The 71,634-nt window shown below is 32.5% G+C and overlaps 8 protein-coding genes and 1 non-coding gene across 10 annotated transcripts; 4 read left to right on the forward strand and 5 right to left on the reverse strand.

Annotated features, from left to right (window-relative positions):
* Positions 1 to 8,192: 8,192 nt before the first annotated feature.
* LOC124919345 (B3 domain-containing protein Os01g0234100-like) lies at positions 8,193 to 12,822 on the forward strand. Of its 2 annotated transcripts, none has more exons than XM_047459568.1 (7): positions 8,193 to 8,543; positions 8,624 to 8,734; positions 10,485 to 10,516; positions 10,589 to 10,760; positions 10,855 to 11,061; positions 11,759 to 11,849; positions 11,940 to 12,822. In XM_047459568.1, exons 1-7 carry the CDS (start codon positions 8,340 to 8,342, stop codon positions 12,662 to 12,664), a joined length of 1,542 nt encoding a protein of 513 aa, XP_047315524.1. In that variant the 5' UTR covers positions 8,193 to 8,339; the 3' UTR covers positions 12,665 to 12,822. The 2 variants fall into 2 exon arrangements, with proteins under 2 accessions (XP_047315524.1, XP_047315525.1); XM_047459569.1 differs by having other exon boundaries at positions 10,598 to 10,760.
* A 616-nt stretch (positions 12,823 to 13,438) lies between these two features.
* LOC124919346 lies at positions 13,439 to 23,341 on the reverse strand. The gene is made up of 8 exons (XM_047459570.1): positions 23,152 to 23,341; positions 18,155 to 22,962; positions 17,815 to 18,068; positions 17,607 to 17,730; positions 16,968 to 17,148; positions 16,576 to 16,866; positions 15,270 to 15,988; positions 13,439 to 14,478 (listed from the first exon to the last, which is right to left on the reverse strand). The coding sequence occupies exons 2-8, from the start codon at positions 22,796 to 22,798 to the stop codon at positions 13,876 to 13,878; spliced, it is 6,816 nt and encodes a 2,271-aa protein (XP_047315526.1). The 5' UTR covers positions 22,799 to 22,962; positions 23,152 to 23,341; the 3' UTR covers positions 13,439 to 13,875.
* An 8,222-nt stretch (positions 23,342 to 31,563) lies between these two features.
* LOC124936980 (dynein heavy chain-like protein PF11_0240) lies at positions 31,564 to 32,034 on the reverse strand. The gene has a single exon (XM_047477509.1). The coding sequence runs from the start codon at positions 32,032 to 32,034 to the stop codon at positions 31,564 to 31,566; it is 471 nt and encodes a 156-aa protein (XP_047333465.1).
* Positions 32,035 to 37,492: 5,458 nt separating this feature from the next.
* On the forward strand, positions 37,493 to 38,110 carry LOC124937000 (zinc finger CCCH domain-containing protein 56-like). The gene is made up of 2 exons (XM_047477527.1): positions 37,493 to 37,775; positions 37,860 to 38,110. Exons 1-2 carry the CDS (start codon positions 37,493 to 37,495, stop codon positions 38,108 to 38,110), a joined length of 534 nt encoding a protein of 177 aa, XP_047333483.1.
* Positions 38,111 to 39,586: 1,476 nt separating this feature from the next.
* On the forward strand, positions 39,587 to 42,555 carry LOC124919347 (pentatricopeptide repeat-containing protein At5g39350-like). Its single transcript, XM_047459571.1, has one exon. The coding sequence runs from the start codon at positions 39,667 to 39,669 to the stop codon at positions 42,493 to 42,495; it is 2,829 nt and encodes a 942-aa protein (XP_047315527.1). The 5' UTR covers positions 39,587 to 39,666; the 3' UTR covers positions 42,496 to 42,555.
* Positions 42,556 to 44,825: 2,270 nt separating this feature from the next.
* On the forward strand, positions 44,826 to 54,205 carry LOC124919348. The gene is made up of 8 exons (XM_047459572.1): positions 44,826 to 44,983; positions 45,162 to 49,941; positions 50,032 to 50,285; positions 50,370 to 50,493; positions 50,987 to 51,167; positions 51,271 to 51,558; positions 52,128 to 52,840; positions 53,234 to 54,205. Exons 2-8 carry the CDS (start codon positions 45,319 to 45,321, stop codon positions 53,813 to 53,815), a joined length of 6,765 nt encoding a protein of 2,254 aa, XP_047315528.1. The 5' UTR covers positions 44,826 to 44,983; positions 45,162 to 45,318; the 3' UTR covers positions 53,816 to 54,205.
* A 4,701-nt stretch (positions 54,206 to 58,906) lies between these two features.
* Positions 58,907 to 58,986, reverse strand: TRNAL-UAG. The gene has a single exon. It is a non-coding gene; the product is annotated as a tRNA-Leu (tRNA).
* Positions 58,987 to 61,734: 2,748 nt separating this feature from the next.
* On the reverse strand, positions 61,735 to 63,557 carry LOC124922383 (red chlorophyll catabolite reductase, chloroplastic). The gene is made up of 2 exons (XM_047463117.1): positions 63,155 to 63,557; positions 61,735 to 62,569 (listed from the first exon to the last, which is right to left on the reverse strand). Exons 1-2 carry the CDS (start codon positions 63,527 to 63,529, stop codon positions 61,958 to 61,960), a joined length of 987 nt encoding a protein of 328 aa, XP_047319073.1. The 5' UTR covers positions 63,530 to 63,557; the 3' UTR covers positions 61,735 to 61,957.
* A 1,722-nt stretch (positions 63,558 to 65,279) lies between these two features.
* On the reverse strand, positions 65,280 to 67,320 carry LOC124922384 (heat shock factor protein HSF24). Its single transcript, XM_047463118.1, has 2 exons — positions 66,781 to 67,320; positions 65,280 to 66,021 (listed from the first exon to the last, which is right to left on the reverse strand). The coding sequence occupies exons 1-2, from the start codon at positions 66,982 to 66,984 to the stop codon at positions 65,371 to 65,373; spliced, it is 855 nt and encodes a 284-aa protein (XP_047319074.1). The 5' UTR covers positions 66,985 to 67,320; the 3' UTR covers positions 65,280 to 65,370.
* Between the last annotated feature and the right edge of the window lie 4,314 nt (positions 67,321 to 71,634).

Consider the following 71,634-nt stretch of genomic DNA (forward strand, 5'->3'; position numbering starts at 1 on the left):
AATACTAAAATACTTTCTATTTTAAATTATTATTTTTTATTTTATTTATATATATCAACACACTTTAAGTCTTTTATCAAAAATAAACATTACCTCCTCAAAATCATAACTAATCATTCAATTTTTCTCTTTCTTGATTTTTTAAAAAAAAATCACAATTTAACAAGGCCTTATATTTAATTGGAGTCTACTACTTTTATTTCGATATAAATATAGTAATAAGAGAAAGTAACACACAAATATTAGTGTTGTCATGTATTTTTATTATTTATCTTAACATAAGCATTTCAACTATTCACATTTAATAATAATATTCAGGGAAAATTGATTTTTTTTAATCCTTAAATAATATAGAATTTATATTAACCTAAACCAATATTTTTTAACTAATGTGTAATTTTATATTTCCTAAACCAATATTTTTTTAACTAATTACTAAAGTAAATATAATTGAATGAAATTCAAATAAATCTAAACCAATCAAGGGAGTGTACTCAGTGTAGAATCTTTGGAGAAATTGATGAATGATTGAGGATAGGAAGGAGATGAGTGAAGGGCCTGCAATTTTGTAAGCTTTGGGAGACCACAAGGACAACAAGTCAAATAAGGGATAAAGATGATTGATCTCAATCTCTTTATATATATGCAACTTTTCAGTACAAGTTTGACTCTCATGTCATCCCAAATCCTCACTGAATCAAAGAAACTAATCGGAAACTAGAGTTCAAAACAAGCCAATTCAATCCAGCTAAGGCCTGGTTCGGATTGGATTTTTTTTTTAAATTTAAAGGGAGAAAAAATAACGATAGTTGATTATTTTGAGAGGGTGATTATTATTTTTGGTAAAAAGACTTACAGGGTATTGATATATATAAATAAAATAAAAAATAATGATTTTAAATAGATGGTATTTTAGTATGTTGGTTAATGAAATGAGTGATGTGATGGTTGAGAAATGATTGATTGGAAAATTAATTTTGATTGAGTTTTTTTAAAAACTCAAAAAGAACAAGACCTAAGCTTAAGAGTTGTAAGGATTGGAGTTTTTATAAAAACCTAGATGGAGAAAAAAATAATAATTGGTGATGATTATTTTTTGTAAAAAGACTTAAAGGGTATTGATATATATAAATAAAATATAAAATAATAATTTAAAATAAAGGATATTTTAGTATTTTGATTAATGATTTGAGTGATGTGATAAATAAAAGGGGAGTGAAATGATGTTTGATTTTGTATGAGTTTTTTTAAAACACATATCGAACAAGGCCTAAATGTTTGATTTTGGTCCAAACTCGATAAGAACTTTTTCGTATCAAGGTTATTTGAATAATTTAGAGGGAGAAAAAAATAATAATTGTTGATAATTTTGTGGAGATAATGACTATTTTTGATTAAAAAAAACTTAAAAGAGTATTTATATATATAAATAAAATAAAAAATAATAATTTAAATTAGAGGGTATTTTAATATTTTGGTTAATGAATTTATTGATTTGATGGATGAGAGGAGAATAGGGGTGTTCAACCGGCCGGTTAAACGGTTCCGGTTAAGATCAATTTTGTCTTTTATTTTTACAAACCGGTTAATCGACCGTTAATGATATCGGTTTTACCGGTTCTAGTTCTACCGGTTTTGGTCGGTTAACCGGATTTAACTAGGAACCGATAATTCAATTTTTTAAATTAAGTAATAAATTTATGAAATGATTTTTTTTTTAAAAAATTATTGTTTACACTTTCATATTATACTATTCTCCATCATTTATCGTCTCTATTATAATATATTATTTATAATATAATATATTATATTAGAATATATTATATTATTATAATATATTTTATTGATATATTTAAGAATATTTTATAATATATAATTTTATTTTAACAATATAATATATTTTATAATTATTTTTCTTAGTTTTTTATATGTTTCCTAGGAAAATTTAAATTCATTAGGTCGATTAGTTTTAATCTAAGTGTTTGGATAGAAAGTTAAAACATGGAATGAATGTTGAATACTTTTAATTTGCTTAACTATTTTGATTTTGTTAATTTATAATCCATGTTATTGTATCGTTATAAAAATAATTTTACATATTTTAATTAAATTATTTTAGTTTGTTTTTAATTTATTTTTGTAAAATTTTATATAAATCATAATATTTTTTTTAAAATAATTCTATAAAAATTATAATTTTAAATTTTAAAATAAAATAAAATAATTTATAATATATTTATTATTTATAAAATAACTAATACAAATTATAAAATATAAAAGTATATAATTAAATTATTACCGGTTAAACCGTTAGAAAAATAGGTAAACCAAAAATTGAACCATTAACCAATAAAAAAATCGATTAATCGGAACCGCTAGAATCGGTTAACTAATCAACCGTTAAAATGAAACCGGTTAACTATCGGTTGGGTTACCGATTTTTCGGTTTTTTTTGCACTGCCTTAGAGAGGAATAAGTGATGTTTGATTTTTTTATTTTTATTTATATATATCAATATTTTTTAAGTCTTTTTACTAAAAAAAAATTAAAAAAAAAAATCACATTTCTTCAAACTTATTACAAATTATCATTTTTTTTTCTTATCTAGGTTATTCAATAACTCCAATTGAATAACGCCTAATAGCTTAATCATTCCTACTTAAAAATAACTTCAATAATAAGATTGACTAGGGTTAATTTTGTGGAGTTGTGAGTATTTTCATAGAAAGATTTAAGAACTTGTTGGGTTGAATTTTTTTTAAAAATTAACCGCAATCAAATATCATTTAATTCATATACTTATAATTACATAACTTAATTTATTAATTAAAATATTAAAATATTTTTTATTTCTTACAAAAATTAATTATTATATATTAAATACTCATATTCTCAAAATCAATATCCATCAACATTTTTTTAAAATAAACCAAATTTATTTTTAAAAAAATCTACCTAACAAACTCTTAAATTATATTAATATATAATGATATATTATTTTTTAAAAGAAATAGTATTTTAATATTTTTATTAATTAAATAAGTGTTATAATTGGTGGAAGAGCCGGACGAAATAATGTTTGATTATGGTTGCGTTTTAATAAAAACTCAACCAAACATGTCTCCGGTATTGGTTGCTTGAAAATTTTGATTAATTTGATATATATTTTAAATCAATCTAAATATGCTAGTTTATGGAATGTATAATAGTGAAAAAAAGGTTACATTATTCAATTTCTATATATAGATAAGAAAGAGATTGTTATGCATCTAACTTGTTTCCTTCTCTTTTTTTTTCTTTTCAAGAACACTCATGAAAAGACTGATATTTAAAAATATTTCAGCACAAAATATGACCAAATTAATTATAATTCTCAAAATAATAGTCAACACATATTAAATAATCACCACACTTTTAATCAACAATGTTCAAAAGAGATGTTCATTATAAAATTACAAAACATGAAATCAAGCTAAACACTTAAAAGCATGGGTGGGAACAAACAAATAATATCAATTTTACCTAAACTATTTAACTTAGATCTGAAACCGAAATGTCTTTTACATATATGGGAATATAGGTTTGCTTCTATGTTATAATCAATTTGTGTTTTCCATTTTTGTTACATGTCACCCTTGTTTGAACAAAAAATAAATAAATTTGGTGGACTAAAATATAATAGTATTTCCTTTTTATGTATGATATTTTCCTAAAAGCACACTTTTCCCAATTTTCAAAGGCATTTGGAATAGTAATTTTTTTTGGAGTCTTTCACTTTGTTTGATTGAATTTGAGGTTACCTTTGCTTTGATGGTGCCTATGTTTCTGAAAAGCATGCAAATAATTAGCCTTCCTTTCTCTTTATATGGGCTGTGTTTCTTAGGCTATCTTTATTATAAAGTAAGCATCAACTAATTATTATAAAGTAAGAATATTTGAGCTAAAATATTATATATTGCTGAATTTTATTTTTTTAACATGAATAGTTCAAGGACAATCCATAAAAAAGTATAAATAAATTTAAGAAAAAAAACACTATATTATATACAATATTACTATTGAATTTCTAAATATAATAGTCTTTTTACTTCACAATTTATAATAAATGTCTAGGAAAAAACACTATAACAAATACTGGTTCATAAATGCCTATGAATTAGTGAGTCACTACAAAAACTCATAAAAAGACATCTCACATGTAATTATATTTAGGATGCTCAAATTTTATTTCTTTCAAATTAGTTTGACCTAGTCCTCCATTCATAAACTTTATATTAGTACTAATAGTTTAGATTAAAATTCATTCACTCATTGGAAAAAATGGACCCGACAAATGAAGGACCTAATCTTTTAACATTTATATAAACTAATGAAATTTTTGAACATATTCCATTTTCCATAAATACATTTATCAGACCAATGCAACCCAACACTGCAACAAGACAACAATCTCGGCCCAATTTAAAATGGACCTGACAAATGAAGGACCTAATCCAGTATGGGCTTGTGTATTATTTTTTTTTATATATAATATCTATCTTGAATATTTATAATTATGCTAGATAAATTGAGACATTTTTTATAAATAAATGAGTAAAAAATTCAATTAATTTAGTTAAACTTGACTTTACTTATTTTATTAAAACTATAAATATTTATCAATATTACTTATCATAAATTTATTTTGATTAATTTGCATGAATATTAAACTAATTTCTTCTTAATTTTAAAAAACTAGTAGCATTATATACTTTAACTTAAATAATTAATTGTAATCAAACTTAAGACCTTTTAAACTTAAGACATTTTATCTTTTAAATATGACTCAACCCATCAAGGTAGTACAGTGGTAAAAGTCAGCTTAAGAGACCAAAATGTCACGACTTCAATTCCATTTTTAAAACCCTATAATAACAATTAATCATCAAGTCATTGTTGTGAATTATAACATATGTTAGTTCTTAGTTTCTAGAAAAAAAAAACTATTTATCACTCTAAATAATAAGTTCATATTGAACTAATTTTTAAAACCCTATAACAACAATTAATCATCTTAATGTCCTATTTCAAGTATTTTTAATATTAGACTTTATATTGTCATTTATTAGTATCTTAATCTCATTAAAAATAACTATATTAATTAATATTTATTTGAATAAAAACATTATTATGTTCATGAATACATTTTGATTCTAAACATCTATTTTGTTCATTTTTGTAGAATAATTTATAAACAAAAATTTGAATTTTATATATAATATTAATATTTATATAATTTTTAGTATCAAAAGTCTATTTATGACGTATTATTAGCTTGTTTGTTTTCATTGTTAAAAGTAGAAATGTTACCGTTAAGGACATGTTTGATCCACGGTTTAGAAGTTTCACTAACTGAATTATATATAAAAGGAGAATGACGATTAGAGAGACTTCATCCCATAATATAGTTTACTTTTGGTAGGACACAAACAAATGTTGTTGTCCGAATAAGATGTTATGCGTTGACAAGATATGAATAGTTTCCATGTGGGGCATTCTTACAAATTATTTGCTAAGATGATTTCATATGTTTTTTGTTGCGAGAAACTTTGGGAGTCAAAGATTCCATTCAAGACTTCGTTCTTTGGATGAAGCGTTATTCATGGTGGAATATTTACGGATGTTATGTGCATAAAAAAATTGTATTATAGTTAGCCATATGTGTCATAAGGAGGTTGAATCGACAACTCACTTACTTGTACATTGTCGAGTGGTGACTATTATATAGAGCATTTTGTGGAGTATTATTGAAATTCATTGGGTGATGCCCGAGTCTTTGGGAAGTTTTGATTGATGCAGTTGATATTGCAAGTCTACATATTTGAGTTATATCCCAAATATTTTTTAGTGGACTATTTGATTGGAGAGAAACCATCGAATTTTCAATGATCGTAGTCGTTCGATGCGTATCATTCATAATGATATTATTATGACGTTTTTTTTTAGATTTATTTCGAAAAGCTAATAGAGTCTGTCAGAGAGTTAATTATTCTTTTAGAGTTCTTACGAGCTCAATAATTATTGAGTAACGTTTTTATGTTATTTTCTTTTTTTTATTAATGTCATACTTTGTTGTTGTGTTTAAGCGATTTTTATCATTTTTAATATATATATATAAAAAAATTTTAAAAAAAAAACCAATATCTATATAAATTATGATAGCTCAAACCGTAATAGTCTTGACTAATAAATTAAACACCTCAATTACATCACTTTGAATCTCTTAAGTTAAATTGGAATGTGGAGGTAGTTTTAATTCCTAAAAAATCATATAAATTATGATAATATATAAAAGTTTTGATAGTTTAAAAACATAAATTTATTAAATTGTAGTAATCCAAGTAAGGATGACAATTTCAAATCGATGTGAAGTAACCGAACTGAATTACTTTGTTAGGGACAGTTTTTCCTCGAAACCGAATGGGGATAGGGTGTGCTTTGTTAGGGGCGGTTTTTTCCCGAAACCGAATTAGGATGGGTGAGAATGATATTTGTGTTTTCTGTCCCGTCCTGCTCCGCCTCGATCCCAACCCGATTATGCCCTGAACACTATAAACACAATTATTATATAAAATCATCAATATATTTATTTATTTATTATATTTTATAAGAGTTGTAAGTTTATTTCCTTATAATAATATAAAAATTCAATATAATATATATTATATTAAATGATCCGTTTAAATAATTTTATTAATTTTTTTATTTTTTTAAAATATTTTATAAATGGTATCCCACAGAAATTCTCTCAAAACCGATCGAAACATAAATAATATTAAAAAAAACGCTGAAATAAAAATGAAAGAGAAATGATAAAATGGCATTCCCGCTCATTGAGCTCCCTAACGTCACTTTATTAATCCATCTATAAATCACTTACAATAATTAATTATATCTAAATTATTTTATACTAATTATATATATATATATATATATATATATATATATATATATATATATATATATATATATATATATATATATATATATATAATTTATGATAATATGGGGAAAGCTATGATCGTTCAAATTAAGTTTATTGGATTGTAGTAATCCAAATATTCAAAACAAAGTAACTTTAAATAATCTAATATTTAATTTTAAAGTCATGTCAATAATTAATTATATTTAAATTATTTTATACTCATTATCAATGTCACATTCTTAATTATTACTATTTGTTTCATGTTTTTATGTGACAATTAATTAACATAATTAATTGATGACTATATGTTTTGACTTCAGTCTACAATTGATGATGCCACAATAACTTTTGTCTTGAATGATTAGAATCCAATAACTTTAGGTTAATTAAACAATAAAACTTTTGAGAGAAGAATTATCACTGTCTAGATTTTCATTTTCAAAACTTCAACAAAATAAAATATTATTATTTTTAATAATTTTATTTTGTGTTATATTAAATATTTAATATATTAAGTTTGAATTATTTTTAATAATAGAGAGATCAAACTTTGCTGGGTATTATTAATTTTAATTTTTTTGATTTTGGTTGACTTATGGAGGTGTGTCATAGTCCGTCAATCTGATCTTACCTTACCCTAAGATCGGCTCGGCTTAAATCGTTTTTATATTCCATATTCAAATTTTGAATGATATCATTTTAAACTCAAACTATAATATTTAAAAAAAAAAATTAAAGTTTTTTAACATTTGTACAACTCTCTATTATTTTTTAAAATTTTACTTAAAATATCTTAAGTTAAAATAGAGGTATTGCATACTAGCTTCCAACCTTCTTTTTCGCCACAATCCGACTAAGATTTATGAGGTACGGAAAGAATTTACTAGAAATAGTGCAAAAATCTTTTATAGTTAAAAATGTTAAAGTTCAAAATACTATAGCAATAGCAAGAGTTTGTTGGATGTTTTTTTAAAGTTTATTAGAGTGTTTTACATAAAATTTTATTTATAAAAAAATAGTTATTTAAGTTTTAATTGATCAAATTATTATAATGTTTATTTTATATAAAATTAAAAAAAATATATTTTATTTAGGAATTTTGATCAAATTGTAAAAGAATAAATAAAAAATCTACATCAAATCTTAAGTATAGTTTAAGTGTTATAGTAGATCTAATCTATCTGAAATTACCATAAATACTTCTTTAGGATAGGTAGGACACGCTTAAATCTTTACCGGCACTTCTCTTGCTTGACCGCTAAAGGTGTGTGCTTTCCTTGTTTCTCTCTTTCTCTCTCGCCAAAAGGCAGGACTTTCGTGGACTACCCGTTTACCCAGCCCCAACCCAGAAGAAGAAGAAGATCAGAAATCGGAAATGGGTTCTGAAACGAGGACAATTGCACAAGAAAGTGTTATGGAAGAAGGTATCAGTAACCACGTTGACGTTGGTGAGATTGTCAAGAAAGAGGTAATTGTTGTTGACCATCTTGATCAGGTTCATGATTGTTCTGCATTACCGCCGGATTCGGACACCAGATCTGTACAAGAAGAGAAAACACCGCCTTCCTCCATCATCATGGTCTTTCTCTTTCTCTCTCTTGTTCTCAAACTTGGAAATTTGATCGGTATGTTTTGGATCTGAATGTAATTGTTGGGCAGGGGAAGAGGAAAATTAAGCGGAAGGAGATATATGATGATGAGCTTCTTTTCTTTCGAGTTAGGAATAGGAAGAGGAAGAAGAAGAAACCCTTATCTCCCAAATCAGAACCAGTAAGTTTTTCACATTCAAATCTTTGATTCTTTAGTTTCTTGGTTCTGTTAATTGACTTTAGATACCCCTAGTGAACTGAAAGCTGTTTTTTTTATAAATTGAAAGTACATGATCTGTTTAGCTGCAGGAATCTGATTTATCTATTTCACAAATTCTCTTCTGAGCTCTGATCATGCTGGTTAGGGTTTAGATTTTGGCCAGTGATGGACTACAATTCTTGTTGGTTGACTAATTAGGGCAGGGTTATCTTGTTCAATGCGAAATTGGATTGTGTGTGTCAAATGATGTAAATACCCTCTATGTATTATTTTGAAAAAGTTTAAATTAGAGGAATTTGGTATTTTAATTGATAATCTGAATGATGTGATGAAAGAATTAATTGATGAGTTTATTTAATCTAAATAACCCAAATCAAACAAGCACTTAACACCCACCATAGGTAGCTTAGATGCTTGGACTACTCGTTTATAACTGAATGTAAGAAGAGGTGAGAAAGGAATGACCTAAGCCTTTAGATGAGAGACTTGGAGAAATCCTCCATAACCGAACATGAGTTTTACACTCTTCATATTCATTCATTTCATAATCAACCTAACCCTATTCCTTACCCATTTTATACTACTCATAATTGGCCTAACAATTACATCAAAATGGTTCATGGTCTTTAGAATATAAATAACTTGTGACAGAATAGTTTATGGTCTTCTAGCCTAGCGGTAAAAAGAGGTGGATATCCCCAGCCTCCCTGAGGTCCCCAGTTCGAGCCTGTTAGGCAGCACGTCTGGTTAAATTGATTGAGTTTGTTTGCAGACTATATGTTTAACCCGCGACAATAAGTGACTTACCACCCTGATAATTTAGGTTTGACACGGATTAAGGTGAGTTCATGGCAATGGGTTCTGTGCAGGGCCGGCCCTAGGGTGAGGCGACTGCTTAGGGACTCTCCCTAATACCTGGAGGGTTTAAACTAGGGTCTAAAACTCTCTAATAAGTTAAGTTTACCAATTATACATTTATACTACACTAATTTTTAATATATTAAAACAGTATAATATTATTTATCTCATTTTTTTTCTTAAAACCACAGTTATATTAAAAAAGAATTTTAAAATTAAGTGGCGTAGGGTACCCCAACTGTCGGACCGATACTAGTTCTGTGCTAGCATTGAAGTGCGTACAAGCTGATCATAATAAAAACAAACGGATAACTTGTTCTTGTGTTTGATAAAACTGAAAATTAAGTGTTGAATGTTGAAATACTGATTTTTAAGTGTCAAAGTAGAGAAGTGTTTAAAAATAAATGATGAATAAACCAAATAAAATAACTGAATTTTAAATACTTTGATATATGTAAGTTGATTTGATCAAATGTGAAACTATTGTTGAAAAAGTACTTCAAAAACTATTTTACTCTTATAGTAACACAATTTAATAATTTTCAAGGGTTAAGTTGTCTTTTGTACGATCTTACTGTACTATTGAGTTAAGTCATCCATAACTTACCGAATTAAGCTATGTATTTAATTTAATTTGAGCTGAATCTAATGAATTAAGTAGTTTTAAACAACATTTATCAAATTAGCTTATTACATATAAGTTCTTAATTTTTCAGATAAAGTGATAAGTTGTGTTATCAAACATATTTGTTTTTGTTGACTTTGTCTTGTCTGATGTGATACTATTTCCTTTGATAAGCCATTTATAACAAAACTGGAAGCAAAAATAACAATTTGTGAACTTTTGAAACAGGCAATGTCCAACCTTACAAGGAAGTCTCCAAGGTCAGTTGATCAGTGTTTAATTTTGGTAATTTTTTTACACATTTGAAGGAGAATTGAGAATTTATCTGACAGTTCTTGCAGTACTAAAAGGAGAAAGACTGGAACTAACGGTTCAGATGAATTTGCTCAAGTTAAGACACCTGCTATGATTCGAGCAGAGAAGGTTCAAGCAAGTTTGGGATCTGAATTTCAAACTTTTACAAAGCTGTTGGTTAGATCACATGTGTCTAGCTGTTTCTGGATGGTAAGAAAGATTCTCAGCCTGTTTTTTTTTTTCTTTCTTTTTTCTCGTGTTAATCAAATTTAATATTTGGTTTTGGTTTTGGTTTTGATAATAGGGACTTCCTGGACCATTCTGCAAACTACATCTTCCTAGAGAGGATTCTGCAGTTATTTTAGAAGATGAAAATGGACAACAATTTGATATGAAATACATTGCTGAGAAGACGGGCTTAAGCGCAGGCTGGAGAAAGTTTGCTTATGCTCATCAATTGATCGAGGGGGACGCTTTGGTCTTTCAGTTAGTCGAACACAACAAATTTAAGGTGATTTTTATTTTTATTTTTATTTTTGATGGTTCTGCCTTAAATCTTTTGTTATTGCTCAATAGGTCTTCTTATGCTTTTGGTAGTGGGTTTTCAACTTATATCAAGGGGAAAAACTCATTTTGTTTCCTAAACTTGCATCAAATACTCGTCCTGAACTTTTGAAAATAGCTGAAATTGTTTTTAGCTGTCATTTATTGGTTAACTCCGAATATTTATTGATATATATTTATTTTCAAAAGGTGCAGATAATATACCATTTGTCTTCTTTTTGTTACAGCCGTAATGCTAAGTTTTTATTATTGGCTGAAAGAAAACAAATGGGTATTTTTGCACTGATTAAAATAGTTTGTGGATATATTTTCCCTTTTAGGTGTTCATCTATAGATTTGTCATTTTATCAAAAAAAAAACTTTTCAATCACTTTCTACCTGATTGGAGTACATTAAACTATTTTTTTTTGTTGAAAAATAAAATTAGTTAGTTTATGGTGATGGGCTAATGCATTTTTTTTGTAAAGTGACTGAAATTTTTGAAGGAACAAAAGCTGTTAAGAATGAGATTCAAACTATCATGTTCTTGGTTTCACAGAAAGAAGGGTTTTGATGATTGTCTGGTTTTGATTCTGTTAAGGATGATTTTAGTTTTGATGAAATACCAAGAATGATTATTTTTGCCTGTTTAACGTTATCCATAGGTATTCGTCGTAAGAGCAAACGATTTAACTGAAGTTGATGGCGCTCTTAGCCTTCTAAACCTAGAAGCTCAGACAAAACCGGACGAGTCAGGTTTCTAATTCTCCCTTCTTTTTTTCATTTGTGAAGGTAATAATTCTTTCTCATTGATGAATATTTAATCTTCTGGTATTTTCCCCTCAGAAAAGTTGGTAAATCTCAAGGAAGAAACAATAACCCTCAAGGGTAAAAAGAGGAAAAACAAAAAGTCACTCGCATTAGTGATCCCTGTACCCTTACAACAAGTAGAACCGTTTGAAAATGACAGCGAAGAGGTGGGATCCGAGGTCGTTGTGGGTCCCACCTTTTCCAACTCAACAGCTCAGTTTGAAGACCTATCTTTTGAAGACTTCCATATTGTGGTTGATGGTTTTTGCATAGATTCAAAGTTACCCGAACAAACGATGACTAAATACTACGAACTCTGTTGTGACAAGAATGAGTTTCTTCACTCCCGAGTTGTACGAGGACTTAACCTTCATTTGGTCGCTGGTATTATAAGCGAGATCGTTAATATATCAGACAGTTTGAAAACGTGCACACTTTCTACTCCAAAGGATGAATTTGTTGTGTGGGAGAAGACTTTGAAATCTTTCGAGCTGTTAGGGATGAACGTCGGTTTTCTACATGCTAGGCTTTGTAGACTTCTTAGTCTGGCCCATGAATCGGAAGAGGCGGTTGAAGTTAGGAAATATTGGGAAGCTAAATCGGAGAAGAATCGAATCGAGGAAGATATAAGAAGCGTGGAAGCGAAGCTCATAGAGTTGTTGGAGGCTTCAGAAAAATATGATGGCGTAATTGAGGCTCTTAAACCTAAAGTTGAAAGCTATGAAATTATGTTTCAAGAAGAGATTAATGCTCCTTGGTAGTATTCATTTAGGAAATATTAATGTTTGACATTTTTTTCATTTTGGTTTTGTTGCTATCCTTAATGTGGGACTAAAGTGTAGATTTTTTTTAGTCATGGTTGTATAAACTCTGTTTTTAGTTAATTGTTGTAATGCAATTTGAAATGTGTTTTTAATTAGTTATAAAATGAATTGAAATGTGTAACAATTTAGGTAATTCAAAATTCAAGTGAGAAGAGTTTTGTTTAATGATTAAAAGTTCAATTATCGCTAAAAATGTTTCAAATTAAAATGAAAAATTATGGCATTACATGACGTTTTATCGACAGAGAAGCGAGTAGCCAACTAGCATGTTTCATCCAGATAGAGGATGTGAAGACACACCAGTTAGTTCAAGATTGTCTGGAGGGACAAACAATAACATGAGAAATTAAGAAACACCATATAGATTGTTGGGAGGTTAAGAAAGGGGTGCCAATCATCATGAATAGGCGAAACCGTAGAAAGAAACCCGTAAACTTTGTCTATCTCAACTTCCTTTGCTTACATTGATTCAAGAATAAACCCATCCAAATTTTGCAATTTATCCCTAATTGGACTATATCACAAAGATTCCTTTTAGAAACACTTTTATTTTGAATAAAATCAAACCAAAATGTTTTCTTTTTAATTCAACTTTGTTTTAGACAAAATAAAGCAATACAACCATAGATAAAACACCCATACTATAAGACAAGGAAACCTCTCAAGACCATACATGTCTTCATCTTATGTAAAGAACAAGACTGGAGAGAATTGAACACAAATCAAACAGACTAGATATAAACTCCACACATTCATATTGCCTATTAGCAACATGGAAAAATTATCCAAATGCTGCCGACCTGCCTTTCTTCACAGTTTCACTACATTCAACTGAGTTTTGTTTCTTAAATAAAAAAAACAGTAATCTTAGTCAGAGTTCAGCAAAAAATAAGTGAAGCTCTTCTTTTCCCCAAAAATTTAACTTCAATGAAGGGAATGCTCTAATCTTCAGCAGCCTTCTCTCCATGCATTTCCAAAAATCAAATGATTACTATATAACAGAATTCAAAACATGGAGAAGAAACTATAACATACACAAAATCATCGGCTAATCCAAATAATTAAGATAAATTTATATGTAAAAATAGCTTCAATCTTGTTCAATGGCCGTGCATGCAAGAATATGAAGCAGTTTTCTTCTCATCACCTCATCCTGATGTTGGATTCTGAGTTGTTTTAGGGACATATATCTGCTTCATCTTGGTCGATGATGATGAATAAGGATAATTCTTATCTCCTCTCCCAATCGACTGGTTTCTTCCATGGAATCCCATTCTATGGTGATTTTGGTTTGACGATGACCACTCATTCTTCCTTTGATGAGATTGATGATTGTTGTACACATTCTTCTGTTGTTGCTGTTGCTGTTGCTGCGGCTGCCATTTGAAACCATTATTATTCTTGATGTGGCTACTATTAGTCTCATTGGCAGAGTCGGGTGGTTTGATGGCGGTTCCAGAGCTGTTCCTTGTAATAATACCTTGGGAATGGGGCTCGATGAGCATAGAGTTGTTGTGGGATCTGATTTTGTCAAAATTCCTGTTGGTGTCGGATGGTGATGATGCTGCTGGAGTAGGAGAGTTGAACCTGCTAATAACCTGCTCAACAACATTGGGTGGTGGTACTACTTGAGAAAACTGAGGTGGAGAAAGTCTAGTTGATTCATTTTGTTGTTGTGGTTGTTGAACCGCCACTGATGATGACGAAATGTGGGACCACCGACCTTGAACTGACGACATATCAGGAGCAGCCTGAGCCATTAGATCAATCAATCCAATGGTCAGTTTAACAAAATACCATTCTTCTTCATTTTTTAAAGTAAATATAAAAAACTACCTAAAATCTACCACTCAAAGGGCATATTGGACAGTACACACAAAATACCCATTCATCCCATATCTCTTATCAAACATTTTTTCTTTCTAGAAAAATCCCTTTTGTTTTTTGAAAGACCCTTCCTTCTTCCTCCAACAAGCTCTTATTGATTTATCTATCATATGTAGCATTCTATCGTCCACCGTACAAACTATTGTTTTCTTTTCTTCAGATAAGCCCCTTCAATTTTATCTGAGTTTTAGGGTCAACAACTATATAAGAAAATGGGGTTTAATTTTTTCTATGTTAAAGTTAAATGGTACAATCAACAAAATGGTCATATGTGAATTACTCAGAGTTTGAACAGAAAAAATTCAGTTAAAATTAACATTTACAAAGGATTAATATCAAAATAGTTTAAAATTTGATGGGTGTGAGTAATTAAGAATAAAAGAGATGAGATAATTTCTGTATATTGCGTCATTATCAACATTCTACTACAATTTTACATTATGTAAATGAATAGAATAAGAATGGGTAGTTAACATTACTACACCCCACTATCTCTACCACTCATTAGTTTCCATTATTAAATAACCAATAATCTACAAAGGGTTCATATGAAAAAATAATAGTTTAAGGGCAGATTTCAAATTGGGCAAATAATTCAAGGGATCATTTATCACAAGAAGCAACCTTGTATCAAATATATTGCATTAAAGTTTACCTGGTATGGAGATACATCAAACATAGGCAAAGGAGAAAGCATAGACAAATGCGGTGAACTAGTGGCAAGATGCTGAACAGTAGTAGTAGCCAAGCTAGGAGGAGGAGGAATTCGTTGAGTATTAACCATATTGACGACATCTCCTCCTTCATTAATAATACCAGCCGCAGGATTGTGGTTCCAATCAGGTTGTTGATGTTGTTGATGTTGTTGCTTACCCGATGGAATAAAAGTGGTACCCATGAAACTCAAACCACCATATTGACCAACCGGTGCAAAATGGTTATAAACTACCATATGAGGAGGAAGGCCTTGAACACCACCACCACCACCAGGACTACTACTAAGGAAAGGACCGGTAAAACCTGTTGGTGGACAACCGTAAAATGACTCTATCCCAGAATGGCACTGCTGCCATACACTCATAGGTGTAGAATTACTATTATTTTGCGACTGTTGAGAACTAGACGGTTCATCCTGTCTACCAAATGCAAAAACTGGACCCCCTAACATAGGGTGGTTCATTTCAAAGAAGGGAAAATGGGACGGCCCACCCCCAGAAAAGTGAGGGAGCGACTGATTAGAGGAACTATGCGGACTAAGTAAACCTGGCCAAAATGAGATTGGAGGATTCTCCACAGACAGGTCTGCTGGAAGAGAAACACTCAAAGAATCTTCGGATCTTGAATGACCAACCAGTGGCTGGTCAACATTCAGACCTGCAAGTGGTGGGATACATGTCAGGAAAGCACATCTGTTGATATCGGATTGAGACTAATCATCCTAAAGGAATTAAGATATTTTAAAACTGACTAGATCTATTCTGATTATCATGTATTTTACAATATCTGATCTTAGACATCAAGTGTCTCAGTGAGTTGCTGTAAGTGAGATGTTAATGATTCTTAGGTCTAGTTTGACTTGGGCTATTTTGATTAAACACAAAAAATCCATCATCACATTGTATAAAATCGTCAATTAAAATACCAAAATATCCTTATTTTTTTATTCTTTATTACATTTTTACAATAATCCAAATAACCCAATTTCTCAAACAAGAATGCTTTCAAATAAATCTATATTTCAAAATGGTTACAAAATCAAACAAGCTCTAAGAATCATGAACAACTAGTTGTTTGGTTTTTGGTGATGTAAAAGTACAAGTTGTTGATCTGGAGAATTTTTCCTTTTCCCAATTCTATGATCATTCAACAGACAGCTGTTTTTTTAACTCATTTTGTTTTTTATTTCTTGATTGTGATACCTGCACCTGGGCAGGAAAATATGTAGACTTAAAATATGATACCTGTAATACTGTAAGTACCCAACAATCCATTCCCAACTTTGACCTCATCACTACTAATGGCTTCAAAAGCAACAGCTGAACCCGCTGCTTCAGCTTCAGCTTCAGCAACGTCTACATTAGTGCATGGTTTATTGGGGTGCTTATCCTTGTTAAAAAGAGCCGCAGTGTTATTCTTGGCTGCAGCTACATTCTGAGTGATTTTGATGTCGGGACGAGATGGGCCTGGAGCTCCACTCCCATGTTTAACAACACGATTTATGGGAAGGAGAATTGAAGGAGATGTAACCGCACCTGCACAGGGAGACGAAAAACATAACAAAACAAAATGTTCATTTACAAGATAAGGATAAGAATAATTGTTTCTTTTGCCAAGTAGGAAAAAAAAAGCATACCAAATTGGATCTTCTCCCCTGCAAGCAAGGAATTTATCGGGTTTGTAGCGGAAGAAGATATTTTGTCCTTTTTGGCTACATCTGAATCAACACTACCATGATCCATGATAGAAGTAACACTTGGTTCATATTTATGTGGCTTCATGGCATCATCAAGTTGCGTCTGAGTCAAAGACAACACCTATCATATAGAATAAATTAGTACAAGGCGGCTTACAAGATCCAGCTAGCAAATCCCAACATCAATAGCAGAGAAGTAGAGAATAATATTTACGGTGTATGAACTTCAATAATATCACAGATTAACCCAGGTTGTTAAATGTCAAGTTTTAACCAAGAAATGAAACCAGAGATCAAGGCCTTGTTTGATAAAGTTATATATTTTGATTTACCTCCTTATCTCATCATCAATCAAATAATCCAAATCAACAATTAAAACACTAAATATCCATACTTTAATTTTTACATTTTTAGAATAATAGTTACAAATGATATTTTAGTCATTTAACTCAACAACTCCAAATATTTTCCTTTTTCATCAAACAAAATTATTTTTAAAAAATGGATTATTTTAAAAAAAAAAATACATAAGTTCTTTCTTCTATGAGATAGAGAATTAGAGAGGAGTCGAGCTCCAACCTGTTCATTAATCCTTGAATTATTATTCCACGACGACAAAGATGTTTGAATGCTATCCAAAATCTTGCTCTTGCTCTGAAATATAACACCAGAACCAAGTACTTCTCCACCAGTAGAGACAGCCCTGAGGAATCAGGAAGGTTATTTGAATTATTACATATGTTCGCATCAAGAGACAAACCGTATTCCCCCCCTCCCATACACTTACTTGACATTATGTGGTCTTTTATCAGCCTGCAGTACATTAGAACTCACACCAGGTGTGCCAATCGGAGCTAAAGGTGGCGACACGATAGTTTGTAATCCAGTAGAAGCTTCAATGTTTGCTAAAATCTTTCCTTGAGATACCCCAAAATCTGAGCGGGTGACTTTTGATATGTGTGACGCAACTGATGTGGTGCTTCTATTTGAGCTTGAGGATACAGCAGTTTGAGGGGTAGATCGAAGCCTACGAGGTGGTGCCTATCATATAATAAAAGATAAGAGACAAAAGCATTACCAACTTAAAAGAAGCAAAACAGAAACAAAAAGTAGATATTATAATATACCTTTGGGACTCGTGAGTTAGCCTTGATTTCCTTTTCCCTTTGCTCACGTCGGACATTCAACATTTGCCGCTTTGACCTAACCTCAATGAAATCATCTTCGTCACTTGGAACTTCTATGCCAGATTGCTTGAAAACACGCACAACTCCACTCCGCAGAGGAGCATCTTCATCCTCTTCTGGAAGAATTGTATTTTTTTTCAAGTTTTCATCTCCAGACTGGGTGAGCCCTTGCTCTACCATTTTCTTATCATGTCGTCTTGCAGGATCAGACACGTGAGAATTAGATGAACCTGAGCTCAAAGATTCAACTGTAGGCTTCATCGGTAGGCTATTGGATCCGTTCTTGGACTCACGTTTTGCATAATCATTTGTAGTTCTTCTGGAGAAATTTGACTTGTCCTCCTTACGCCTAAAGTAGTTGTTTGAAGATACTTGCCCACTTGATTGCTTCTTATCCACACTTTCCCAAACTTTAAACTCAACTCGTTGAGTTGTACGTCGAGGCCTTCTTTGAAATCCAGCAGAAAAGGAATGAGATGATTCAGACTTAGGATAAGATGACCTGGATCCAACATTTCTATACGGATAGTCAGATCTATTTCCTTTAGCACCTGATAACGAACCTAGAGCCTTAGATTCTCCAGATTCTTTCTCAGTTACATTCCCTTTCAGCAAAGCAGAAACATGGTTTCTTTCACCATCAACTAGAGAAGTAAACTCATTGACCTTGTTTATGTTTGGATGAGGAAAGTCAGTTTGACCATTCTGCAACTGAGCATTGTTAGTGATATTGTAAGAAGACTTCTCTAGACCAGGTTGAATGGAGTGAAGACTTTCTGAACTCTGACCACTGTTGGATTGAACATTTGACACAGTTTGAGGAGAAATTGGAAGAATGCCTTGTGAGATGGGAGATGCATACCTAAACTGCCCAAACTGAAAGAATGATGGTTGTGAAGAATGTACATGGGAAAGTGTTGGACCAACAGTTGAATGTAAATGGAGAGGCATCTGTATGGAACCTATCTGTATTGCTGGGAATGGAGATGAAATCAAAGAAGGACCAGAAAACAACCCAAAATGTAGCTTAGTGGGTGGTAGGTCTGTATGGCTAGATGAAGAAGAGACTGCAGTAGCTGTCATCGTATCAGAGCTTGAGGAGAGTCCATAAGTTTCACTGACAGGCTGAGTGACAAAATCTTGCTTTGAAGTCACGATTTCTTCAATCATTCTAGAAGAATTTTCAGTATCCATCACAGAGAACCCATTCACAGGCTCAAGGTTTTCCTCCACATCTTCCAGTCTATCAACCCGTCCCTGTTCTTGCACCTGTACCTCCGAAACTCCAAAAGCACTTCGTTCATTCTTAGAATTCCTATCAAATTCATCGTCATTTGGTATGCCTACTTCAACACCATCATTAAATCCCAACACCAAGGAACCACCACCGTCTTCTAGTTCTAGGTGCAAATCCTCAAACTCATGATTCAGATCCATTTGCTCATCTTTTCCTTCATGGATCTCTTCTTCAATATTATAACCATCCTCATTCTCGTCATATTCTTCTTGCCCCAGCAAATCCCTTTCATCCTCCGGAGCCCAATCTTCATGAACAGAAGCAGCAGATATAGAATGCAATAAAGCACCATGATTCTCTTTTCCAAATGTTTCATTAGCAGACAAAGGAAGTTCTTTTCCTTCTGCAATGACACTTATTACTGGAGAATCTTCATATTCATCCAAGTCATCATGGGAAAGGTGAACAGGGGAATCAGGTGGGCTGGAAAGAGAGAGAGAGGATTGAGAATCACACCTTGTTGTGCAGCACTCTTCGGGCCTCTGATCTTGTACAGTTTTTTGTGTCTGGACATCAGCTGAGGCTTCAGAATTTTCCTTCTCAGCATTATAATACCCCCTCGGCATAGATGGTTCACTTCTTGATGCATGATGATTGTAGCGCCCGTCTTCGTCTCCAAAACATGACGAACCGGGTCCTTCGTTTTCTACTCTGAATGAAGTTTTATGTATTGATTCTAATGATGGAGGTGGTAGAAGTACACGAGGTTGTCTCGCTGGATAACGTGATCTTGTATACGAATAAAGCTCATCTGTCTCAGCAAAATGAGAAGGATTGCCACGGAAATAGCCTTCACCCCATCCCGCACCATATCTTTCAGCAAAATTCCGATCAAAGTCATTATTGGTTTCTCTGTATCTGTTGTATATGTCCCCACTCACAGTGGAACTCCACCTCTGGTCTTTTGCATTATTGATAACTCCACCTTGAGAATTCCTTCCATGTAATTCCTTCCTAGGGAAATCCCTAACCATAGAGGATGCATTTTGCATGTGGCGATGGTGACCATTCTCTTCCTCGTTTTGATTATAAGAAGAGTTGTTGCCATCCTCGAGTATATCTCTCCTCCACAAATTTGAAGGTTTTGCCCTGTCTGGATATACAGAATAGCCATCTCGAAAAGCTGGCTGTGGCCTTAAACCCGAATCATAATGTTTATTATCACTGGATGACTCAGAATGGGCTGAAGTAGTTATTCTCTCAACCATCCTCTCACTGTCTTCCCAGTTGTCAGCTTCCTGAGTCCTGTAAATATCTTCATCTTTTTCATCTGCTAAGACAGCCATCGGATCACTTTTTGATGCTTCTGATTGTCTCTTGGCTATTCTAGCTTCCAACTCTAGCAATTTCTGTTTTGCCCTCTCTTTGCTTCGCTCTTCCTCCATAAGTATTCTATGTTTCTCTTCATCTCTAGCAATTCTTTGTTCTTCAGCCATACGTATCGCTTCTAGTCTTTCATGCTCCTCCCTCCGAGCAGCTACACGGGATTCTTCCTCAAGTCTTTTGTGACGTTCTTCCTCCTCCCTGATCATGCGGTGTCTGTCCTCTTCTTCTCGTCGAGTTTGTTCCATAACTCTCTCTTGTTCTTCGTAAATACGTTGTCGCTCTTTCTCTTGCATCTGTTGAACCCTCTCAAGTTCAGCCTCAAAAGATTCCCTAACAGGATCATGGAAATCAGCCTGTTTCACATCTTTTTTCCTCTTAATTACGCCGAGAATAGTTCCAGTGAGAGGATCTATTTCATCAAAGTTGGCAACACCATGGTCTTTCAGAAATGGGTCGTCTAGATAAGGTCTGTCAACCTTTGAGACTGGAGGCTTTTCCCGAGAATAATTCAACACTGAATCATTCATGTGTGCCCATTTATTGGTCGAGTATGAGGATTTCAACACTGGATTGTGTACAGATTTTGCATGATTTCTGTTAGATTGTTCATTTTTATAGCGGTCTTGATTCCATTGATGTCTTCCTTCTTGAGTGAATCTAACATCCTTCCTCCCAGGAAAAGATTCCTGATTTACAATGAATCTGTCGTCTCGCAAATTATCCCCAAAACGGGGAGGGGCATACTTATGCCCTATTGACCTTTCACCTGCGCCATATCTATCACTTGCAATCTCTTCTGAATAAGATACGTGTTTCACTATAGGGGCAGTTCTCTGCATATTACCTTCCCCATTAGGAGTCCCTACATCTCGTTGATAAGGATACGACTTTGGAGCTATATTATGAGGGATCTTTGCCTTTATATCATCACGGTGACTCCACCTATCATATTGTACCTGTTTGGCTGCACTGTGCTTGGGAATATCAAATTCTCCATCCCATTGAGCATCAATTTTAGAAAAAACATGATTTTGGGTTCGATCAGAAAATCTGATTCCTGTATCCCGCTCATCATCAGCCCAGTCAGATCTTGGATTCAGGCGAAGTAATGGAAATGCGCCAGGCAAATACTCTTCATGCTTTCTCGATTGCTCTCTTGAGTGTGAACTGCCCAATCCATAAATACTATTATTATCATTGGAGCCATTCACATGAGAATAATTGGAAGATTGACTATGTGGACGCATGTCAACCAAAGGCTTCACAAGAGAACCATCAGTCTGCTCAGAGAATGAATCCTCAACCGTCACATGTTTCTGAGTCTTTTGCAAGCCGTCCTTCGCTTTGTGAACAGGCCCAGATGAAGGAGTAGGCAGGGAAGCCTGCAGTGAGGGGAAATCCTCACCCCTCAACATGGGACCTTTCATTGTAAATGGAGCTGATATGGAACCTTGAATTCCAGTTCCATTTGAACGAGCTAAGAATGGCGTGTAACTAGACGTCCCATCAGGGCCAACTTGCATGCCTTGTTCATAACCATGAGCCTCGCCACTTAATTTCCCATTTTTATCCTGCAAGCCAACAGAAGATCCCGTCTTTGTCCAACCCATGCCAGATGAAGTAGGCCTCGGCACAGTGCCAGAACCACCGGTACTAGTTGACCCAGCTCCTGATCCAGATAAATCAAACCTTTCATGCTCTTTCCTCATAGATGGCAAATTCAAGGGGGGTGGAACTGATAGCTTGGGAACAGTCTTTTGTGAACTCTTAGGGCGTGATAAAACCACCATGCCTCCACCTCCACCACCTCCTCCTCCTCCACCATGAGGACCAGTTCTGACTCGGCCTGCAACAGCCTGGCCATAGGAGCTACTGGATGAATGGTGATGAGAAGACGGTCCATAAGACTTGTTCAGATTCACAGATACAAACTTCGACCCCACTCCTCCAGGGTTGGCCATCAGACAGTCCCAATAGAACCCTTACTGGCCTAACAAAGTAAGAACCTACCCAAAGCATCAAAAGTCACCTTTTTTTCTCACTATTTCCAACGTTTTGTTATCAGATACACTTGAAATAATTAAGATGAAATACGAACAGAGAGCCCTAGAGCCTCTGTATAACCCTGTACAACATATAACAAATTGTAAAGTTACTGCTCCTAATCATAAAGCATCGTCAATCTACCAATACACCTATCTGAATGTAAATATTAACGACAAAAATGAGAACGATCCTGCCGTGAACTTTAACTTCTGAAAGTGGTTAACAGATCGATAATGAGTGGAGAATAGACATACGATTAGGAGCTTACCTCTGATCGCTTTAGATAAATCCGGCAACTTCAATCGGTGGCCCAGGTGGCCCAGCGTACAGGAAGGGAGAGAGAGCGTTTAGTGGAGGCTCAATAAAGCCTTACTGCTAGTCTTCTTGGAGAGAATGAGAGAGATAGTGAAATTGCTGTTGCAGATCAGAGACTTATTGATTGGAAATTAGGGATTTGAGAATTGGGGATTTAGAGGTTATGGGTGAAAAATTGTGATATTGAATCATTTTCAAATATGTCAGTTTTTGAAGGAAAATTTGAAGGAATGACCCTAATAAGACTTATTTGTATGATCCCTTAATAATTTTTTATTGATCTGGTGAATATTTGTTTTTTTTACGGTAATACGGGCCTTCGCGTTTCGCCGCGAAGTGGAAAAGTGTAAAAAAATTCAGAATACCCTTATTATTTAATATAACTTTGACATATTTTTTTCATTTCTCTTCTTCTCCTTTCTTCCCGTTCTTCTCCTCCTCTCTAACCCTAAACGGCGGCGGACGACTGACAATGAGCACGACGAGCACATGGTACGTTTGTTGTTTATTGTTTATTTAAATGAAATGGACATCCTGTATTCGATTCTAAATCACATGCACTGTTGTTGTTTATTGTTTGTCCGATGAGACTTCACGTTAAGCGAAGACCTTCTCGTTACGCAAAGGTCTTCCCGTTACGCGAAGGTCTTCCCGTTACGCGAAGTCCTTCCCGTTACGCGAAGCCTTTCCCTTTTCACTTCCCTTCAATAATATTATTTATCCATTCATTCATATTTTCTATTACAGCTGAAGTATTCGTTTTCTATAATGGAGAGTGAAAATTTGTTGTTGATGGTATAATGTATTTTCATGTCACTTCAATCAAAACATTGAATTTACCCCAAAATACTACGTTTGCCGAATTAGTTGATATCCTCTATGATAGACTTAACGTGCAGAGATCTACATATGATTTAGTGCTGCAAGTCAAGTATGATATTTCGCGTATCACAAATCCTCCCCCAGTTGTTATTGATCAAGATGAGGATGTGAGCACATATTTATCACGGTTGATTTCGGGTCGAACTGTTCTACCATTGTGTGTCTCTGTAGTAGAGAAGTCACCACTTACTAAAGAAAAGATATCACTACTTACATATTCAACTCAAGAAAGTATACTACCACCATCACTTACTCAAAAAATTGTATCTGAAGTTGTATCATCGGATGTCTTTGAAAGTCAAAATGAAGCAGGAGAAAACTTTTTGCCTCATTATGGGATACTTACTCAGGACTTGCATGCTACTACTAGTGCAATACCTACACCATCTAGTGCAAAAAAATCAATTGCTACACCATCTAGTGCAAGAGCATCAATACCTACATCATTTACTACAAGAAAAGCATCAATGGGTACACCAACTAGTGCAAGAACATCAATGAGTACACCATCTAGTGCAAAAAGAGCATTAATGGGTACACCATCTAGTACAAGAAGAGCATTAATGGGTACACCATATAGTGCAAGAAGAGCATTAATGGGTACACACTAATAAAAAAAGGGTTTTTACCGAAAGAACTTCCCGACAGATTTATATATCTGTCGGTAGAGGTGTCGAAAGGAAGAAATCCGTCGTAAATGAGAAAGAAGGCCGACAGTGTTTATATATCTTTCCGTATTAGGATAAAATGCCGAAAGATATAGTGTATATCTTTCGGCTTTGAGTACTTCCAAAAAATAATCTTTTTTTGAAGAGTGAATACCGAAAGATATATACTATATCTTTCGGTTTTGATCCCTCTAAAAAAAATTAGAAAAACGACTAAGTGTTGAGTTTTCTACAATGGATATACGGAAAGATATAAGCTATATCTTTCGGCTTTGAGTACTTCTAAAAAATAATCTTTTTTTGAAGAGTGAATACCGAAAGATATATACTATATCTTTCGGTTTTGAGCCCTCTAAAAAAAATTCAGAAAATGGCTAAGTGTGGAGTTTTATACAATGGATATACCGAAAGATGTAAGCTATATCTTTCGGTTTTGATCCCTTCTAGAAAAAAAACAGAAAATGGCTAAGTATTGAGTTTTCTTGAAGGGATATACCGAAAGATATGGTAAATATTTTTCAGTTTTGACACCTTCCAAAAAAATCAGAAAATGACTAAGTATTGCGCTTTCTTGAAGGGAAATACTGAAAGATTTAGGAGAAATACCGAAGGATTTAGAGGAAATCTTTCGGTTTTGCCCAATTCCCAGTACTTTGTTTTTTTTGGTTTTTAAGGCCAAAACCGAAAGATTTAAGTATATCTTTCGGTTTTTCTATGGTATACCAAAAGATTTAGGGCAAATCTTACAGCTTTGGCTATCTTTTAAAAATTTCTTACCCTTATTCCAATGGGTGTTTTGGTTTCTAAGTACATGAATCTTGTTTAATTGTCCAAACATATCAAATGTGATTCAATATTTCAAGTAGAAGGATTGTGATTGAAGTTACAAGTATATATAGATTTGTGTTTGAGTATATATAAAATGAATATAAGGTTTGTGTTTGATCATTAATTATATATTTAGGATTGAGTGAATATGTTTTATATTTGTATGTGTAGGGATTGTGTTTGATTTATAAGTAAGTTTTAAGGATAAAATTTAATAAAGGTTAAATCTGCTAAAAACAATAAAATTTAAAAAGTCATATACCGAAAGATTTAGGGGAAATCTTTCGGTTTTTCCCAATTCCCATCACTTTATTTTTTTTTTGGTTTTTAAGGCCAAAACCGAAAGATTTAGGTATATCTTTCGGTTTTGCTCAATTCCCAGTACTTTGTTTTTTTTGGTTTTTAAGGCCAAAACCGTAAGATTTAGGTATATCTTTCGGTTTTGCTCAATTCTCAGTACTTTGTTTTTTTTGTTTTTAAGGCCAAAACCGTAAGATTTAGGTATATCTTTTGGTTTTTCTATGGTATACCAAAAGATTTAGGACAAATCTTTCGGTTTTGCTTAAAAATACCGAAAGATTTAACCTAAATCTTTTGGTTTTGGCCTCTCTTTAAAATATTTCTCCACCCTTTTCCAATTGGTGTTTTGGTTTCTAAGTACATGAATTTTGTTTAATTGTCCAAACATATCAATTGTGAGCCAATATTCCAAGTATAGGGGTTGTGATTAAAGTTACAAATATAGGATTGTGTTTGATTATAGTATGATGTATAAGGTTTGAGTTTGATTATGAATGAGTGAATATGTTTTATATTTGTATGTGTATGGATCTGTGTTTGATTTTTAATGTAGGATTGTGTTTAGGTTTGAAGAATAAAATACAATAATGGTTAAATAAAGTGAAAATAATAAAATTTCAAATTTCAAATACCGAAAGATATAGCGCAAATCTTTCGGTTTTGAAGGGTAAAACCGAAAGATTTATATAAATCTTTCGGTTTTTCCCAATTTCCAACACTTTGTTTTTTTTGGGTTCTAAAGGCCAAAGCCGAAAGATTTGAGTATATCTTTCGGTTTTGCTTAAGAATACCGAAAGATTTAACCTAAATCTTTCGGTTTTGGCCTCTCTTTAAAATATTTCTCCACCTTTTTCCAATTGGTGTTTTGGTTTCTAAGTACATAAATCTTGTTTAATAAAAAGGGAATTACATGTCAATGAAAGAGTATGAGATAATTAAAAGTCTTTAATTAATTTATTTTCCAATAATTGTTAAAATAAAATATGAGAAGTTGGTCCATTTTTAAAGTGATTGCTATCATAATTAATTAAGACCTCAAACTCTTAATTTGATGATAAATAATTATCAAACTCTTAATTAATTGTTTCACAGATTGCAAAAATATTAACAAGGTTATCGAATCAACCACCGAGTTAGTACGTTTATTATGTAGTTTTTGGATAATGTTATCGTGTTTGGAACAAGTATGTTGGATTATGTTTTTGGATTAGTACACGTGTGTTTGTAATACGTATTGATTTAGAATTTTGGAAAATGTAATGAATTTTTTTGATTATTGTATTTCTTTGGTTTGATTGATAATTAAACAGGTTAAGGTTATGTAAAAAACAAACAAATTATTAAAAATCTGTAAAGAGAAAATAGCGAAAGATATATGCATATGTTTCGGTAAAAGAAATAAAGCAAAACTGAAAGATATGCATATATCTTTCGGTAAAAGCAGTAAAGCAAAACCGAAAGATATATGTATATCTTTCGGTAAAAGTAGTAAAGCAAAACCGAAAGATATACATATATCTTTCGGTAAAAGCAATAAAGCAAAACCGAAAGATATATGTATATCTTTCAATAAAAGCAGTAAAGAAAAACCGAAAGAGATACATATATCTTTCGGTAATGGAAGTAAGTAGAGCCGAAAGAAAGTAAAGCAAAGCCGAAAGATATACATAAATCTTTCGGCAAAGGAAGTAAAGCATAGCCGAAAGATATGCATAAATCTTTCGGGAATGGAAATAAAGCATTTCTGAAAGATTTCAATAAATCTTTCGGTAAACGTAGTAAAAGCATTTCCGAAATGTCTCACTAAAACTTTCGAAAAAGGATATACCGAAAGATATGAAATCTGTAAGCTTAGGTCTCCACATCTTTACTAACAAGATCACTACCGACAGATGCCGACAGTCTAACGGGTTGTCGGGAAAAGACTTTTACCAAAAGATATAGGGCTTTTACCCAGAGATTATACTTTCGGTAAAAGACCTATTTTTACTAGTGACACCATCTAGTGCAAAAGCATTAATGACTACACCACCGACAAACCCGATAGACACATCACCGACAGACCCCTCATTTGCGATAGAATTAAGTAGTGAAACCGTATTGGAAGTCAGTGCGTTGTTTGATAATAAAAAAAGAACTTCAACTAAGGCTATATAAATATGCGATGACTAATCATTTTGAATTCAAAGTGGAGAAGTCAAGAAAACATCTTTGGTATGTTAAATGTTTGGATGAGACATGCAATTGGAGATTGCGTGCTGTGAAAGGTAAATTATCTGAGATGTTTGAGATCCGGAAATTCGACCAACAACACTCATGCTCAGTTTTGTCGAGGCTAGAGAAAAAAATGTAAGCACCAGCATAGGTTATTAGGAAGTGAATGAAGAGTAAGTACATGGACCATCACCATAACCACTTGCTTAAGAAAATAATTGAAGACATGCAAACAATTTATGGGATATATTTGACTTATAATAAGGCTTTGAGGGCAATGGAAAGGGCTTTAATGGCGGTGCGAGAAACGGTAGAGGATTCTTATGGAAAATTGCCATCATACTTTTACATGTTGGAGAAGAATAATCTGGGTACCATAACAAACATTCAGATAGACGAGCTCAGCCACTTCAAGTATATGTTCATGTCCTTAGGTCTTTCAATTAGGGGTTTCAAAGCCTTTTGTCGTCTTGTATTGTGCGTTGATGCTAGTTTTCTTAAGCACAAGGTGGGAGGTCAACTATTGATGGCTATTGCATTGGATGCGAATGAGCAACTATATCCTGTCGCATTCGGCGTTGTTGATTTAGAGAATAATAACTCCTGGACTTATTTTATGCAAAAATTGAGAGAAGCAATTGGATTAGTTGATGATCTCGTCTTCGTATCCGATAGACACTCAAGCATCGCCAATGCCTTGTGTTCTGTTTTTCCAGAAGCAGACCACGTACGGTGCGTGCACGTATCACATAAAAATGAATATTATGGCCAAATTCAAAACTGATAAATGTCATATGGAGTTTGATTTGGCTTCTCGTGCGTACACTATATATAACTTTAATCATTTTTCTTACAAGATCAGGGTTAAAGATCAAAAGATTGCTGCATATTTGGAAGAAATTGGGTTCCAAAGATGGAGTAGAGAATTTTTCACGGTAAGCGATACAATCAACTCACAATCAATTATGCTGAGAGTTTTAATAGTCAGAGCAGAGAACCTAGAAAGTACTTCATTTCAGCAATGGTTAAGTATTTAAGATTCACAATACAACATTGGTTTAATGATAGAAGAGAAAAAGCGTCCAACCACTAAGAACTTTTATCTCCAACTTATGAAAAGTTATTACGTGAGGGATTTGAGAAGACCAGATTCTATACAGTATCATCGCTTAACTGATTCAAGTTTTATGTGCATGACAATGAGTCTCATTTTAAAGTCCATTTGAAAGACATGAACTGCACTTGTAGGGTATTTGAAGTTTTCGGTCTTCCTTGTACGTATGCAATGGTTGTTAACCGTCACCGCAATTTGGTTTCTTATGACTTCTACTCAAGGTATTATTCAGCTCACATGTTCAATCTATTTAACTAATTGTTTAATCATTCTATTTTCCATGTTCACAGGTATTACACGACTAAATCTTTGATGAATGCATATGCGGAGACATGTTATCCTGTTAGTGATGAAGACGATTGGGATGTTCCCGAAATTATCAAACAACGCGTGTGTCTAAAACCTAAAACCACCTATTAAGGTTAAGAAAGGGAGGCCACAAACAAAGTGTAGGTCATCCCAATGTGAGACACGTAAGGTCCCGAGACAATGCAGTTCATGTGCTGGACTAGGACATAATAGGGCAACATGAAAAGCAGTGATGACTGCACCATCTACTGCAATAGCATCATCAACTCAATAGTATGAGTCATCATCTCAATAGTATGATCCTTTAGCTTGAACCATATATTGTAACTCATCTAGTGTACTATATTTTTAAGATTGTGGTGGTTTGTGATAAGTTGTAGTGTTCCTTATGTTGTTAATTGAATTAAATTGTTGTGGTTTGTGATAAGTTGTATTGTGTTCCATATGTTGTTAATTGAATTGAATTGTGGTAGTTTCATGCATTATGTTTCTTTTTATGTTAATGTTTAAAGTTAAAGTTTTTAAGTTAAAGTTTAAAGTTTAAGTTAAAGTTTAAAATTAAAGTTAAAGTTACACTTCTTTTTATGTTTTTTTGTTTATAAATAGAGGTAAAATTTCTATTACACATACATGCAATGGTTTTACATTGAAGGTTATCTTCAAGTATGAAGTGCAGACAAGGAAGGATACTCAATTTAGTATCCTTCCTTATTGCACTTCAGCCTTGAAGTTTCACTTCCAAGGTTTTCAAATGAAGGTTTACCAAGGTTTTCAATTTAGTATCCTTCCTTAGTTTCTTAGATTAATCGATGATGCCTTGTTGTTTCAATATGTAAGGATTTGATTTCTTGGAACATTATGGTAACGGGACATGAAGACCTTAGCGAGACGTGAAGACCTTAGCGAAATGCGAAGGCCATCCCGTTAAGTGAAGTACTTAGCGAAATGCGAAGGCCATCCCGTTACGCGAAGTCCTTAGCGAAACGCGAAGGCCTTAGCGAAACGTGAAGTCCTTCAAATTATACAAAATTCAACTACAAATATTTTAACATTTACAATACAAGTACAAAATATACAAATATTGTAACATTATATTTACATTACAAGTACAAAATATACAAATATTTTAACATTACATTTATATTACAAGTACAAAATATTCACTTCAAGTTCTCTCCAAAATTCACTTCAAGATTACAATACTATGGTTCTATAATTTGATGGAATAACGTGACCGCAAACTTCTATCTCCAAAACTCCATTTCATATAAGGTCGCATTATGTACACCTTGGTTAACAGTCAAGTATTTTCCATATACATTAACATGAAGACACCACAGTCCCCGCTCTCAGTTGCTCTGGGGACTTCCCCTATCTTAGCTACATTTTTGGTTTTGGAGTGTGGAAGCCTTTTGAATGTTATGGGCTTGAAGTTGAAGTTATGAAACCTTCTTAGCTCAGCATTAGAGGCTCTCTTTGCAAATAAATGTGTAATCATGTCACACAACATTACGGTTCTAAATTCTTAAAAATATAAGAATCGTAGTCATAAACGTCAATGTGATTCTTTTGTAGACGAGCTACGCAAAGTATCCAGTGCTTGTTAGTAATGTTTAGAGGCACATATATATATTCTATTGATGCCCAATCAGGCATATATCTATGTTCATCACCCAAGAAATATTCGTGAAATTCTGCGTGGTTATATTTTTCAGGATCTTTATGAAAAGTTTTATACTCTCGCCTTAGCATATCTGCGAATAAGCAACCCTCTATTGTTACTTTATAATTCTTATAAATCTTGGGATATGTTGAAATCTTTTTTCTCAATAAGTGGCAACATGCGGCGATTTCCTACACAATGGGAAACATTCAGTTTATATCAAAGAACCTTGTTAGAATAACATTAATGAATGATGAATTATACGACTTACAGTATCTTGAAGCCATGTGAACCTTGTTAGAACTCTCTGAAACACCTCATTCCCTGCTTCGTAAGTAAACACATAATTTTTCTCTTTTATGGTTTCTGGATCATTCATCCAATTTTTTACTTAATCCAACAACTCATCTTCAAATTTTTGAAGGGATTGACTGTTAATGGATCATTTGTCTTTGCCAATTTTCCCAAAGAAGGGTTGGTGTACGAGAGATCTGTTTTCAGCTTCCTCATCCTCCTATTTTGCATATATGTTGCTTTAGGAGGAGTGTTGTATACTTTTAAATCATCATCATCTTCAACCTTCGTCTTCTTCTCCTTCTTTATTCCTTGTCGCCTCATTTCGGTGAGTAACATTTCATCCTCCACCACACTCTCCTCATCCTTATCCTTCTCACCCTCCACACTCTTCTCATCCTTCACTTTCACATACACACTCTCCTCATCCTCCAGACTCTCCACACTCTTCTCATCCTTCACCTTCACATCCACACTCTTCTCATCTTCCACACCATTCACCACCTTCTTCTCCTCTTCATCCACCTTCACATCCTTATCCTCATCCTTCACCTTCATCTCCATCTCTATCTCTATCTCCATATCCATATCCACACCCTCCACACTCTTCTCCACACCTTCCACCACCTTCTCCTACTCATCCTCCACACCTTCCACCACCTTCTTCTCCTCTTCATCCACCTTCACATCCTTCTTCTCATCCTTCACCTTCATCTCCATCTCATCACTTTCATTCGTCTTTATCTCCTACAAAATAGAACAACATTATGGTCAGATATGTGAAGTCCTTAGAGAAAGGCGAAGGCCTTCACGTTACGTGAAGTCCTTTTTGTTATGCGAAGTCCTTAGCGAAACGTGAAGACCTTAGCAAAACGTTAAGTACAAATTTCAATATTTAACCTCAATCTTCTCCTTATTCTTGTCCACCTTGCTCTTCTTCATCTCCTCCATATTATCTAATTTGGCTAATAAAATGGTCATCTTTTGGTTGGATTTGGCTAATAATTGTTCGGACATACTAATAACCAACTTTTTCATATAAGCATGGTGAGTTTCTTGAGTTTCTTTGATAGTGATTTTCAGCTCTTTGATGAGCTATGTTTTTAGCTCTTTGAGGTCATCCTTCATCTCTGTTTTCAGCTCTTTTAGCTCCTCCTTCAGCTTATCACATTTACATCCAACAGAAGGTGTTGGAGGTGATGCAGGACTTGACGTCGCGGTGGGGGGACTAGGAATGTTGGTATTGGGGGGTTTGGAATAATGTCGGGGGGAGACTCGATTCATAAGCAAATTTCCTCTTCAGGTTGGCTGCTTCTTTGAGAGTAGCTTCAACTTTTCTCTTCCTGGTGGTAGGTTTGGGAGTAGGTTCTTCATCTTCATCTTCAACTTCAACTTCATCTTTGCATATCTTCCCATATGTAAATCCATCAAACAAATCATCAGTTGACTCGTCTATTTATTAAAAGTCCACATCATTGTATAACCTCTTATCCATGGAGGACTCTTCCATCTCAGTGAGAACCGTGGTCTGAATGGCAGACTTTATCTCGTTCAAGGTGTTCTTCCTGTTGGAATGATAGACTAACAACCTTGGGCATAGAGGCTCATTAAGCTCATTCCTTTTGGCAAATTTATGGACAAAGCTTTTGATGACCTCATATGTCCACACTTGAATTGTCAGTGCGAACCCATAAACGTTGGAGAATAAGGATTTGTAATCATTTTCTTCTTGTTAAAATATAAGGAACTGAGACGTTTCATGTTTTGTTCAAACCCTTGAGGGTGGCTCTAAAGGATACATTCCCCCATGGAAATCAGAGGAAAGTTTCCTCGTCTTCCACCATGTGAAGGATTTTTTCAAATACCATCCTCCTTGGTCAAATGCAAATATGTACTAGCAAATCAGGCATACTAGCCCCATCTTCCATGCATCTTCCTTATCAGTGCATTTCATAAAAACATTTTCCAACTCGTTCATTCGTACATTCGTATTCCCTTTAAAATATTTCACTAAGAGAGGTGGACAACCTCGACATTCATCTTCTTCGTTCAACACATGAAATCTGTCGAAGTTTAGGCCTGTAACCAAGGCATACTCCTTCATACCAAATACAAGTTCCTTCCCATGACCATGAATGTTATCTCATTGGAGTTTGAGTTTACCATCCTAAAAAACATATGATGTACAATAGTTCCTGAGAACTGCAAGATTGGGGTTATGAATAAATATCTAAATTGGGTATTATAAACCCTCTCCAAAAGATCCATTGTATCAAACTTGTTAGCAATCTTCTTGAGGTAGAGGACGCTTTTCCAAGAAATCCTATCAGGAAACTCAGTAATTGTGGTTTCTTCCATCTACAAAAGGAACAACAACAAAAATGTAAGAACAAATACAAATATCATCGCCAAACCCTAAGCGAAACGTGAAGTACTTAGCGAAACGCGAATTCCTTAGCAAAACCCTAAACCCATGGTGAGGGAAGGCCCATCGAGAAACCATGAACATAAAAACTTAACATAAGACGAGCAAAAAACCAAAAACCTTAACATAAGTAGGTTTAAACCAAAAACCTTAACATAAGACGGTTTAAACCAAAAACTAAACAAACCTGATTAATGATGGACGAGAAGACGAGTAGGAAGAATCGTCAAGTCAGGGAACAGTTAAGTTAACAAAGGTTAGAGAGAGACGAGGCCTTTGTGAGGGAGAGAAGAAATGAAATGTTCATCGCGCGCAGAAAAGAATTATAAATAAGGTATAGTGCGTGCAGAAACGCGCGCCTCTTCGACTTCCTTAGCTAGACGTGAAGTCCTTAGCGATACGCGAAATCCTTAGCGAGACGCGAAGTCCTTAGCGAAACGCGAAGTCCTTAGCGAAACGTTAAGTACAATTTTTTATTTATTTATAGGTAATCTCTCTCGTTTGACAATGTATCAACAACAAAGTCATGGTTTTGAAGAGAATCTGTGTTAGCAAAATAAATCTTATTAATTTTACATGGAAACATTTAGATTCTTCAGAAAAGGCCTTTGAAGAAGCGATCATTGAACTCCAGGTAAGAGAAGATGGTTTGAAATCGATTTCGTTAGTCATTAATTATTTTGCTTAATGACTTACAAAATCGATTTCAAACCATCTTAACTGAAGCTCAATGATTGCTTCTTCAAAGGCATTTTGTGAAGAATTAAAATGTTTCTATGTAAAGATTATTAAGGTTTATTTTGCTAAGACAAATTCTCTTTAAAACCATGAGTGATGTAGATACATTGTCAAATGAAGTCATGGTTAACTATAAATAATAAAAAATCTTGACCCTTAGAGAAACGCGAAGTCCTTAGCGAAATGTGAAGGACTTCACGTCACGGGAAGGACTTAACGAAACGTGAAACGAAAAGTGAATCTTCCTTAAAACGGAACCCATATGATCATCGACAAGATTATTTACAAATATCATCATCGACAATATGAACAACGAATATGAAAACCAATATGAATAATAAGATGAACAAAATATGAACCAATATGAACAATAAGAACATGTTAAATCGATTTAGAGTTTGAAATGAAGATAATGGAAATAAGAACATATATCGATCTGTATGATGAACACATGATATTAGAACAGAGGTTTTGGTATCGATCTGTATGATATGTTCATTTAGGGTTCCGCCGTCGTCGCCGTCTAAGAGAGAACAAGGAGTAGAGAGAGAAGAGAGAGAAAGGAAAATAACATAATGAAAAATTTTGAGTATTTATATAAAGAACTTTCCACTTCGCGAAACACGATGGCCCTTCGCGTTACGCGATAAAAGTATTTTTGTCCAAAAAAAAAATAAAGTGGTCACCACGACAATAAAAATTATGGGATGACCACGGATGCAAATAAGTCATTCTTTAGGGTCATTTCGTCAAATTTCTCGTTTTTGCACCATGATTTTCTACCATTTCCCTTTTCTTTTTTTTAACTCATTACATTTTATAATGAAAAATGACAAGGCAATAATCGGACAACAAAAACAATGCCATGAATCTTAGTGGCATGTCATGTCTCCCACGTCTGTATTTAAAAAAAATTGAGGCTGTAAATAAGCCGAGTCGAGCTCAAACCAGCTCGAGCTTGACTCAATTTAGTAATTATTAGCTTGACTCGAATTCAAACTCGAATAAATTTACAAATTTGAGTTCGAACTAGACTCGACTATTTACCTACAAGTTGTACTCAACTCGAAAAGTATGAACTAATGAGAGTCGTTAAAGCTCAACGGAAAAATCATTACAAAAATTAAAATAAAAAACATTTAAAAAAAGCACAACACAAAATAGTTCACCAATGATAAACATACTTTATTGGAATAACAATGTATTTCTCAAACAAATTTTAAATCTAGTAATATTTTGTTTGATATCTAAAGTTGTATTATTATTAAAGGTAGGCGTAGATTTATTCAATTTAATAGATTAACATATGCATAACAATATCATTTATGTTTAAACATAACCTTCATTTCTTGAACCTTTACGAAAAAATAACATTGAATTAACCAATATCAATTTTGTTATAATTGCATCATTTCTTTCCACTTTAGTACCTAAAACATCATTTTGTTCAATGATATTATTGATTAGACTCATTAAACCTTATTTTTCATTCATAGAAAGATAATTAACTTTTGATAAGAAAAGTTACTCAATTATTTTTACGAATTATATTTGTGGTTCTCTTTAGTATATACACACTTAGATTATATAACATTTGATATTTCCTTAGAACTTTTTCGCCAAAAGGAAAATCGATATCTATCTTGTTTTTTGGGTTGTCGATTCATCCTTTATATTCGTAAAATTTCATCTTTACATCTACGTTGATGACTTCTAGTTCCATTCGCTAATTTTGAAGCTCTCGCTCACAAATCTTCGGTATGTAATCAAAATCTCTCATGTTGTAAGAAAATTGTCCATAGGTTTATCTTCCTCACATCTATTTATCTTTCCCTTCGATTTGATATCATTGATTTGTTCAAAATTATTGTCCATCTATCATAGCTAGGTTTACGAGAATTTTGAATATTTTTTCTTAAATTTCATTATAAGTTGCCTTTTGTGTTATACTTACAAGAATTGTAGTGTTTTTCATCATCGGATTTGTTGATTTGAGCTTTTTGATGGTTTATTTAAGCTAGAAAACAATTCACAATTAGGGTTAAGTCATATGGTGAGTTCTCATTGGTTATTGATCGAGTCTCATTTATCTCATAGAGGGCGACACCATAAGAAACTATATACGAACGATGGTTGCCCATATGAAGATAGTTGTATGTCTTCTCGATTGGATTTAGAGTAGATTTTTATTCAAATTGTTAGATTTACCTGATACATAAAAATATTTGTTGGGTATATCCATAACTTTCATTCCTAATACCATCTTGTTCAATAGTCTTATCAATAGGTCTAGTTAGTCTTTCAATAGTTATTGTAAAAAGGTATATATATGAAGATAGCTAGTGGATCTCCATATTTGTTCCCTTGTAGGATGCAACATTGAAATTAATGGTGTATGTCACTCAATTAGAAAAATTCATTAGAAAAATTCAATTAGGCTCATTATGACATTTTCATATGAAAATAGATGATTATTTTGAAATAGACATAGTTTCCTTTAGTAGCTAAACAAATAACTTAATGATTGTCCTAGATAATTCAATTTTAGGTCAACACTAACAACATTGTTTTCCACAATTGATCACCAATGTGATTTGTTGCATTTGACTCGTCACGTTTCTGTACAAACATATCCTAATTTGATATTGTATTTTTCATTTGTAGCAAGTGGTTATATCACAATATTTACATCTATTAATGTTCTAATTGTGATTATAAAGATAAATATAAGTAAATTCCAATGAACATAAAGTGTTATGTTGTAATGTCTTTTATCATCAATTTTGTTGATCTAAGCTTTGCAATGGTTTGTTTGAGCTACACCATAGTTCAAATTTGGGCTAGCTGTTGGAATCTGATATGTCTCATAAAGGGCGTCATTGTAACAAGTTCTATACGAGTGATGGCTGCCCGTATGGAGATAGTTGTAAGTTTCTTCACGATGATAAGTCTAAAGAAGAACGGGAGAGTGTGGTTATAAGTTTGGGCCCAACAGAAGGTCGTCAGAGTGGTGGTGGATCTGTAGGAAGTGTTGTGGCTGGATCGAGTCTTGGGAATTGGAAAACAAGGATTTGCAATAAGTGGGAGATGATGCGTTATTGCCCATATGGTAACAAGTGTCGTTTTGCTCATGGATCGCACGGTAAAATGCTTGAACAATTTACAATAAAGTGTTAGAACGCTTAATAATAAATTGTTCATAATGTTGTATATGTTTTTTTACTAGAACTGCCTGAATATACTAGAGGACATGTGGAGCCAGAAGGTCGGGCTGTGGTGGCTGCACCTTCTAGACCTTCAACCGAAAATGCAATAGTTGGATCTACGTCTACTGTTCCTCAATCAGACGGAAACCTCATCGGAGTTCCTCTACAAAGGTTGCCGGTTCCATTTCCTAGGCTAAAACAACGTCACATGAGGAGGGATTGCAACTTGGTTAGCCGAATATATGCGGATTGGATTGATGACATTGAATGAAACATCATAATGTTGAGAACTAAAGTATCAATTTCCAAAGTTGTTCTTATGACCATGCTCATAAATCGTGATTGAGTTTACATTTGAATCTTTATTTTTATGTTTGTACTGTAACTCTATTGATAACTTGTTACTTATTCACAAATAATACTCATTTTATCTTTCTTTTTTTAAGAGGAGCTATGAGGAGCCTAACTAAATGAAAATATAGCATATTCTCAATTAGATTGTTAAACAATAAAAAATACCAATTAATGTAAACTCTAACCAGTGGCCTTATAGGAATGTTTATTCTATCAATATATCTAGATTCTTAAGTATGTATTACTATTATAGGTAAGAATAGATTTTATTCAAATTATTAGATTGACTTAATACATAACAATAATCTCAAGGTGTATCCATAATCCTTATTGTCTCTAATCTCTATAATCATATTGTTCAATTGTATTATCAATTAGTCTTCACCTGGAAGCGTTTTGTGTTGAAACGGGGACCATGGCGATAAGTGTCATGCTAATTCTTCTTAATTCAAAAAATATATATTATCAATTAGTCTTGTTAGTCCTCCAATAACTATTGAAAGAGTCAATCTCCATATTTGATCCCTTGTAGGTTTAATCATGGATAAGATGTAACATTGAAACTATTGACATCATCCACTCATTAGAAAAATTCAATTAGACAAATACATTTATTTAAGAAAACCCCATATAATCTATGTATGCTTTGGTTATCTCAAATTTTCAAAATTTAAATTTATCTTTTCATTAATTTTTGTTGGTTTCTATCTTCCACTTTGCGGTTAAGATTAGTTGAATTATTATATGTAACCGATGTTATTTTGGAATATTGTTGTTTTCACAGTAATGAACACCACTTTAATTTATGTTATTCTCATCAAAATCAAGAGATTTGGTTTCTTAAATAAAAAAATATCAATAAATTTATGTTCAAATACCTTATAATTTGTATCTTCTTAATCTTCTTTCCTTTCAAGTGTAATCCTAGAGCTGTAATTCTTGTACAATACCATTTATGATTATACTTATACATAACCCATGATAACCCTAGTTGCCTCCATTTTCAAAACTTGCAAAAAAAAATCAATGAATCAATAATTTTTTTAATCATAAAATAAAGAGTTTATTTGAAATCGTAAAATTTTATTTAAAAAAAATATTAGTTATATATATAATTAAATATAAAATTAATTTAAAAAACATCTATTTTTTATTTTTATAGTTATAAAATCAACTACATAAATTTATTTATTTAAATATGTAATATTTGTTTTGAATATATAATCTAAATTTACTTTATTAATATAAAATTGTATAAAATAATAAAATTTAAATAACTTATAAAATTGTTAAATTTGTAATAATATCACAAATTTTAAAATGAGACAAAATTAATATTTTAAGAGTTTCCATTCTCAAAAGCTTGGTTCTCTTTGTTTTCTGAGAGATACCATGCATCTATTCTGATGGGGCCTGGGGTAGAAGTTATTTAAGTCCACACTCTTGGAGCAAAATCCATGGTGGAAAGCAGAAATGATTAATCTTTTGAGACGCTGCCAACACCTCCAAGACTTGAAGATATTCAAATCGCTTCTCATAGTTCAGGGCTTAATTCATACCGAACCACTATCAGCAGAATTCATCAGGCAATGTTTTCTTCTCTCCGCTTCTGAATTAGCTCTTTCTGCTTTCCAAGAATTAGATAGACCCAGTTTAGCCTTGCAGAATCTCATGGTTAAACGACTCTGTGACGATGCCCTGTTCGATGATGTATTATCACTATACAAAAAATCTCGACTTTCTTCTTGCCCGTCTGATAATTATACGTTTCCATTCGTAATCAAGGCATGTTCTGTTCTTGCGGATTTTGATTTCGGTACAGAGGTTCATTCTGTTGTCATGAGAAGTGGGTTTGGTGATAATGTATTTGTGCAGACATCTCTTCTTGATTTCTATGCTAGATGTGGTCAAATGAGTAATGCACGCAAGGTGTTTGATGAAATTCCTCAACCAGATTTGGTTTCCTGGAATGCTTTGATCTCTGGGTATTCTCTTAATGAGAAATATATTGAAGTTTTTAAGACTTTCAGAGAGCTTGTTGTGATAGGATTGAAGCCTAATGTCAGCACTTTTGCTAGTACTATTCCAGTATGCACAAGATCAGGTTATCTTCAAACAGGCATGTCTCTTCATTCCTTTGCTGTTAAATCTGGATATTCTTTGAATGAAATTGTGATCCCTTCTTTGATTTCAATGTATGCTGATTGTGGGAACTTGTCTTTTGCTCAAAACTTATTTCATTGCCTACCTGTGAATAATATATCTATATGGAATTCAATGATTTCTGCATATACGAAGAATCATAAATCCTATGACGCTCTTTCGATGTTTAGGAAACTCCTTCAATCCGACCTCAAACCGAATTCGATTACTTTCATATGTGTCGTTCCATCGCTCGAGAATCTCCGTAGTGTTTTACTTTGTGGATCGGTTCATGCACACGCTATAAAATGCAGGTTGGGAGATGAACTTCCATTGATGACTTCATTATTGTCAATGTATGCCAAACTTGGAGATTTGAATTCGGCTGAGTCTATCTTTGGGATGATGTCAAGTAGAAATCTGTTATCGTGGAACTCAATGATTTCTGCCTATGTGAAAAACGGGTACGCTGACATGGCTTTAGCTTCGTTTTGCAATGTACACTCTTCTGGGGTTCTCCCGGATGCAGTGTCGTTTCTTTCAATCTTTCTTTCATGCTCTGAATTGCGGGCGTTACTATTAGGTAAGTCAGCTCATGCTTATTGTATTAAGCACAATTTTAATCTTGATATTGATGTGTCGAATTCGATCTTGTCGTTCTATTCCGATTGCCATAGACTATCTACGAGTTTCAAAATTTTTGAAAGGATGGAAAAACGAAATACGGTTACATGGAATACTTTGATATCGGGTTCGATGAATAATAACGAGGCAGAAATGTCGATAAATGTATTTCGTTGTATGCAACGCGAAGGGGCTTGTTTGGACGTTGTTACAGTTATAAGTGTCCTTCGTTTTCACGACGGGAGTGTAATGGGGCGGTTTGGAATGGAAGTTCATGGATGTGCTATTAAAGCAGGGTTTGTACCCGATGTCTCTGTTGAGAATGCACTTATTAGTATGTATGTGAATTGCGATCGCCTTGGAGATGCGAATTTTGTTTTCGAGAATATGGAATTTAGGACGATTGTTTCATGGAACGCTATTATGACTGGTTTTCGCTATCGGAAGTTGTTGGATCGGGTTATGGCTTTGTTTCGCAAAATGGCGCATGGAAATAACCGTGAACCGAACTATGTTACTTATTTGAATTTACTACCGGCTTGTCGAACTCGATATCAAGGAAAGTCTATTCATGGATTTGCGATTAGGATTGGGATTATTTTAGAAGCTTCTCTTCTTACTTCTATTGTAATTATGTATGCTAGATTTGAATTAATCGATTATTGTTTTTCGTTGTTCGAATCGGCGAACAAGATGAACATTTCATTATGGAATTCCATCATTTCCGCATGTGTACAAACAAAGAACGCCGGAAAGGCGATATCCTACTTCAACCGAATGCTAGTAACGAAAGTCGAGCCCGACAACATCACGGTTCTCGGATTGATTTCGGCTCTTATTCATATAAATGACTTAAATCTCACGGATACAACATTGTCTTACTTGACGAAAACGGGATTCATCGGAGACATTGCTGTTTCAAATGCACTAATCGATCTCTATGCAAGATGCGGAAGCGTTTTGATGGCTAGGATGCTATTTGAAAGTTTGGTTGAAAAAGACGTAGTGTCTTGGAGTGTGATGATAAATGGGCATGGCTTAAACGGGGAATGTGAAGCCGCGATATCTCTTCTATCGCAAATGGAACTTTCGGGTGTGAAACCAGATGAGATCACTTATTTATCTGCTTTATCGGCTTGCAGTCATGCCGGTTTGGTCGAAGAGTGCCTAGGAATTCTTGACTCGATGTCGCGATATGAGACGATGCCCACGATGAAACACTATGCTTGTGTGGTGGACCTTCTCGGGAGGAAAGGTCACATTAAGGAAGCTTACGATATGATTAAGAAATTACCCGAGAGAGCTTCGATAAGCATTCTCGAATCTTTGTTGGGTGCTTGTTTTAGTCACGGGAATTATGTAATCGGGGAAGAAATCGGTCGTCTTTTGGTGGAAATGGAACCCGAAAACTCGGGTTATTATGTAATGCTACATAATGTATATGCAGCTGCCGAAAGATGGTCGGATGCTATTAGGTTGAGGTCTAATATAGAAACGTTACGGCTTAGGAAAATGCCTGCTTTTAGTTTAGGTTAAATATTAAATTTTCTTTAGAAAATACAAATATTAAGTTATTTAACCTTGATTAGGGCTGTTTGTGAATCACTTCTACAATTTAGTTAAATTAACTAGTTTTATTATACAAAATTGATATTTATATTTATTTATAAGTTTGTTCAGTTTTAGGGTTAAATAAATAAACTTTGATTTGTTTAAAATATGTTTGAGCGGTGGTAATTTTGTATGGATAAACTTTTTTAGTAAAAAAAATTGTATGAAAAATTAAATGCCTCAGTTTATTTAGTTATATTTAAGTTTAATTTATTTGAATATTTTTTGTAAACAATTTTAGAAACTGTCAAACACATCATTTTGTCCTTTTAAGGTTTCTTCAATTTAGTTTATCTAAAATAAAATAATCAGTTTTTATTCTCAAATACATTTTTTTCAATAATTTTGTTTAAAAATAATATTTAAATATTTATCATAACTCATCTAATTATTTTTGAAAGATTATGTTATTAAATATAAAAATAAAAGTATTTTTCTATTATATATAACTTTTTTTATAATTTAAAAAATTATATGTATTTTAAATTTAAATTTAAATAAATAAATATATATAATTTAATTAAAATATTAATATATTTAATAATAAAAAATTAAAAAAATAATAATTAGTTGCTAATTTTCTAAAATTAAAATATTAAATTATTTAATAAATGGTTTGAAAAACTGAAACTCATAACTATAAATTATTACATTTTATATTATTTAATTATGAGTCTTCACATTAAATTATTTAATAATAAAAAACAACTCACAAAAACATGTTATTTTTTTCTATACAATTTCTACTATTTCAATCCATACTTTTTTAGTTTTTTTTTTCTTAATTTTTATCCAAAAATCCACTTTCATTTTAACCACTTAATCACTTCTTTTATCTATTTAAATAAAAAATACCTTTTATTTAATTATATAAAATTAATTTATCTTAAAAAAATATTAAAAAAATATTTTTGACTTTTAAGGATAAAAAATTAGTTTTAAAAAATTTCATTAAAACATGATTTTATAGGATAAAAAACAAAAACAAAAAACTAAATAACCAAAGATCAAACGAGTTCTTATTCTTACTCATAAATTATTCCCATTTTCAAGTACAATTTTGTATCCTGTTACACACAGCACATAGAAATGCACATATAATTTATAAATCTTAATTAACCCACCAATCTTTTTTTTACTTTGAATTATTTATATCTTTATGCTATTTTTTTAATTAATTGAAATTTAATCATACTTTTATATGATGTTTAGATAGTTCTTAGTTTAAGATAAAGTAATATAATAAAATTTAAAAGTTTACATAAAATTATTGACAAAAACTGAGTTATAAATTTAAAATTTTACTTTAAAATAATATTAATTATATATTATTATAATTGATATATAATAAAGTATAAAATTAATTAATAAATAAACGGCCAATAAATAAACAGACAATAAAAATAAGTCATATTTACTGAATAAATAATAAAAAATTTAACTTACTTATAAATTCACTTTATTATATAAAAACATATAAAATTTTTGAAATTAAAGTTATTTATAAATATGTAAAATAATAAAATATTATTATAATTTAAAATTATAGAGTTGAATTAGTTTAAAAATTTATTTAAATAAGAGTCATTATTTATACATAATTCAGTTACTTAAAAAAATGGTAAATAAAATCAATCAAGTTTATATATAAACTTCTCGCACTGATCAGAAATAAAATTTTCCAAAAAAATTTAAAAATAATAAAATAATGCATATAATTATAATTATAAATTATCAAAATATTAATAATTTATAATTATAATAATTACAATAATTAAATAAAAAAATAAAAAAATTATTAAAAAAAAGAAATAATTACATTAAATATATATATATATATATATATATATATATATTAATCATTTTAAACATCCATCAATAAAAAAAAATAATTACATAATTCTGATTCATTTAAAAATATTGCAGTACATGTAAATTTCACCTCGTATCGAATTCCAATCAACATATTTCGAATTTTTCCTATCCTCCCCAATTCCAAGTCAAAGTGGGAAAAATCGAGTTAATCAATTTAGTTCAGTTAGAATTAATTATCGCGAGACATTTTCGATTGTCAAGTTAATGATAAGTAACTTAAAAAAAAGAATGGACATTAGAGGTGCCAAATATTAAAAGAAAGAATACCTTAGGATAGTATTAAAGTAAATGATGTAATATAATTTTTATTTTATTTTATTTTTTTATGTAATCTCTGATTCCCTAATTCTGAAATCCCTAATTTTTGATCAAATAAGTATCCGATCTCTGCAACAGCAATATCACACACTCTCTCTCTTTCTCTTCAAGAAGACTAGTTGCAGTAGGGCTTCTTTGGGCGCCCCATTGTTTGCGCTCTCTTCCCCTCCTGTGCGCTGTGCAAGATTAAAGTTGTCGAATTTGTCTAAACCCATCAGAGGTAAACTCCTTATTATACGTCTAATATCATCTCATTCTCGATCTGTTAACCAATCTTTAAAAGATAGGGATCTTTCTCATATTTGTCGTTAATAGTTACATTCAGATAGATTTATTGATGGGTTGACGATGCTTTGCGATCAGGAGCAGTAACTATACAAATTGTTATTTTTTTACAGGGTTGTTGGAGTGAGGCTTTAGGGTGTTGTCTATTCTTATTTCATCGGGACTATTTCGAGCGTATCTGATAGAAAAACTTTGGGAAATAGTGAGAACAAAAAGGGTGGATTTTGATGCTTTTTGTCAGGCCAGTAAGGGTTATATTGGGACTGTCTGATGGCTAACCCTGGAGGAGTGGGGTCGAAGTTTGTGTCTGTGAATCTGAACAAGTCTTATGGGCCGTCTTCTCATCACCATTCATCCGGTAGCTCCTATGGTCAGGCTGCTGCAGGCCGAGTCAGAACTGGTCCTCATGGTGGAGGAGGAGGAGGAGGTGGTGGAGGTGGAGGCATGGTGGTTTTATCACGCCCTAAGAGTTCACAAAAGACTGTGCCCAAGCTATCAGTTCCACCCCCCTTGAATTTGCCGTCTATGAGGAAAGAGCATGAAAGGTTTGATTTATCTGGATCAGGAGCTGGGTCAACTAGTACTGGTGGTTCTGGCACTGTGCCGAGGCCTACTTCATCTGGCATGGGTTGGACAAAGACGGGAGCTTCTGTTGGCTTACAGGATAAAGATGGGAAATTAAGTGGCGAGGCTCATGGTTATGAACAAGGCATGCAAGTTGCCCCTGATGGGACGTCTAGTTACACGCCATTCTTAGCTCGTTCAAATGGAACTGGAATTCAAGGTTCCATATCAGCTCCATTTACAATGAAAGGTCCCATGCTGAGAGGTGAGGACTTCCCCTCACTGCAGGCTGCCCTGCCTACTCCTTCATCTGGGCCTGTTCACAAAGCGAAGGACGGCTTGCAGAAGACTCAGAAGCATGCGACGGTTGAGGATTCATTCCCTGAGCAGACTGATGGTTCTCTTGTGAAGCCTTTGGTTGACATGCGTCCGCATAGTCGATCATCCAATTATTCTCATGTGAATGGCTCCAATGATAATAATAGTATTTATGGATTGGGCAGTTCACACTCAAGAGAGCAATCGAGAAAGCATGAAGAGTATTTGCCTGGCGCATTTCCATTACTTCGCCTGAATCCAAGATCTGACTGGGCTGATGATGAGCGGGATACAAGTAACAGATTTTCTGATCGAACCCAAAATCATGGTTTTTCGAAGAGTGATGCTCAATGGGATGGAGAATTTGATATTCCCAAGCACAATGCTTTTCCAGCCAAACAGGTACAGTATGATAGGTGGAGTCACCGTGATGATATGAAGGCAAAAATCCCTTATCACCGAGATGTAGGGACTCCTAATGGAGAAGGTAATATGCAGAGAACTGCCCCTATAGTGAAACATGTATCTTATTCGGAAGAGGTTGCAAGTAATAGATCTGGCGCAGGTGAAAGGTCAATAGGGCATAAGTATGCCCCTCCGCATTTTGGGGACAATTTGCGAGACGACAGATCCATTATAAATCGGGAATCTTTTCCTGGGAGGAAGGATGTTAGGTTTTCTCAAGAAGGAAGACATCAATTCAATCAAGACCACTATAGAAATGAACAATCTAACAGAAATCATACAAATGCTGTACAAAACAATCCAGTGTTGAAATCTTCGTACTCGACCAATAAATGGGCACACACGAATGATTCAGTGTTCAACTATTCTCGGGAAAAGCCCCCAGTCATAAAGGCTGACAGACCTTATCTAGACGACCCATTTTCGAACGACCATGGTGTTGCAAGCTTTGATGAAATAGATCCTCTGACTGGAACTATTCTTGGTGTTATTAAGAGAAAAAAAGATGCAAAACAGACTGATTTCCATGATCCTGTTAGAGAATCTTTTGAGGCTGAACTTGAGAGGGTTCAACAGATGCAAGAGAAAGAGCGACAGCGTATTTACGAAGAACAAGAGAGAGTTATGGAACAAGCTCGACGAGAAGAAGAGGACAGACATCGCATGATCAGGGAGGAGGAAGAACGTCAGAAAAGGCTCGAGGAAGAAGCCCGATTAGCTGCTCGAAGAGAGGAGCATGAAAGACTGGAAGCGATACGTATTGCGGAAGAACAAAGAATAGCTAGAGATGAAGAGAAACAAAGAATACTTATGGAGGAAGAGCGAAGCAAAGAGAGGGCAAAGCAGAAATTGTTAGAGTTGGAGGCTAGAATAGCCAAGAGACAATCAGAAGCATCAAAAAGTGATCCGACGGCTGTGGTAACAGATGATAAAGATAAGGATATCTACAGGACTCAGGACGCTGACAACTGGGAAGACAGTGAGAGGATGGTCGAGAGAATAACTACTTCAGCCCATTCCGAGTCATCCAGTGATAATAAACCTTACGAGTCTGATTTGAGGCCACAACCACCTTTTCGAGATGGATATTCTGTTTATCCAGACAGGACAAAGCCTTCTAATTTATGGAGGAGAGATATACACGAAGATGACAACAACTCTTCTTATATTCAAAATGATGAAGAGAATGGGAGCCATCGCCACATGCAAAACACATCCTCTATTGCTAGAGCTTTTCCTAGGAAGGAAATACATGGAAGGAATTCTCAAGGTGGAGTTATCAATCATATAAAAGACCAGAGGTGGAGCTCCACTGTGAGTGGTGACGTATACAATAGAAACAGAGAAACCAATAATGACTTTGATGGGAATTTTGCTGAAAGATATGGTGGGGGATGGGGTGAAGGCCATTTCCGTGGCAATCCTTCTCATTCTTCTTTTGCAGAGACAGATGAACTTTATTCATATACAAGATCACGCTATCCAGTGAGACAACCTCGTGTACTTCTTCCACCTCCATCGTTAGAATCAATCCGTAAAACTTCATTCAGAGTAGAAAACGAGCAACCCAGTTCATCAAGTTTTGGAGACGATGAAGGGCACTACAATCATCATGCATCAAGAAGTGAACCAGCTATGCGGAGGGGATATTATAATGCTGAGCAGGAAAATTCTGAAGCCTCCGCTGATGTCCAGATACGAAACTCTGTGCCAGAGCAGAGACCCGAGGAGTGTAGCACAACAAGGTGCGACTCTCAATCCTCTCTCTCTGTTTCAAGCCCACCTGATTCCCCTGTTCACCTTTCCCATGATGACTTGGATGAATCTGGAGTTTCTCCTGTAATAAGTGTCATTGCAGAAGGAAAAGAGGTTTCTTCGTCCGCTAATGAATTGTTTGGGAAAGAGAATCCTGGTGCTTTATTGCATTCTCTATCTGCTGCTTCTGTTCATGAAGGTTGGGCTCCGGAGGATGAGAGGGATTTGTTGGGGCAAGAAGAATATGACGAGGATGGTGTTGGTTATAATGAAGAAGAGATCCATGAAGGAAATGATGAGCAAATGGATCTGACTCATGTGTTTGATGATTTGCACTTAGAACTAGAAGACGGTGGTGGTTCCTTGGTATTGGGTTTTAATGACGGTGTTGAAGTAGGCATACCAATTGATGATGAGTTTGATAGGAATTCCAAGAATGAACCAAGATCTTTTGGAATTTTGGAGGTACAGGTGCAAGAACAAGAACGGGATGATAGATTGGAAGGTGTGGAGGAAAACCTTGTGCCTGCAAGTGAGTTTTCTGTGATGGATACTGAAGATTCTTCTAGAACGATGGAAGAAACCAAGACTTCAGTGCAAGATTTTGTCACTCAGCCTGCTAGTGAAACTTACGGACCCTCCTCAAGCTCTGATATGATGACAGCTGCTGCAGTTCCTTCTTCTTCTAGCCAGACAGACGTACCACCCCCTAATCTGCATTTTGGGCTCTTTTCTGGTCCTTCTTTGATTCCATCTCCATTCCCAGCAATACAGATCGGTTCCATACAGATGCCTCTCCATTTACATTCACCTGTTGGTTCAACATTTTCCCATGTACATTCTTCACAACCGCCATTCGTCCAGTTTGGGCAGTTTCGGTATGCATCTCCCATCTCCCCGGGTATTCTTCCAATTTCTCCGTCAATTGTTCATTCCAGCAGTGGTCAGAGCTCTAGAGGCCTTCTTTCCATCCAACCTGATCTAGAGAAGTCTCCTTACAATATAACTAACAATGCTCAGTTGCAGAAGGGTCAAACTGTTTTTCCTCATCCAAACATAAACAAGGTTAATGAGTTTACTTCTCTAGTTGATGGTGAAAGAAACCATGTTTCTGCTTTGCTGAAAGAGGCTGTAACTGAGAAAGAATCTGTAGGATCAAAGGCTCCAAGTTCGTTATCACGTGCCAAAGGAAATAGGTCTGACTATTCGTACAGAAATGCCGGGTCCAGGTCATCTTATTCTACGGTTGAATCATCTCATTCCTTTTCTGCTGGATTTCAAAGAAGGCCTCGACGTACAACTCAACGAGCTGAGTCTAAAGTGTGGGAAAGTGTAGATAAGAAGCAATCAAGTGGACAAGTATCTTCAAACAACTATTTTAGGCCTAAGGAGGACAAGCCAACTTTCTACAGAAGAACTACACATGATTATGTAAAACGTGAGTCCAAGAATGGATCCAGTAGGCTACCGATGAAGCCTACAGTTGAATCTTTGGGCTCGGGTTCATCTATTTCTCACGGGGCTGAACCTGCAAGTCAACATGATAAGAAAATGGTGGAGCAAATGCTTACCCAGTCTGGAGATGGTAACTTGAAAAGAAACTCAATTCTTCCAGAAGAGGATGAAGATGCTCCTCTGCGGAGTGGAGTTGTGCGTGTTTTTAAGCAATCTGGCATAGAAGTTCCAAGTGATGAAGATGATTTCATTGAGGTTAGGTCAAAGCGGCAAATGTTGAATGTCCGACGTGAGCAGAGGGAAAAGGAAATCAAAGCTAAATCACAAGTCCCAAAGGTTTTATTATAACAATATCTCTTTTTTGTTTCTGTTTTGCTTCTTCTAAGTTGACAATGCTTTTGTCTCTTATCTTTCTTGATATGATAGGCGTCATCTCGTAGGCTTCGCTCTACACCTCAAACTTTTGTATCCGCAAGCTCAAATAGAAGAACCACATCAGTTGGGTCACACATATCAAAGGTCATTCACTCTGATTTTGGGGTCTCTCAAGGAAAGATTTTGGCAAATGTTGAAGCTTCTACTGGATTACAAACTATTGTGTCGCCACCTTTAGCTCCGATTGGCACACCTGCTGCGAGTTCTAATGTACTGCAGGCTGATAAAAGACCACATAATGTCAAGTAAGTGTATGTAAGATACTGTTATGTTGTGGGTTCTTTTGATGTGTATATGTAATAATTCAAATAACCTTCGTGATTCCTCAGAGCTGTCTCTACTGGTGGAGAAGGACTTGGTTCTGGTGTTATGTTTCAGAGCAAGAGCAAGATTTTGGATAGCATTCAAACATCTTTGTCGTCATGGAATAATAATTCAAGGATTAATGAACAGGTACATGGAGCTTGTTTGATGTTGTTTTTTCTTGTTAGCTTGGTTATCCATTGTGAAGTCTGAGATTGACTCCTCTCTAATTCTCTATCTAATTGAAGAAAGAACCTATTTTTGAAATAATTCATTTTTTTAAAGATAATCTTGTTTGATGAAAAATGGTATTATTTGGAGTTGTTGGGTAAATGACTAAAATATCATTTGTAATTATTATTTTAAAATGTTAAAAAAAATAAACTATGGGTTAGTGTTTAAATTGTTGATTTGGTTGATGATGAGATAAGAACATAAATCCAAATAACCCTTCATCAAACAAGGCCTTCATCTCTGGTTTAATTTCTTGTTCAAAACCTGGCATTTAACAACCTGGGTTAATCTGTGATATTGTTGAAGTTCATACACCGTAAATATTATCCTCTACTTCTCTGCTGTTGATGTTGGGATTTGCTAGCTGGATCTTGTAAGCCGCCTTGTACTAATTTATTCTATATGATAGGTATTGTCTTTGACTCAGACGCAACTTGATGATGCCATGAAGCCACATAAATATGAACCAAGTGTTACTTCTATCATGGATCATGGTAGTGTTGATTCAGATGTAGCCAAAAAGGACAAAATATTTTCTTCTGCTACGAACCCAATAAATTCCTTGCTTGCAGGGGAAAAGATCCAATTTGGTATGCTTTTTTTTTTCCTACTTGGCAAAAGAAACAATTATTCTTTATCCTTATCTTGTAAATGAACATTTTGTTTTGTTTTGTTTTGCGTCTCCCTATGCAGGCGCGGTTACATCTCCTTCAATTCTCCTTCCCATAAATCGTGTTGTAAAACATGGGAATGGTGGAGCTCCAGGCTCATCTCGTCCCGACATCAAAATCTCTCAGAATATAACTGCAGCCAATAATGACACTGGGGTTCTTTTTAACAAGGATAAGCTCCCCAATAAACCATGCACTAATGTAGATGTTTCTGAAGCTGAAGCGGCGGGTTCAGCTGTTTCTGTTGCAGCCATTAGTAGTGATGAGGTCAAAGTTGGGAATGGATTGTTGGGTACTTGCAATATTACAGGTATCATATTTTAAGTCTACATATATTCCTTCCCAGGTGCAGGTATCACAATCAAGAAATAAAAAACAAACTGAGTCTCAAAAACTAGCTGTCTGTTGTGAATGATCATAGAATTGGGCAAAGGAAAATTTCTCCAGATCAACAACTTGTACTTTTACATAATCAAAATCCAAACAACTAGATTGTTCATGAATATGATTCTTGAAGCTTGTTTGATTTTGAAAGCAATCTTGTATGAGAAATTGGGTTATTTGGATTATTTTAAAAAGGTTATAAAGAATAAAAAATAAGGATATTTTGGTATTTTAATTGACGTTTTTATACAATGTGATGATGGGCTTTTTGGTTTTAATCAAACTAGCCCACATAAAACTAGCCCTTAGAATCATGAACATCTCAGTTACAGCAACTCACTGAGGCACTGCTGTCTAAGATCAGATATTGTAAAATACCTAATAATCATAATAGATCTAGTCAGTTTTAAAATATCTTAATTCCTTTAGTAGGATGATTAGTCTCGATCGATAGCAACATATGTGTTTTCCTGACATGTATCCCATCACTTGCAGGTCTGAATGTTGACCAGACACTTGTTGGTCAATCAAGATCCGAAGATTCTTTGAGTGTTTCTCTTCCAGCAGACCTGTCTGTGGAGAATCCTCCAATCTCATTTTGGCCAGGTTTACTTAGTCCTCATAGTTCCTCTAGTCAGTCGCTCCCTCACTTTTCTGGGGGTGGGCCATCTCATTTTCCCTTCTTTGAAATGAACCACCCTATGTTAGGGGGTCCGGTTTTTGCATTTGGTAGACAGGATGAATCGTCTAGTTCTCAACAGTCGCAAAATAATAGTAATTCTACACCTATGGGTGTATGGCAGCAGTGCCATTCTGGGATAGAGTCATTTTACGGTTGTCCACCAACAGGTTTTACGGGTCCTTTCCTTAGTAGTAGTCCTGGTGGTGGTGGTGGTGTTCAAGGCCTTCCTCCTCATATGGTAGTTTATAACCATTTTGCACCAGTTGGTCAATATGGTGGTTTGAGTTTCATGGGTACCACTTTTATTCCATCGGGTAAGCAACAACATCAACAACCTGATTGGAACCACAATCATCCTGCAGCTGGTATTATTAGTGAGGGAGGAGATGTCATCAATATGGTTAATGGTCAACGAATACCTCCTCCTCCTAGCTTGGCTACTGCTACAGTTCAACATCTTGCCCCCGGTTCACCGCTTTTCTCCATGCCTTCTCCTTTGCCTATGTTTGACGGGTCTCCATACCAGGTAAACTTTAATGCAATATAATGACACAAGATTGCTTCTTGTGGGTTATTGATACATTTTATTTTATTTTATTGATTAAGCATAAAAATAAGCACTTAAAGTATTTGCCCAATTTGAAATCTTCCCTTAAACTATTATTTTTTCATATAAACCCTTTGAGATTATTTGTTATTTAATAATGGAAACTAATGAGTGGTAGAGATAGTGGGGTGTAGTAGTGGTAACTACCCATTCTTATTCTATTCAATGTTGATAATCATGCAATATACATAATTTCTCTCATCTCTCTTATTCTTAATTACTCACACCCATCAACTTTCTTATTCTTAAAACATGAAGAAAAATGGTATTTTCTTATAACTAACTATTGGATTGATTGATTTAATGGCTCAGGCTGCTCCTGATATGTCCTCAGTTCAAGGTCGGTGGTCCCACATTTCATCATCATCAGTGGCGGCTCAACAACAACAAAAGGAATCAACTAAGTTTTGTCAAGTAGTACCACCACCATCCAATGTTGAGCAGGTTATTACCAGGTTCGACTCTCCTACTCCTCCAACGTCATCATCATCACCATCCGATACCAACAGGAATTTTGACAAAATTAGATCCAACAACTCTTTGCTCATGGAACCCCATTCCCAAGGTGTTATTACAAGGAACAGCTCTGTAACCACCACCACCAAACTCCCTGAATCTGGCAATGAGACTAATAATAGTAGCCACATCAAAAATAATAATGGTTTCAAATGGCAGCCGCAGCAACACCAACATCAGAAGAATGTGTACAACAACCATCAATCTCATCAAAGGAAGAATGAGTGGTCATCATCAAACCAAAACCACCATAGAATGGGATTCCATGGAAGAAACCAGTCGGTTGGGGGAGGAGGAGATAAGACTTATCCTTCATCATCGATCAAGATGAAGCAGATATATGTCCCTAAAACAACTCAGAATCCAACTTCGGGATGAGGTTATGCATGCATAGCCATTCAACGATGAATGAAGCTATTTTTACATATAAATTTTATCTTAATTAAATTGGATTAGCCGATGATTTTGTGTATGTTCTGGTTATTTGAGTTTTGGCATATGCATGGAGATAAGGCTGCTGAAGATTAGAGCATTGCCTTCATTGAAGTTAATTTTTTTCCGGAAAAGAAGAGCTTCACTTATTTTTTGCTGAACTATTAGTAAGATTACTGTTTTTTCCTTTTTTTATTTAATTAAAAAAACTCAGTTGAATGTAGTAGTGAAAACTGTGAAGAAAGACAGGCAGGCAGCATTTTAGATCATTCTTCCATTTTGCTAATAGACAATGAATATGTGTGGAGTTTATATCTATTCTGTTTGATTTTTGTTCAATTCTCTCCAGTCTTGTTCTTTACATAAACATAAATCATCAATGGTAAATAATTTGTTTATATGTTAGTTTTAGAAATTTTAGGATTTAGGTTAAAGATCATAATCTGTTTGCTAAATTGCTAAGAAAATTAAGAGTAATGCATGAATGGTTTGTGTATAACAAATTTAGGAAGGAATGAAAGTAGAACACAATCCAATCATAACCTATATTTAAGTTCTATTTTACAAATAGTAACCAAAGCCATATAGATCCAATCTAAATGCATTGTTTTAGCAGGCAGATCTTCTGTGACCAAATTCAAATAAAAATAATTACCATTTTAACTCTCCCTATAAGTAGGCACATGCTGGATTTGGTCACATAGGACCTGGCTGTTGTTTTAGAGCCCCAATTCTTTAGAAAGATTGTTAGGACCAATAGAGTACTTTTGTGGAAAGGGTTTTGTTTATTCAATTCAATTATGTTTATAATTATGTATATTTTACCCAAGTAAAAGAAGAAGAGCGACCACCGGACTTTTGGTTGGGCGACCTTTAGAAGAAGAACTCAAACCGGCCTCATTCCTAACTATTATGTTGAGAGATATGTGTACATAGCTCGGAGAGAAAATATACTTATGGCCTAGCGAATAAGTAGAAACAGATGAAATCGGTTTCATGTTATTAAATTAGAGGGTATTTAAGTAAATCAACATAAAACGTATCAAATAGTTTTTTTTTTTGAAAGCATAAAACAAACTCAACATCAAATAAGACTATTGAACAAAATGATATAAAAACAATAGAAAGTATTGCTATGTATAAGGTAAATCTCACCATTTCAATAAAAATGTACTCTAGAAAAGCCATATGTCAGGACCCATACTTATATAGTGACACCTGCTCCAGCTCTAACACTTTTTTCATCGTGAAGAAATCTATCTCAATATGGGCAACCATAATCCTTATAGAGAATGTCGCCTCCCTAATTTTGAATTGTTTTCTAGGTCAAATAAACTATGAAAAACCAGTTAATGATAAAGGACACAACAATTCGTTGAAGTAAAAAGAAAAATCAACTTGTAATACAATTTATGAAAAAGAATAATCAAAAATCTAGTAAACTTAAGATGGATGGACCATCATCACAAACATAAACCATGTTGATATGGAGGATTAAAGTATAAAAAGACCAGAGAAAGATAAATTTAAGGACAATTTTTTTACAACACGAGAGATTTGTGAACAGAGTAAATGAGATTTTACTAACAATAACGATGAAACGAATGTAGGACACAACATCGAAAAAAGAAGATATATATATATATATATATCAATTTTTCTCTTAAGGAAAATGTTTCAAGAGAATATCAAATGCTATATAACCTATGTGTGATACCTAGAGGAACCAATGTATATTTTTTTGAAACTTTGAGTAACTTATCTTAGAAAAAATTAACTATACTAGTGAAAAAGAAAGCTTAAGAAAATATTATTGAATAAAATGAATGATGTCAATTCTCATTAAGAATGCTTTCATTAAATAAAGTTATGACGGGAGCCATTTTGAGATTAATTCAGTTAAAAAAGAAAAAGGGATGTTTTGGGTACTAAATTGGAAAGTAATGATACACTTATAGAGGTAAAAAAAATTATCGATATTATAGGTATATCGAAAATACCGTAGCGCAATTTATCAAAAATATCGATTTTTAAGGTATATTAAAAAAAGTAAGATATGATACCGATACCAAAAATTATTAGTATGGTAAATGTATGAGATTTTTAAAATTTTAGTATAGCAAGATATACCGAAATAATATTTATAAATTAAAATATAATATATATATATATATAATAATTATAAGGAAATAATTATATAATTTTATATAATTTTTGAATAATATTAAAATATAGTTATACTAAAATATTATTTAATATATGCAATCTCCACCTCACTAATATTTTTTTTTTTAATTTAATATGTTTTTTAGGTATTAAAGGTATAATACCGACACCGTATCGAAATTAAGGTATACCGAAATTAAGGTAATGTAAATGTATGAATTTTGTATACCGGAATCAAGGTATATCGAAATCAAGGTATACCAAAATCAAGGTAAGGTAAATGTATTAATTTTTTGTATACCAAAATTTTCGATAAAGTATCAAATATGAATAAAACATTAAGGTACACATTACTTGTCCACCCTAGATACTTATAACAAATATTGATTAATCATTATATTTTTTTTACAAGGTTAGAGGTGAAGGTGAAGACAATGAAAGTTATATAAATTATTTATTTAGTATTTTTAAACATAAGATACTAACCTGACTTCTCAGTTCTCACACGAACATAATGTACTTAATAAATCTAGTCTTACCAGTAATGGAACATTAGATATCCAACAAAAATATTACTAGAATCACAATTTGTTAGAAAAAATTCTTTTTGAAACAAGCTTGTTACCCTTCCACTGAAAACAAAAGAAATGATTCATATTAACTTTTGATATAAGTGAAAATTACAACAAATATTGAAATTCACATAAAAAAATACTTAACTACTCTAAGACACTAATTGAAAAGTTCATCAACATTAATGCTTACAAAAATACAACTCAAAACCACACAAATCATCAATTTCAATTGGAAAGGTTCAAAAGACAGGGAAATTTGTGATTCAATCCGCCTTCCCTGTTTATTTGTTTGATAGACTTCTTAATTGTAGTTAACAACTTAACATTAGCACGTTTTCTATCTCCACAACATTTAATCTTTCTCTTTTATTATCTTTAGTCCCTTTTAATGTGTTTCACTCGTTCATTAGAATGCGACACGTTTAGGTTACACCTCGTGACCAAATATCTTACAAAAACAAGTTTAAGAGTTGCTCTCATTGTATCTATAAAATTATTTTTTTCAGCTTCTAATGACAGCTGAATAGTTTTGGACAAAGTCCCAGATTTGAACCGACACTATTACAGAACATAGCCTAAATATGACGCATTAGACCGCTCAGGCAAACTGTCTTGTATATTAAGAAAAAAAATTAAAAATAAAATTTGTTTAATCACAACAAAAACATTAAAATAAAAAAATTGACAAATGTAGAATTTGAACCAACGCTGTTTCGGACCAAAACCTAAATCTACACCTTTGACCACTCCACCCAACTGTCTTATTTATTACAAGTGAACTCAGTCAACAATCTGTCATTGTTCTCAAATATTCTGTGAAACTAAACTTGAATTGAATTTTCCATTATCCTCAAAATTAAGTAAGTCCCATCAATAAATGGACCATTCGTTAAGAGGACACAAGACAAACCTAGAATACACTTTTTTTTGCAAGTCATCTTGAAGCTTTCAAACGCATCCAAGCAATTGAAGCTGGATCCACTTTTTAGGGTAAAGGAGATTAATGGGATAAACTGAGTTAGAGTTATTGAGGAAAGGTACCAATCCAATCACTCTATTTTATTTTATCCGTCTTTAGAAACTAGTGATTAGAGTCCCGCCTACATGTTTGATTCATCGAAATTTTTTAAAAATACTAGTATGGTATAAAACTGGTAATGGTAATCTAAAGACTTTTTAAAAGAATATTAATTATGATGAACATATAAAGTCTCTCAAGACTGTGATGTGGAATAAACCACATAATGTTAATACTGTCTCACACAATAATGATTTATGTTCTGTAATATAGACTTATGCAAAATGGATACTTTTGACTGCTAAAAGTAAACTAGCTATAGCTATGACAAAATAGCATTAAAGTCTCTAGCTAGCAGAGCAGCCAGGGAACTGTAATACTGGAAGCCTCCAACTCTCTCAAAAAATTCTTTATCAATGCATCCAGCATAAATTGTCGTGAATAGAAAGGAATCATTGCCATATTCTACCAGCACATGGGAGAATTGTTTGTTCTTCCTTAGAACAGTCACAACAACATTATCATTCCATAGTACTTTGGCATGGAAGTGTGAATTTGTGTGACTCTACCACCAAATGGTTGGCAGTGAGACAATATTCAGTCAGTTTCATCGGGTGCTTGTCCGTCATAAGGTATTGGACCATAAAAGGAAGGCCTTGGGAAGCTTATCTCTATACTTTCAGCAACTAAACGGTTGATGTTTTGGATGAACGAACGTCTATGCCAACTATTGAAGATGAATGTTACCTTTATCTTAATGGAACTCCAACTAGTTGTAAGGCTGGTATAACTTACACATACCAGACTACGAAGATAGATAGCAGATCTGGATGGGGGCCCTTGGAGAATATAACCTCGTTCCACTCCCTTCCTTAACATCACACACATTTGCAATTCCACATTCACGCCTAATAAGAATACCTTCAGATTTCTTCTTATTAATGATTGATTTACCTTTAAACGATGTATCATACTAAAATATATTTACTCTACCATCCCTAAAGCGAATCTAAACCATTTTATCGACTCTTTATCTCAACATTAGAATCGTCTTTAGTGATCAGATCATATCTCCCTTAATTTTGTATGTCCAAATTTTTATTTGTTTTCATGAACCGCGAGTGAACCCATTTCCTATCCATGTCATAAAGTGTTTTGGATCAAAACATGATTTATTATTCTTGTAAATCTATTTGATATGGAATATAGAACATGACTCATTTATAAAGAGAATAGTTTTGGACTCGATTTTCAAAACATAAAGAAAATAAAAAAAATTGACAGCTGTGGGATTTGAACCCACGCCCTTTCGGACCAGAGCCTAAATCTGGCGCCTTAGACCGCTCGGCCAAACTGTCTTATTTATTATGAAAAAAGAAATTAGAACATATTATTTTAATCACAACAAAAATTAAAATATAAAATAATTGAACCACTATGAATTTTGAAAGCCTTTTCAGACCAAAACCTAAATATAGTGTCTTAGACCGCTCCACCCAACTGCCTTTTTTATAACAAGTAAAACTAGTCAACAATCTGTCATTGTTCTTGAATATTTTGTCAAACCAAACTTGAATTAAATTTTTCATTATCCTCAAAATTAAATAAAGTCTGTTAATATAAATCAATTCTATTGACCTCATTAATTATCCTAACACCTTTTGGATTTCTCCTTAGCTCGTTCCACTCCCTTCACATTTGCAATTCTACATTTACTCCTAATACAAATACCCTGAAATTTCTTCTTATTAATGATTGGTTTACCTTTAAACGATGTACCATGCCAAAATATAGTTATTCTACCATCCCAAAGCAAATCTAAACCATTTTATAGACTTTTTGTCTCAACTTAAGAATCTTTTTTAGTGATCAGACTATATCTTCCTTAATTTTGCATGTCCAAATTCTTATTTCGTTTTCATAAAACGCAAGTGAACACATCCTGTAGAAAAATAAAGAAAAGAGAGAATATTTTATTGCTTTGTATTTTTTGTTGTTGTCTTACATAAGACTGTCTAGTGCTTAAATAGTAAGATTACATTAGCAGAAAATGAAATAATTAAATATTAAAATCATGTAATTGATAATCAACGGCCAATTAGCAAATCAAGCAAATCAATTAATCTAATTGATTGATTTACAAATCAATTAATCTAATTGTTTGATTTGCTGCTGACTTTCTCAACATTCCATTCTTGGAATTATTTTGTCTTCAAGGATAATTCTACACTCCCCCTCAAGTTGGGTAGTAGATGTTGAGACTGTCCAACTTGTCACATGCTTCCTCGAGTCGGCTTGGTGAGTATGTCAACCACCTGATTGCGGAATGTAATGTAGAGGAGTGTAATATAGCCTTGACAGAGATTGAAGAGGGTGTTGTCGATGAATTGTTGATGACATTCTTTCAATTTGGCTGATTCAAAATCATGATTCACTTAGTTAGAGGAGTGGCTCTTGGCTCTTGGCTCTTGGCTCTTGGCTCTTGGCTCAGCTCTTGAAGTGAAAAATGATAATTTTTTTTTTGACAGATAAATGTTGAAAGAAATCTGTCGAGACATGAAAACGACGTTTACCAAAAAAGGAGAAAAAAAATAAATCTGTCGAGACACGAAAACGATGCTCGATACAGATTTGACTAAACTATGGGAAAAAATGCACTGAGATTTGTGATAATAATTTTAGAGAAATATGAGATTATAGAATCATTTGAGTTCTCCTCCAATGGTTATTTCCACCATTGGAGGAGGCAGCGGAAAATTGTGAGTCGGTTTCTTCAAGATGAAAAAACCCGCTCTGATACCATGTAGAAAAATAAAGAAAAGAGAGAATATTTTATTGCTTTGTGTTTTTTGTTGTTGTCTTACATAAGACTGTCTAGTGCTTAAATAGTAAGATTACATTAGCAGAAAATGAAATAATTAAATATTAAAATCATGTAATTGATAATCAACGGCCAATTAGCAAATCAAGCAAATCAATTAATCTAATTGATTGATTTGCTACTGACTTTCTCAACATTCCATTCTTGGAATTATTTTTTCTTCAAGGATAATTCTACACATCCATACCTTATCCTTGTCATAAAGTGTTTTGGATCAAGTCATGACTTATTCTTGTAAATCTATTTCATATGAAATATATAACATGACTCATTTATTAAGAGAATAGGTTTGGACAAAGTCACGACATATTCAATTATTTCTTAATAATTGACAGTTGTGGAATTTGAACACACGCCCTTTTGGACCAGAGCCTAAATCTGGCTCCTTAAACCGCTCGGCAAAACTGTCTTATTTATTAAGAAAATAAATTAAAAATAAAATCCGTTTAATCACACTAAAACATTTAAATATAAAAATAATTGACAACTGTGGAATTTGAAGCCACGCCGTTCGGACCAAAGCCTAAATCTAGTCCTTAAACCGCTCCACCCAACTGTCTTATTTATTACAAATGAACTAAGTCAACAGTTCTGTCATTGTTCTCGAATATTCTGTCAAACCAAACTTGAATTGAATTTTCCATTATCCTTAAAAGTAAGTATGTTTATGTAAATCAATTCTATTGACCTCATTAAGTATCTTAACACCTTTTGGTTTTTCTCTTTAGTAGCTTGTTACACTTCCTTATTATGGCTCCTTATTATGGCGTACATTTGCAATTCCACGTTCACGCCTAATATGAATACCTTCAAATTTTTCTTAGTGATGATTGATTTACCTTTATAGTTACTCTACCATCCCCAAAGCGGATCTAAACCATTTTATCGACTCTTTATCTCAATTTTAGAATCTTCTTTAGTGACGAGACCATATCTTCTTTAATTCTGCATGTCCAAATTCTTTTTTTCATTTTAATGAATAGCTAGTAAACCTATACCTTATCCTTTTCATAAAGTGTTTTGGATCAAGTTATGATTTATTCTTGTAAATTTATTTGATATGGAATATAAAATATGACTCATTTATTAAGAGAATAGTTTTAGACAAAATGCCAAACACCTTTATCAACAAAATAAATTAAAAATGAAATTCAATTAATCACAACATAAAAAAAATAGAAAATAATTAAATCTGGCGTTGAAAGCTCGAACAAACTATGAAAGCTCGAACAAACTATCTTATTTATTAAGAAAATAAACTAACAACAATTAATAGTGCTAATATATTACAACCAATTAGTTAATCCTATGAGTTTACACTTTATGCCTCACCTTCCACCAAATTATATACAATAATAGTATTCTTTTTCCACCTTAAACAATCAAGAAAAAAAAAACTTTCAATCTAAGTGTTTTAAATGATAATCAATCACCATCCATAATACATCTCATACACCAAAAGCCACCCGCATGACATCCAACACCCGACTGGCTACTTCTTCTCCAAATAACTTGGGAAACGCCGACCCCAAATCAATCTCGATACTCTTCCTCCTCACCATTCGATCTCTAGCCGCCAAAGTCTCCATATCCACCTCTGCCACCCTATCACCACCACAAACACACTTATCCAACCACAGGGCAAGCAACTCCTTAGCTGCAGGAGTTACATTTTCTTTCACAATCTCCTCCATTCGTCCTTCTCCATCTACGCCCGTCTGAACAGAGATGAGCACTGCCGTCGGAGATACGACAGATCGTATGTAAAGTGACGAGGAATTATAAGGTTGTATTTCCGGGACTTTAAGGAGAAGTTGTCTGTGTTTGTCTGTCTGCGTTTCTTCGTAATATATTTGGAGATATTCCGGATGGAGGACAAGATCTTTCCTAGGTGGAACGTCGAGTATGAGGATAAGAGAATCGGGGCTGCTCTGAATTAACTCGATTAGGAAATTCGGAGCGTCTGTTGCTGTTGAGAGGTAACATGATAGACTTGTTATGTTTAGTGATCCACCAGAGGGAAGATTACTGTGTAGCCAATTTCCTAATATGAACTCAACCTGCCCATAAATCCACCAAATTATTATTTGATTTTTAACTTCATTTGGTATAGATTGTTATATATATACATCATTGATAGTTTTTTGCAGACATAACAAATATAAATTTTTCAAGATCATTACATGTATTATAAAATGTGATAACCAATAGGCCCCAATTCTCAATTTAGTATCATTTTGCAGTGTCCATTCATTATGTATACATAAAACTTAGTATGGAATCCATCAAACAAGCATATAATGGGATATGCAAGAACATTCTCTAAATCTATAGAGAAGAAATGGGGTTTAGTTCTAATTGTGGATAAGGAGTTGAGTGATCTTGAATGTAGTTTTCCCTTTTTGCTTCATTTACATCCACATAACATATTTTCAATTACCTAACCAGACTTGAATCATTACAAATCATTCCTTATGGCCTATAACATCATAGAGAAAGCAGAAACTGAAATGAATTCTTATCAAAATTCAAGAAAATCATGGAAATAGACAACATGTTGTGTGTGCCTCCTATACCATCAAACTAAAAAAAACCCTAATAACTAAACACCACAAAACCTTGTCTAGATGAGTGAAGAAGCAGACCTTAGAAGGTTTATTGGCGGATCTTATGTAGAGAGAATTTTGAGCTGTTCCGGACTGATTAGTGAAGTATCTGACATCATTGGGTAAGGAGCAAGGAAGTAGTTCAGATTTGAGGCGTTCCTCCACCGTGGAAAAGAGATCTACCATTAAATCTCTAACTGAAGAAGACGCGTAAGGGAACTCCATGAATCTCTTCCGCTCAGCATCGTCCGATGAGTTCATTTGAAGCGGCGGAGGATTCGCGGAGGCGAGGCAACGGATGGGAGTGGGTTTGAAACGATGGGTGGATAGAGAAGACGGTGCAGGCGAATTCGAGAATCGGAAGCAGCTTGTGGAGGGAAGAAGATAGAAGCTTTGTACAGTAATAATAGCCATTGTCTCTTTTCAGTATTTACTCGGACTTTCCTTTAAATCCCACATCTAATAAACTCTCAATTTCGTTACTTATATATAATTTTATCTATATTTAATTTAATAAATTAATAAATAAGCTCATTAAACTTTTTTTTATCAATAATTAATCATTTTCGAGAATTTTTTCAAACATTTGTCAAATTTTTTGATATATGGTCGTAAATGTCATATCAAATCGTAATTCTTTTACAACTCAAAATAATATTTTTTTTTACATTAACTTTTTAATATTACCCCATATATTTTACAAATTATAAATTACACCCCAATATTATAATATTATCAAGTTATTTTAACTTAATTATAAAAATTCAAAAATTATAATACACAAACAAAAAAAAATGATTTTTTTTATTTATATTATTATAAAATTTTTAAACATTATTATAAATTTATGTTATATAAAAAATATTATATGAATTAATTAAATTATATAAATAAATTAAATTAATAATTATATAAATAAGTTTAATATAAAATATATAATAAAAATAAAAATATAAACAAATTAAAATATAAATAAATAAAACAAATAAACAAATAAAAATATGAATAACTTATATAAATTAATTATATAAATAAGTTTAATATATAAAATTGATTAAAAAAAGTTTAAGGACTAAAATATAAATAAAAAATTATGCGATTACCTACGTAATGCGTTTTGGGTATAAGACCATCTCCAATCCACAAACTCATTCTCAAACCCAAAATGCAGTAAACGTCACATTAAACAGTAATTCATCTTCAACCCAAAAACTCATTTCCAAACCAAAAGAATATTCTTATAATATTCTTTTTTTACACTAACTTTTTAACCTTATTAATATTATCTACATATTTATCAACTTCACATATTTAACCCCAATCTTTTCTTATTCATTTAATAAAATTAATTATATATCAATAATTCATACATAACAAAAATAATTAAATAATACATTTAAATAAATAAACATAATATATTAAAACAAACATTATTAATAAAAATAATAAATTTATATGTTTATTCGTAATTATAAAATAAATTAGATAAAATTTTAAATATAATATAATTTAATGATTTAACTATAAATTTAAAAATATTATAACTTTTATCTTAGAAAAAAAAATAAGTTTAAGGCTTAATTTTGATTATAGATATATAAGGTTATATATATAAAAAAAATAGATCGAAGACTATTTTGAAAAAATGGCCAAAATGAGGAATGAACGGTGCCAACGCAAATATGCCTTGGCTGGAGGAGAGAGACGTCCAAACGCATTTTTGGTTTGCGAATGGTGTCCGGTTGGAGTGAAAAAAGGACACTGGAGGAGAGAGGCGTCCAAACGCATTTTTGGTTTGCGAATGGTATCCGGATGGAGTGAAAAAAGGGCACGCATAATGGGATTTGCGTGGCCGTTGGAGATGCTCTAAGTATGAGTTGGTTGGAAATGGTCTTACAAAACATAGAATTAAAAAAATGAAATAGATTTATATAATTAGCAAAAGACTTTATTTTTTTATATATACACATATATTTAAAATATTGTGTTTAAATACAGTTATTACAAAACAGCTTAAATAATAAAGTTGTTTTCACTAAATTTTAAACATACATTTTAAAAATGGTTCATTCAATCAAAATAACATTTTTGTCTATAGGTTATAGGAATGCAAATAAATGTTACAAATGTCTTCCAATAAAATATGCCTTTGCATAAAACAATTTGCTAATCTTTACAATTTATTAAAAACCCATATGATGATCTAAGTGACAATGTACATCACTATATTCATCCATCTCAAATTCAAATCATCATCAATTACAAACCTTACTTGGCGACGACAAGATCTTCATCCACGGCGCCTCAAATTCAACACTCTCCTTCGTTTCCTTTCCCCTCGTCTCTGCGACACATCCCAACATTTCATCTCGCCCCCTCTTTCTCTCGTCCCTCTTTACCCACACTCCGAACAACTTCAAATTACAATCTCCTCCCCCCTCCTCGTCCCCCACCATGCTATTCTCCCTAGTCAAGGCCCGATCATCCAAACCATCGTAACTTCCTTGATTATAGATGATTCGATTTATCTGGTCCGGTGCAACCTTACCGTGTTCCATCATGAACGCGACTAGCTCGTCCAATTGTTTCTTTGTTTGAGCGAGCTCTGAGCTGAGCATTTTGTTATCTTTCTTTAATTTTTTGTTTTCCATTGACAAGTATGCAAATTGCGGAACGTTGGATGGTTCGATTGATCCAAGATTCTTGGAATCGGGGCTCGAGGAGGAGGTGGAGCCGGAGTTCGAGGGGGATGGTGGCAAAAGACCTCCCTCCCGAGCGATTTTCCGGTCTTGGGTAGGAGATGTCACGACTTTGCGTCGACGAATATCGATGAGGAGTGATTTTTGTTCTTTTTTGAAATTATCGTTGGCAAATTCCCATTTGTCGGGAACGATTTTCTTGAAACCCTAATGATAAGCAAATAATGAAATGTTAGGCTTAGTTCAATATGATTTATTTGAATTTAATCCCCAAATAACCCAATTATACAAATTTAATTGCAATCACTCAAATCATGTATTATCAAAATCCTTCTATTTTGTAAAATATGACTTTTGTTATATTTCTATTACTAAAATAACCAAATTTTAACAAAGTTATTTGAAAATAACAACTAACATTTTTGAATTCAAATATATATATTTATTTTTGAAATATTCTCCTTTTCAAGAACTTTTATTTATCTAAACAATAGTACATTTTCATGAAACTAAAAAATCTTCTTTTAAATTTAAAATTTTTAACTTTGCCAAAATATCACAAAATAATCTATTTGTCAACAAAATTTAACAAAATCACTTTTCTTTTATTTATTTTCATTTTTTTTTTATCTAATTCAATAAAACTTTTCTATCAAATACAAAATCTCTCTTACAACAATTTTTAAAATCACATATTTTTATATAAATATTTATCTTTTTACAATTTTCAAAACTGATTACAAATTAAAATCTAATTTAAAAAAAAAATCATTATTTCACAATTTTATAAATACTTTTAAAAACCAAACATTAATTAAAAAAAAAGAGTGAATCAATGATACACCTTAAAAAAAAAAAAAAAAAAAAAAATGACTATTATACCCCTAACCTAACCCTTGTTCTGTTTTTCTTTATTCATCCGCCATTGCCGATTTAGAAAATCAATCAGATTAGAGAAGAACTTACATAAGTGTTAAGTTGTCGAACGAAACTAGAGAAATTGTTATGCTTGAAGTATTTAGGCAGCAAATCCTCAGCGAAATCAGCAATGTTCCATACCACGAACGCCGTACCGCTATCGTTCCATGAAACGACGTCGTCTGTGCTCCGATCATCAACTAACTGATACGTCTTCATCAAAAACGGCGACGGAGTAGACCTCTGCACCATTTCCACCAACCGTCCGCCAAATCAATTATCTATGTACAAATTTCGAAATGATAAATCAAATATTATCACAAAAGAATCAAACAGATCGGATCGGATCTAAGAGGATCGAAGAAGAACTAAAGAGCAAGAGAGCTGTGAGGAATTCCCAGTCCCAACAATAGAATCCAGATACGAAGAGATGAGATTGAAGACGCAGACGATCGATGCTTGCTTGATTGCTAGATTCTTCCATGAACAACGATTCCTTCTCTTGGATTGTTGTTCAAAAAGGGAGATGAATCAACCATAACCCTAAATTGCAGAGAAATTTCAGTCCTCTTTCCTTCTACCGGCATTTTTTATATATATTTTTGACTCGAGAATCTGTGGGATCGGCTTCTAGAATTTTATGGAAACAACTGCCAAATCCTCGTTTGGTTTTCAAATTACGTATCATTTTCTATTAGGAAATGTTCATTTATTATGTTCAATATTTTTATACCATAAAAGGTACTATGTTTTATATTTAATTAATTAAAAGAAATATTACATAAATAATAAGCTCATAATTGGTATGATTTTTTTGGATTATAATGTACTATTTTTTCTTTGTTTTATTTTGGTATAAAAAAATATTTTCTAAATTATAATTCCATGTTTGTTTTTGCTTTATTTGATACAAATTATCCAGAGTTTTTTCGATTGGTTGATGATACAACACTGTAGATATATGGTAATAATATTTACAGTAATATTAAGTTTTTGTTTGGTTAAAAAAACTATATATACAGTTATGTACAATTTATACATTAAAAAGGTATAACATTCTAACTACCATGACTAAGTATAAAATTGTATAATATTTTTTCCCCTTTTTTAACCTTATTAATTTATAATTTTTTCTCTCATACATTTAGATCTTTCTTATTTTAAACTGCATCTTCTTTTATTTATTAGATTAGATTCCATAAAATAGATCAAATTATCTTAGTCAGTCATTTTAATTAGTTTTATTTTTAGTTTGGCCATTAATTGAATAAATTCTTATAACTTCTCATTAATCATCCACAACTTATAACAATTTATATATAAAAAAATAAAAGACTTAGTAAATTATTGAGGTTAATTTGTATGTAATTTTATCATTATATATTTAATAATATTAATTATTGATAAATATTTATTTAAATACAAAAATTAAAATATAAGAAATCATATATATATATATATATATATATATATATATATATATATATATATATATATATATATATATATATATATATTTTCTTATATTTTAATTTCTATATATAAAGAAATTATATAATCATATAACATTATTATTTATTTTTAAAAATATTTTTATGATATTTAAAAATATTTTTATTAATTTAAATAGAATTAATAAAAAAATTAAAATAATTTATATAAATACAAGAATAAAATAGTAAAAATAAACATAAAGTTATAAAACTTATATAATTTATACCTCTTTATTATTTCAACCAAACACTAATCATTTATATAATTTATATATCTTAATACCCTATACAATTTATATCCTGTTACATTTTATACCTATATAACTAGTACTATGTATCAAACGATACCAAATTATATTGTAAATAAATATAATACATATACATTTACATACCAAAACCATTCAGCATGACACTTATTTAGTAATAATTTTATCAAAGTTATAACTATTAATTATATAACAAATATTTTTATTTAAACTTATGGCTTATTTTATTCAAATTATATTGTATTCAAATATATCTCAATCTTAATATAAATAGTCAAATTAATAATTTTATTCAACTTTCTTTGGTTTGATATAAGATTATAATTTAGTATGATCACAAAATTCAATACAATGTGATGTGAACTAATTTTGATATGGTCTAATCATAAATTTCTTGACATATAAAATATATTTTCTTTTAAAGAAAATTATTTCGATGCTTATGAATTATTAAAATATATTTCAAATTAGCCTATTCATTCAATTAGGCCCAAAGTCTTAAACCAAATTAGGTCCAATTATAATTTGGGGATTGAACTTTGATCATTTTTATTAAATAGAGTTGGGACTTTTAATTGTATCATATGTTTCAAAAATCACAATTTTAGGTATTTAATTCTTATTTTAAATATATTTACAAAATTAAATATACATTTATGTCATCAAATATATATAATTAAGAACACTGGAGTAGGGTAAGAAGAGATGAAAATAGGCAACCTATTATTTTAGTATGATTCAACCCAAACAGTTTCAATATCAGTTCCATAGAATTGATATTAAAGGTATCTAGAATTCTATGTGTACACATATTTTTATATTTTTTATAAGAAAATATTATAGGTATTATTTGGTAAACGGTACTAGTTATAGTTAATTAAGAGTATAACAATATATATCGTAATGGGTATAAATTGTAAATATGTATTAAGATGTATAAATTATATAAATTATTAGTGTTTGATTGAGAATATAAAATATATATAAATTATATATATTTTATTATTTTATGTTTGGTTAGTACTATAAGAAAATTATAGCAAGAGGGTAAAAAGACACTATTTTATCCTTATGTTTATATTAATTATTTTTAATTATTATTTTAATATTTATCTTAAAGATAATTTTAATTATTAATTATATTAAAATTAATAAAAATAATATTTAATTATTATATTAATGTATTTTTAAAATAAATAATACTAATATTATACTGTTTACACTTTTTATATATAATTTCTTATAATTTAACTTATATAGTTATATAAATAAAACTTATATATATTAATTAATATTTAATAATTATATTTAAAATTTATGTATTATTATAAATATTTGTATATTTAAAAAATATTAATTATTTGTGTAAAATAAAATATTAATTTTATAAAATAATATTGAAATTATAATGGTATAATTGTTTATTTATTATTATTATTATTTAAATTAGAAAATTAAATATAAATTAATATTTAGTTATTATTATTATTATTATTATTATTATTATATTTTAAATATAATAAAAAAATTAAAATTTTGAATAATTTTATAAAATTAAAGGATCTAAAAGGAATAATAAATTTTTAAAAAATTTATACACTCTTATAACAGGGGAGGATCTGTCCCAAGTGAAGATGTCCATTGCTGTCCCATTTATCAAAAACGAACCTAATTTTAATCAAAATTAGACAAATAAAAAATTATATATATATATGAAATAAATCTTAATTCCTAAATTCTAAACATTAAACCCTAAATTTTAAACCCTAAATTCTAAACCTTAAAAAATTATATATATAACATTTTATTTTAATATTTTATTTTCTCTTTTCTCTTTCTACTCTTTTCTCTCCTATAAGACAGCAAATGAGACATTATCTTTGGGACAGCAGATACGTAAAAGTAGATAAAAGTAAGTATTATATAATACTTTTTTAAAGTATAAATTATTCTTAAATAATAATAATTATATAAATACTAATCAACCAAACAACTATTATAATTTACTATAGGTATAAATACTAAAAATAATTTTACTTAATTTTCAAATTTTTTTTTAATTGTGTTTGCTAACTTCTCGTCCATGAGCTAATATATAGATCCAAACCCACTTTTGATATACTTAAACCTATAAGATTGAGTAACAATATTTTATCGAGTCAATGTCTCATTTTTTTTCTATTTCCCACTCAAGTGGGCAACACCCTCCTAATCTTTTAATAATTGTGTTAGAAAAATATATAACATTATTATAAGTTTAAAACATATATAAATAAGTTTAAGTTGTTAAATGAATAAATTTTTAATATAAGATTAGTTTAGATAAAGTTTTAATATTTTATACAGCTATATATATGAGTTAATTTTACAAGTCTATACATATAAACAAACTTTCTCAAAATTTTAAGTTATCATTCCTCATTTATCTTCATTTTTATAAAGATTAATATAGTTATAATTAAAAAGTCATTCAAATAGGAAACTTGCTATCACATTTTTTCTTTGTTATGCATTGTTTTTTAATAAATTGTTTTTTTTAAGATTTTAAATGATGGTATAGATAACTCTAATTAGGCATGGTTATTTTTTTTTAGAAAAGTTAGAAATGATAATAGATATTATGGTTAGGTATAACAAATTGTTAAGTTTGAGTTTGGAAACACTTCACCTCCGGAGCTAGAGCTAGAACTAGGTTTGAGCGATATATTTTGTTTTTTAATTTATTTAAAAATTATTTTTAAAAATATATGGTTATGTTAGATAAATTCATACCGGTTCGAATAAACCTAACTTAAACAAACTTCCCATGCAGGAACAAGAAACCGGACCGGATGAACAAAAGAAAACCAACTGAAGAAACCGAACCGGTCAAGCCACCAAACCGATCAAGAGTATTCGGTACGTGACCGCACAGAGGAAGGATCGGCCAAAGCTCAAAACCGGAACCATCATACAGCCGATCAATCCATAAGGCAAGCATAACCGGAAGAAGTCCGGTCTCTTCACTACCAAAAGACATTCGGCCAAGTCAAGTGGCCGACCTGTACAAGAAGACACTTTGGGTATCTGTTGAGAATGATACCAAAGGAACAGACTGAATACTTCCATATCCATGCAAGTCTGAGGAAAGCCTGTAGGCTGCA

The sequence above is a fragment of the Impatiens glandulifera genome, chromosome 1 (assembly GCF_907164915.1).
Source record: "Impatiens glandulifera chromosome 1, dImpGla2.1, whole genome shotgun sequence".
In the NCBI taxonomy this organism is placed as follows: Eukaryota; Viridiplantae; Streptophyta; class Magnoliopsida; order Ericales; family Balsaminaceae; genus Impatiens; species Impatiens glandulifera.

What these genes read in the sequence shown, in the direction of transcription:
- LOC124919348 (XM_047459572.1), top strand. Translation starts at nt 45,319, where the DNA reads ATGGCTAACCCTGGAGGAGTGGGGTCGAAGTTTGTGTCTGTGAATCTG. An exon ending in GGGTACTTGCAATATTACAG is followed by an intron (nt 51,559 to 52,127) that starts GTATCATATTTT and finishes CATCACTTGCAG; the next exon opens with GTCTGAATGTTGACCAGACA. An exon ending in TTGACGGGTCTCCATACCAG is followed by an intron (nt 52,841 to 53,233) that starts GTAAACTTTAAT and finishes TTAATGGCTCAG; the next exon opens with GCTGCTCCTGATATGTCCTC.
- LOC124919345 (XM_047459568.1), top strand. Translation starts at nt 8,340, where the DNA reads ATGGGTTCTGAAACGAGGACAATTGCACAAGAAAGTGTTATGGAAGAA. An exon ending in CTTACAAGGAAGTCTCCAAG is followed by an intron (nt 10,517 to 10,588) that starts GTCAGTTGATCA and finishes TTTATCTGACAG; the next exon opens with TTCTTGCAGTACTAAAAGGA. An exon ending in TGTCTAGCTGTTTCTGGATG is followed by an intron (nt 10,761 to 10,854) that starts GTAAGAAAGATT and finishes TTTTGATAATAG; the next exon opens with GGACTTCCTGGACCATTCTG.
- LOC124937000 (XM_047477527.1), top strand. Translation starts at nt 37,493, where the DNA reads ATGTCTCATAAAGGGCGTCATTGTAACAAGTTCTATACGAGTGATGGC. An exon ending in TTTTGCTCATGGATCGCACG is followed by an intron (nt 37,776 to 37,859) that starts GTAAAATGCTTG and finishes TTTTTTTACTAG; the next exon opens with AACTGCCTGAATATACTAGA.
- LOC124919346 (XM_047459570.1), bottom strand. Translation starts at nt 22,798, where the DNA reads ATGGCCAACCCTGGAGGAGTGGGGTCGAAGTTTGTATCTGTGAATCTG. An exon ending in AAAAGACCACATAATGTCAA is followed by an intron (nt 17,731 to 17,814) that starts GTAAGTGTATGG and finishes CTGATTCCTCAG; the next exon opens with GGCTGTCTCTACTGGTGGAG. An exon ending in TTGATGTATCTCCATACCAG is followed by an intron (nt 14,479 to 15,269) that starts GTAAACTTTAAT and finishes CTAATGGCTCAG; the next exon opens with GCTGCTCCTGATATGTCGTC.
- LOC124922383 (XM_047463117.1), bottom strand. Translation starts at nt 63,529, where the DNA reads ATGGCTATTATTACTGTACAAAGCTTCTATCTTCTTCCCTCCACAAGC. An exon ending in CCGCCAATAAACCTTCTAAG is followed by an intron (nt 62,570 to 63,154) that starts GTCTGCTTCTTC and finishes ATTTATGGGCAG; the next exon opens with GTTGAGTTCATATTAGGAAA.
- LOC124919347 (XM_047459571.1), top strand. Translation starts at nt 39,667, where the DNA reads ATGATTAATCTTTTGAGACGCTGCCAACACCTCCAAGACTTGAAGATA.
- LOC124936980 (XM_047477509.1), bottom strand. Translation starts at nt 32,034, where the DNA reads ATGGAGATGAAGGTGAAGGATGAGGATAAGGATGTGAAGGTGGATGAA.
- LOC124922384 (XM_047463118.1), bottom strand. Translation starts at nt 66,984, where the DNA reads ATGGTGCAGAGGTCTACTCCGTCGCCGTTTTTGATGAAGACGTATCAG. An exon ending in TTCGACAACTTAACACTTAT is followed by an intron (nt 66,022 to 66,780) that starts GTAAGTTCTTCT and finishes GCTTATCATTAG; the next exon opens with GGTTTCAAGAAAATCGTTCC.